The following is a 72,089-nucleotide window of genomic DNA, read 5'->3' on the forward strand; positions in this document are numbered from 1 at the left end:
GGCGACTAGCGGAAAATAATTCATAGGTTTGAATTTCTGGCTATATCGATCCAAAGAGCGCCTAAATTCTCACTTAGGATATGGTTTAGTGATCAAGCAAGTGGACGTGTGATTTCTCTATCCGGATTTTACTTCTCCCCTTGTGTCATTTCTCAAATGTTTAGCTTCATATAAGGCTTTAGGCTATATTCTCACAGGATTTTGTAGAATAAGTACTCTAGCCTAGATTTCAGAAACTTATCGCTAACAATCATAGATACTCATGTAATATATTTATAGATAGATGCAAAGATTATTACCCACGTATTAACCTAAGTTTCTAACAATTATACGATGCAACAACTATGTGAGACTTCTAGATTGTTAAGAGCATGGAGAAAGAAAACAATACCAATATTCCTAAGTGTATAGCATAAACTTATTTATTTATATTTTTAAATTTTGAAATTTTAACTAGAAAACAAATGCATATTATATATATCTATATCCTAACGGATGTCTTAATTACACGTGATTCTATGCCCCCAAACAAGAAGCATGATTTGTCCTCAAAGCATTGTAAATAAAGAGGGTAGGAAAAATACCATTGAAGCGCCGTGAAATTCAGAAACATCGCAAAACCAATGTTAGAACGCACTAATATAGGAAATAAAAACCGACGAACTCTATAAGAGTTCCACCCATTATGGGGTTAACATAATTAAATTGCTTGGGACATAAGCGGCATTACTCAATGAAACTAAAACTTACCTCCGCCCCCGTTGTTATCGTCATCTTCGTCATCCTCTACTTCTATAAAGAAGTGAGGTTCCTTCGGCCCCGCCATGCTATGATAATTTGCAGGCTTCACGCCATTTATCATCTATGGTTGCTAACCTATTAAGTGCCACTTGGTCCGATGGGGGTAGGAGCAACGGTGGAGGTTGTATCCGCCACCCATGCCAAGTCATTGCACGGAAAGATCGAATAATACTATTGGTGGGTCGCGACCGTGTCTACCTTAATCCAATCCGCGGAAAGCGTGTACAAAAACAGGAAAGAAACATAGCATAATACGTGAAATTAAAACAGGCATAAGAAGGTACTTATGCCTCATGGTATAGGCTCGTGCTAAACTAGACATCAAAGTCTGGGAAGGTCATAGAACCAAGGCCCATTGGCTAAAGCAAGGAAAACGCCGCAAGTGGCGCCATTCACGTAAGAAAACGCCATTCCCCTAAAATGTTTAGCATAATCCAAAACATACAGTTCCTATGTTCATGGACAAGGCTACCAAGGTAACGCGTTATAGTCCCCTTGGTCCTCAATACGGAAAATGCCTGCCCCATAAGCCTCGTGCAAAGACTCATAGGTGTAGACATGCATATTATCGACCCTAATAGCACCATGGGTCTTGTATCTCAGCCGGGCATAGCAAGTCCAAGAACAAAGGCTAGCAAGAACACGGTAATCTCCATTGGTTCATCGTTAATGTTGATGGAGAACACTTGTTCTCCATCCGTCTCTCAAAGAAAATGCAGTTATTATAAAAATAAGATGCAAGTCTTTGTCCGAATAAAGTTCACCGGTCTTACCATAAGAGGTTCCTACCAACATATGTGATCACCTCGCGAAAACCAAGCACCGTAAGTAAAGTAGTGCTTTGGAACAAATCTTCGAAAGACTGTTCCGGTATCAATATTGGAGATGTCATCTCAAAATTACGCTTTGGAATAGCTGCGAATGATTCGGATACTACACGCGAAAAACTGGAAAATTTCTGGTCCAGAGAAGTCGCGCGGGCCGCTTTTTGTATTTTGATTTTGTAGAACTTAGCTTGGTGGTCGCTTCGACTTAAGCGTATGGCCGCCTCGACCAAATTTTTCTCGAGAATTTTAGGGGCTGAGGCTCAACTTAACTAGTAGGCTGGGCTCAGCCCGAAGTTGATTTTGTGAAAATGGAGATTTAAACGTGGGAATCGCGGGTGTGAAGGGTGAGTGATAGAGTTTAGGTGTAGTGTGAGTTGTGAGGATAGATTGTATCAAGTTTATATAGGTTTAAAGTTGCTAGAATGGATCGGAAAGTTGCCAAAACTAATTACGGCAGTTTCCGGAAATCCTAAAATTTCCAAACTCGAAAACGGAAACAACTCATATCCTGGATTCTAATTCAAACCCAGTATCTCTTATTTGGATTTTATGACTGAATGTACCTATTTAATCTAGATTTCATCCTACAATGATTCTCTATCACAGATATGCCTAAACTACCATATTTTCACCTTACTCCGCAGTAAATTCTAACACTAGGGTTTTTTATAAAAAATACAGCTTGAAATAATCAAACCACCCCCAAACAAGTTGGGAAGGTGGGGTCAATATGAAACAAGCACACATACTGAAAATAAACCCTTATATTAAAATTTCATTCGGAGTATCACTACAAAATTAAAATTACTGAGATAAAAGTTACATTACAATAAAGACAACAAAAATAAATAAAACAACAACTTATAAAACACAGATAACTACGACTATCACTCCTCCTCCTCTCTAAACACCTCGCCACGGGTGTATCGAGGGCTGACTCGAAAGTGGTGGCTCCCGGGCTCCGAAGGTCCAAATTAGCCGCCCTTCGTCGACGACGCCATGCCTAGCAGGTGCGGTCCTCGAGGCAGAGTCCAGATGAGGTGGGAAGCGTGCTAGCATCTCTACTCTAAACCGACTATTTGGGCTTCCATCTCAGCCCTCGCCGCTCCCATCTCTCATCCTCCCTCGCGGGAGCGGAGCTCGGTTGCGATGAATAGTCGCTCGTCGAGTCCGGGAGGTCGGCACGAGAGTGTTGAGTGAACGATGCCCCTATGAACCATAGCCATTCGCCAAAGATCGGACCAACACCTCCGAACGCATCCAGATCAAAACAGGTGCCATCCTCCTCATCCTCCTCCGAATCATCCTCCGTGTCCCCGGCCTCCTCCTCCTCGGCCGTTCCCTATCCTCGGCAATTTCAGACTTGTTGGACACACTCCCTATAAATACGCGGGTTCCCGCGGGGTAATGTAAATCCTCTCGGCCGGAGTTGCCTTCATCTTCAACATGATCTTAGTGATAAGCGGGAAGAGGTGCCAACGACCGTCCGAACCTCGATCATGTTCAAGCAAAAACTCCGGGATACAGAAATCGTATTTCGCGCCTCCCCGAGTATCCATAGGGCGATGGAGGCAGGTCGACCGATGTCACCGACCTTGTCCTTGCCTAGGACATTCCGACCAATCCACCGGGTCAGTAGCGGTTGGTTGGTCCTCGAGAAGCCCGGGCGCATTACAATGGGAGTTTGGATTGTAGCTCCCATTGATGACAAGAACGCCCATCAACGGCTCAACCCGTCAAACCGGGGATCCTCAGTAAAAGCGGCATTCAGATTGATTCTAGGCGGAATGCCTAGAATCTCGACCAACCCCGTAGTCAACTCCCTCCCTCTTCTTCTTCACCAAAACAAAATCCGACTCCCTCCAACTCCGGGTGTTGTAGAACCGTCTCGACCAAGTCTTCATGGTAGAAGTCTTGGTCGAAAGTACCGAGACTATTCCAGTCTCTACTAGCCATTCGTCACCGTGAAAACGGGCGAAATGGTCGGCGTGAAAATCTGCTCCGTATAATCTGGCGTTGAGCCATTTAGAGTTTGATTACGGTTTGGGGTTTGTAGAGGGTGTGGTAGTGGTGGTTTTACTTGACCGACTTGAAGAACATGTGGAGGTGGTGGAGTGGTGGCGGCAGCACCAATTGGTTTGATTTTTGGAGGTTTTTCGAAGTTTTAAATTGGTGGAGTTTGTTTTGATTGGTGTTTGCAAACAAAAATGGGTTGGGATATGATTTGGGCGTGGGTTTATGGTATTTCTTTTTAATTTTTTTTTTTTTTTTTTAGGTTTTGGAGCTTTGGCAATGGCGGTGGAAGTTGAAAAAAGATGAACTGTTGCGTGAGAATGTAAGAGCGAGCGGCTTCTCCATGGGCTGGTGGAATGAAGTTGGGCCCAAGCCCAAAATCAAAATTTTCGATTTTTTCGATTTTTTCGCGAATTTCAAATCAAAATTCCCGCTTCGTTACCGGTCCGATATTTGCGAATGAGATATGGAAATGATCAGGAGAGAATTTCCTATCCAATGATCCATAAAACACTCTATTCCGACTTCGGATGACATATGAGATAGTGGAAAACGCCTCGAAGTGCGTGCATGACGTAAGTTATGCGAACGAATGAACTCTAAATTAATAGATCATGTCAATCCGAATCGTAATACAATAAAACGGCCTAAGCAACTCTAGTGGGACATAAAACATTTAGTACGGAACATTTAACACCCCACCCCAAACAAATTTTTACAAGAATTTTAGAAAATTTGTTTTTAGCAGTGGGTCTTTTAAAGTCAGATTCCCGAGACTTCCTAGATTACTATGTTTATTTTATTTTTTTATTTTTTTATTTTAGTTTTAGAAGGAAAAACAATAAGCAATAAAGACATAATTCACACCATAGAGAAACATGACTCAAAAATCCGAGAAAACATGCAAGAGTGGAAAACGTGAATTATGTGAACCGTGGACTTAGGATCCGGTACTTACAGCCACACACTCCATAGGGAGGGCCCGGTTACCTTAATGGTGCACTCACCAATATATTGGAATGAAAGGAAATGCACCAACACAGAAATTGAGTCGTTTATAGTCAGATACTCAAGACTTTATCTAAGACATATGTATGAACATGCAGTTGATCATATATCAACAACCGAAATAGTTGTGGATCATTCCATAAATAAATATCACAGCAAACATATCCAAATACAATGAAACACCAAGATTTCCTACGACTCAGCCTAGTGGAATCCAAACGAAGTTGGGTAACCTTATTGTGTAACCTTTCATGCACCTTCTTTTTCATTTTTGAATGAGTGGGTGTTCTAGTAAATAAGTGTGGAAAAGTGAATGGTTGTGGAGAATATGGTAGATATGGATAAGTTCTAGAAAAAGCCTGCATACACAATGAGGATTTGGTTTTAGCACCGAACTCATTCATTGTGTGTGTAGGGACTGCCTCAATTCTGAAAATGAAGGTGTCAAATAGTTTGTCCTTCCAAGTATCTCGCTTGCTAGGAGGATTTAAAAAAATTATAGAGCACGTAAGAAACAATGGGATCGAGTGCAAACTTCGGGTTCCTTTGAAAGGGTGGAAGGAGGGAATCGAGGTGGATGTTGTGCTAGTTAGTTCTTGATAGGGTGAATTGTCACCTACTCGAAGAAACTCATCAAATTCCTCATCTAGATTGGTCATATCCACATTACTATGGTAGTCCTCTACATCTTTGAGAAAGTCATCTATCCCGTCCTCATCAATAACATGTGTATCGACTAGTGTAGGAATGAAAATGTTGGAGTCTGACTTTCCAAAGGAAAGAATTTTGGGCATATGACTATCAGGGAACGTGTTGTTGAAATAATCTCGAGCAAAGCTCTCGATCATGCTAACCTCTCCATCCATAGACGAATCGGGTAACTGCGTCCTTGTTTTAAAAACATTGACTTCAACAGCAAGATGGCCAAAAGACATGGACATTGAACCATCACGGCAATTAATGAGCGCATTGGCAGTTGCCAAGAAGGGACGCCCTAAAATGATCGGGACAGAGTCGTTAGCGACTTCTGTATCGAGGACTACAAAATCAGCCGGATAGTAGAAATCCTGAACTTTTACCAACACATTTTCGACTACACCCTTAGGATACTTAATAGACCGATCAGCTAATTGCAACGTCATTTTAGTGGGTTGCATCTTGTCTAGACCTATTTGTCTATACAAATAAAATGGGAGTAAGTTAACACTAGCCCCCAGGTCTAATAACGCGGTCGTCGTATAGGAATCTCCTAAGGTGCATTGTACAAGAGGGGGCGACCGGTGGTCCTTGTACTTAACAATTCCATTATGTTCAGATAAGGTTGGGAATTGTTCGCTAAAAAGCGCCTTTTGGTATATTGGTCTTACGCCTAGTAGTACACAATTCCTTAAGAAACTTAGCATGATGTGGTAGCTTTTTAATAGCTTCGAGGAAGGGAAGGTTTATAGTTAGATTCTTAAAAACATCCCTAATCTCCTCATAATTTGTATCCTTAGTTAACATGGCTAATTTTGTGGAAACGGTGGTTTCGGTCTATATTTAGCAATGGTATCTCCGGATGTTAAAACCGTAGCTTTTCTGTTTCTTTGGTTGTGTTCAGAACCGGTATTTCTACGCTGGTAGGCTCTTCAGGTTTCTATTTCATTAGATAGTAGTAATATAGGTGTAGGACTCTATGGTGGGGTAACTATAGGCATAGTTACTTTGTTATCAACCACTCTGCCAGAACGGAGAGTGGTGATGGCATTTATCTCACCTACATTTTCAAATTCATTACTAGTATTATCCGTTACCTCAAAGGCTGTGTTTGTTGTTTTAGGATTAGGTATTGCGTTACCTGGAAACACACCTTTGGTTTGGGCTTTATCTTGAGCCAACTGTTGGGTTAAATTAGTTACGGATTGTAGAAGCTGTTGGTTGGATTGAGCCATGGTTTGGAAAAGTTTTTGGCTCACTTGTATAAAGGTGTCAAGACGATCCGGCTGTGTGGGTGTAGTGGTCACGGGTGGTGTTACTGGAACTATTTCCCGTGAATTATTTATTGGTGGATTTTGATAGTTATTATTTAAGGAACGATACCTCTATTAGCATTATAATTATTATAATTACCTTGACCTTGTGCTTGACCTTGTCGAGGTTGCACTTGGTTGTTATAATTATTAAAATTACCCCGACCGCCCTTGTCGTGAGTGGAGCTTGGTTAAAGCTTCTGCGTTGGCCTAACATATTGATGATTGTACCCCTCGAGGTGTGACGCGTTTTTGGTTATTTCTCCAACCGAAGTTGGGATTTTGTCTCCAAGGGGCGTTAGGTTCACTATTAATGGAACAAGCCTGTTCATAGGCTATAGGACAGTGGGATTCGGGATGCTCAGGACTCCAACAGAAACTACATGGATTTGAATTTACATTCATAATGGGGATTGGCTTTTGTTGTACAGAAATGGCATCTACCTTTTTTGTGAGGGATTCAATTAGAGTTTTAAGCTCAGGATCTGATTTAACCTCAAACATACTGGTAGCCTTAACTGTGGAAGAAGAACTAGCGGAGCGGGAGTAATCGTCACTACCCCCCCAATTATTATTACGCTTAGTTTGGTCCTCTAAAAATTTATAAGCCTCCGAGGCTCCTTTGTTTAAGAAACTACCCCCGTTCATTATGTCAAGGACTTCTTTATGGTGATGTTGAAGTCCTTTGAAAAAGGCAATTTAACTAACGTCTTCTTCGCTAAGTTATGATGTGGACACTCTATAAGCAGATCGGTGAAACGATTCCAAGCCTCTGAAAATGTTTCATGAGGATTTTGTCGAAAAGAAATGAATCTTAGAAAGCATCTCATCCGTCTTTAGGGGTGGGTAAAAATGTTCCATAAACAAATGAACAAGTTTAGCCCACGAGTCCATGTAATTAGGGCTTTGGGCGCTTAACCAAGACGCCCTTTATCGGCTAAGGTGAAAGGGAATACCCTTAATTTAATTTGTTCGAACCAACCGTAGGATGGTGGAATGTTGTTAGGACTTGTTCAATCCTACGATGTCTTTGGTAAGGTTTTTCATGGTCTAACAAATTAAAAATATTTGGAGGATTCTCAAATCCCCCCCCGGGTTTGCTAGAACGATGCAAGATTTGGGGCTATCGCTCAAGGCTTTGTAGAAGTCCGAGAGAGGAGTCTCTTTCTTTCCCCATTATATCGGTGGTGTGTGTGGAATAGTAGCTAGAGGTGTAGTGTGTGGTATACTAGATAGACTTGATTGTTGATGTTGTTGTGTATTTACGCTCGGTGTTTTTGTGCGACTGGACCTTAATCTCATGCAAGACTAAGTCGAGCTTAACTACACATGCAACACTCCAAACAATTCGATATACTAGTATAAACCTCTAACAGGAGATGCGAGGTGTGGAAGAAAGGAATACCCGACAAGGCCCTTGCTTCGCTTTATGAATAGCGTCTTGTTTACGCGTGTTCGTGTATATAAGAGAATAGAACACTGAAAAACTTGACAACTCGAAGTTCAAATCAAACCGTGGAAATCCCGGAATTTTCAGAGAAGGGCGCTGGCGCTTCTTATCTTTGTATGGGCTGGCCGCCAAGGCAAAGTCGAGCTCGAGAAGATAGATAGCTGGTCGCTCTCTTTTTTGAAGGCTGGCCAAGGCAAAGTCGAAGCTCCAAGAAGATAGCTGGTCGCGCTCTCTTTTTGGTGGCGCTTCGATGTATAAACGAAGTCCAAGAAGATAGCTGGTCGCGCTCTCTTTGCTTGATGCTGGCTTCGATCGTTTTTCTCGCGGAATTTTTCCAAAACTGAAACGGCAACCACAAGATGAATCAAACAAGGGTGGGTGGGTGAAATGGGACTTAAAAATTACTAATTCTATTATGAAAACAATGATAAAGTGCAACTAAGATGGCAAAGCCATTTGATAAACGTAAAATGAATAGTCTACCTACCTAAATAAACGATGAATTCAAAACGTAAGTAAACTAAACTTATTAATCGATGCTATCTCTGTTTATCAAAGAATTATTCTACTCTCAACCAATTGAGATATAGTGGAGTAGATAGAGTTCGCTCCACTCCTAGTTCCCTAGCATGGATGTTTTCTAATCTAACTAGTCGCTTTTAAGTCTATGAGAGTTTTACTTAAGGGAATTATACTACGATGCAACTACCCACAAGATGCAACTAGTCGGTTATCGTAATACTAAGGGAATGCTACGTTGATTCTATGATAAGGAGTTAGAGGGGTTGATTCCACCATAACTCAACTTAATCCACTAACGATTTAATCGTCAGAATCCGAATTGAATCGCAGAACAATTGGTTATTCCTAATCCCTAATTATACATGGCATTTCTACCAATTATAACTAGCATGTGAACAATTAAACCCATTCTCATGGTGAACTAATCATTTCTAGAGTGGAATAGAAAATACGATTTACTCTACGATAATCGGACTCAAGCTTTCATCAAGGCTTCACAACCCCTCTAATGGAGGTTTAGCCTTGAATCATTCCGCAATCATTTCCATTTATATTAAAACTAAACATAATATAAAGCATTGAAATTTATTTAATTAAACAATAATGAAATCTAATTTAATGACTAAATTGAACTAAGGACATGAATTGAAATTAGATCTAGAATTGGAATTGACAAAAATCGAAATGGATAAAGAATACTACTTTATTGATCTAATCAAATGAAGAACAAGATTCAAAGGTTTAATCTAATAAGGGATTTGAAACTAATTAAAGAAAACAATTAAATCTAGATCTAGAAGCTATTTTAATGGCTACTTTCTATTCTAAGCTATGAACCCTAATTCTCTACTAATTAATCTACCATTAACAAAGAATTAAGCTTTTGTTCTTATACATTCAGATCCAAAATTCGTGCATGGGCTTGGAGCCAGGGTTTGGGCCAGAATCAGCCCAAAACCCAATTCTTTCAAATCCAAAAGGCCTCTTCAGCTGCAGTTGACTTCCACAGACTTTTCGTCCACTTCTGCTCCTCTGATTGGGTCAAGGCTTGGACCATTACAAAGCTCTTTCCGAGCCGGTCGTTTTGACATAAGGTATGCCCAATTCCGAGGTCTGAGTCCAAAGGTACGGCTTTCGGAAGTTCTCACTGACTTTTGCCCTCAGATCTCGCTAAAGTGGTACATTTCTGCACATAATGGACTTTGAAGCCTGAAATGCATAAAAACGCGTAATCAGTGTTAACTCTTACTTATTATTCACATAATTGGTCTAACAGTATGATTGTTAAAACTACAGTTTTGGGCTCTTATCAAATCCCAACCTTTGGCAATCACTCCATTCTCCCATTCATGTCAGACTTCACTGCAACTCGGTTTAATCCATAGTTAATGTCACCATTCATGTTATATTTATCAGAGCTTATATTTTTATTTAGAATTAAGTAATATCTTGTAATGTACTACATATATTTAGGGTGACATCAATCTTTCTAGTTTATGCAAGTGTTGATGTTCATGTTACCTTCGGAATTATGCTTTGTAGGTTTATGCTGGTTTCTGTGTCAGTAATGTTTATTACCTACTTCAACAACCTATTTCTGACGAGAAAAACTTACAAAAATTTATCACCATAGTTAACACACAAATTTAGGTTCGACAAAAGTTCCTAAGAAGGACAGTACTACCCACAATGTAGTAATTCAACTAGAGTATGAACATTCATTGTTTGTAGTTCCATTGTATGAACAATGAATGTTCATAGTCCAACAAGAGTACGAACATTCAGTGTTCGTAGTTCCATTGTATAAACACTAAATGTTCATAGTCAAAAAAGAGTATGAACATTCAGTGTTCACACTTGTAAGACAAGAGTTTCAAATAGTTTCAAATAAGAGAATATAGAACACATGATAAACATCAATAATAGTTCACTAGTTTCTATCTAATAAAAAGCAATAGTGTGGGGCCCACATGGCCTCCATCCAATGGTTGTTATTGTCTTTTAGCAAGTTGTGACATGGCAGATCCAAGTGTTCGGAGGATTTGTGGGATTTAATTTATTAAGTGTAATCGAGTGAGCGGAGCGAACGATCTTGGCAGAAGGGGGGGGTATGCAGACAAAAACCAAGATGGTTGGTTTCTGTCTGTCAGTCCTCACCTATCTTTCTCTCCCTCTCCCTCTGAACCAAACCCTAACTCTCTCTCTCTCCCCACCCACAAACCCATCTCTCCCTCTCTCTTCTCCACCCTCCGCTCACGCCCCCACTGCTTAGCAGTTATCTAGTCAATACCATGGGATCTATCAAAAAATAAGCCAAAAGTCAACAACTGTGGCTGGGCTTATAAATATTGGGCCTCCAATTGATTTTGGCTTATAGATAATGGGCAATTGGGTCGGCTTTGCGCCAAAGGCGCGACGAGTTGTTTCACTCGTCTTGTGCAGAATATTTCGAGCCTAAGCCGCGTGTACGCGATGAGTTATCGGGGTAGCGCCACAGGTGCATCGAGATCTCGCGGGCCGTAGGCATACCCTAGTTAACCTAATAAAAAGGAATGGTGTCGGCCCGCAGGGCCTCCATCTTGCGGCTCATATATCGTTTCTCAAGTTGTGACATGCCATTTTAAAGTGAGCTAAAGTATTTTGCAGCATATATACGCTGGAAACTGTTACATACTCACATTGTATCTCTTTTCTCTTATTTAGGATAAAGAGCGAAATTTCCTTAATTCTCCACCGAGATCCTCTCTCTCTCTCTCTATCTAGTATGATTCACTCTAATGGCTACTTTCTCCTACTTTTCTTTTTCTTTTCTTTTTCACTAACATGCTAAGGTTGGTGAGGTATGTATCTTCAGTGGAATTGCTAATGTTGTTTGATTATATCCTCTAGGTTTGCTTCGTTGTACCAAAAATATCTATTATTGCTGTCATTTTGTTGGTTGCCATGAGTATGCGACTGCAGATTGAGTTTTGAAAAATGTGGCTTCAAGATTTGTGCTTTTTACAAAGGGAAAACAAATATCCATACATATTTCTAATTATTTAAGTTCATAGTGTATATAGATGTTTGTCCTGTCCACTTTGAGATTGGTGTTGTATAAATTAGTGTTAGTTGTTTCAGGTGTTCACGTTAATTGATTTATCCGCTCTGAGATTGGTTACACATGATTCTTCTTATATGTTTTGTTTTTAAATTAATTTCTTTCTCATACAACTTTCAGATTGCTAGCTCACAATTCTGTTGGCATGTCATTTGCGTCTGATTTTATTTAGGGGCACCATTAAGTCTGACGAGGTATACAAAATCTTTCAAAATATATTTCTCCTTCCCTCTTCCTCCTTCCTTCTCAACCTAACCCAACCCTCACTCTCCCCACCACAAACCCATCTCTCCCTCTCTCTTCGCCACCTCCGCTCACGCCCCCACTGCTTGCAATTATCTAGTGTAATATGGTAATGTGTTTTGTTTCAAAATCTGTGGTTGGGGTTCATCTACTTTTGGAGGATTTGGTTTGAAAATATTGAGATGGAAGCTGAAGGGAATTCTTCTTCATCAAGTTCCACTGCTACCAACGAGAAGTTAATTAATATGAACAATGAAGACATAATCAGTGGCGTATATGAACCACTTATTCATCACATCCTCTCTTTCATGGACATGAAAGAAGTTCTCAAAATATGTCTTCTTTCCAAATGATGGAGAAACCTATGGTGATCAGTCCGAACTCTTAAGTTTCATGAAAATCCCTGCATAACTCGACGTATTCTCAAACTGAACAAGGGTAAGGTCAAGTTTTTTGTAGACTCGGTTTTACTTCTCTGAGATGGATCTGATATAGACAAGTTCGATCTGTATTTCCTCTCTGCCGAATATGATCATTCCAGACAAATTGATAGATGGGTTACTTATGCTAAAAAATGACGAGTTGAAGTGCTTAAACTTGGCGGTGTATCTGTTCTGTCATATGAAACAGTCTGTTTATCTGGCCAAATTAAAATTTTGGAATTAATTGGGATCTTGCTTCCGAGCAATGGTCATGGGTATTTAGTTTTGGACTTGCCAATTGTGGAAAGTTTTATTCTAGATTATTGTGACCATATTAAGGTTAGAAGGCTTGCAATATCTGGTCCTAAACTTAAGTACTTGCAGCTGGAGAATATTTTTCCAGGATGTAATTATAATACCTCGATTAAGATATCTGCGGTGCCCAGTCTCGCATCACTCAAATGCATTGGCTATACCTACGAAGAATACACCTTGGAGAATCTTTCAGCTCTAGTTACTGCTGAGATTGAGACATATCTGTATTACTTGAAAACCCTTAATATTTAATTTGGTAGATGTTTGAGTAGCATCCTAAAAGGAATCACTAATGCAAAGTCGCTTACTCTATCATGACATGGCTTTCAAGTATGTTTTCTTTCATCTCTCTATATTGTGAAAATGGCTTCAGCTTGCATTGTGTACTTTTTATTATTATTAGTGAAAACTCAATTATTTCAATTGTATAAAGTTTTCAGAACATTGGGAAAACAAATGTGCTTTACGGTTTCTCTTCTTTTTTATTTTTGGTCAAGAAGTTTGGAACACATTAATTTGAACTAACACTGTTTTAAATAAGTATGTTGGGTGACATAACATATTTGTTGACTACAAACTTAAATGCCAATTTAGATAATCTCTATACTCTGAGGTACCTTTCCCCGAGGAATACCCCTCTAGCCTCTACTGATTAAAGCTATGGTGTCGAAATCCAATGGTTTGTAACTTTGCTAGATTGTAAATGGTTAATATATAGATGCTCTCCTCGAACAATTCAATTGTAGCATATGGGAAAAACACCTTTTGTCAAGCACTTCCTCACTGTCAAAATTTTACCTGTGAAGTAGTTGTTTCTAGATTCCTCTCTTTTCCATTGTCAGGCTTTTGAAGAATTTCCGAATATGTAGGAAGGGGTGCCAGTTTCGGTTCAAAGTTTGAAGTATCTGAAGCTTACAGAATGGTGTGACAAATCTTACATCTATTCATTGGCAAAACTGTTAGAGGTTTTCCCACTTTTAGAAACTCTTGTATTGGAAAGAACCAAGGTATTGATCGATTACTATATCGTATTTTAGGTTTTTTCAACTCTTATCTTGTAGTTATACAGTTATAGCTTAAAGTTACCAACTACTAAGTTCATCAAACGCAGAGGAATAATATATAACAAATCAACAACTAGGGTTTCAACTCAATTTAATATTCACTATCATGATCTTTCAAAAATAATAATTTTTTTTCTAATAACCCATTGAGGCATTGACAAAGAAGGATACAAAACCTATATATAATAATACTACCCCTTAATAACTAGAACTCTGAACCACTCTAACTGGGGTTTTATTATACAGGCCAACATTGCTTCTTAAAATATAAACAAATAAATAAAAGTCTCACTAGGGATGCCTATTACATTTGTTCTGTTTGCCTCTTTTGTATATGTTGCTAATTATTAGAACAAGGGGAAAAAGTAGTAACAGTAGAAAAATAAAAGAAACACATTATAGAAACACAAATTGTACTGTTGCTTTACCAATGGTTTTATATTAGAGAATTATCGGGCCTGAAGATAAGAGAGGAGATTGGGATGCAGAGTTATCATTTACTTGCAAGCTTCGTCAACTAAAGTGTATTGAGATGCAAAATTTTGAAGGGTCTGAAAACGAATTAAAGTTTCTCAAGTTTTTACTAAAAAGTGCTTTGGTGTTGAAGAAAGTTGGCATTACCTTGACTATTAAATTGAGTGGCAAGGAGAAGGAGCTGGCCGAACTCAATAAGAAGATATAGTCATTGCAAAAAGCATTTTCAGAGGTTACCAGCCATATTGCTAAATTTGAAGATGATGCTCTGATCTCAAAACACTAGGTATGCTTATAGGTTTTCTATGATTAGTAGATTCCTTTATATATTTGATGGGTAGGATTTATAATCTCAACAAGTATTACCTGGCAATGTTGTTTCAAGTAGACTATCATATCTTTCTTGGACTCATTTTGTTCATTCTCTGCTTTTCCGTCTTCCAGTGAACTGCTTGTACAGTTTTCTACATTAAAAGACAAGAAAAACCTTTCATGTTATTTTCTTACAAATTATATTATTTAGAACAGTATCCTTTGAAGTGTAAAATTTGAATGTTGTTTTTGAATATGATATGAATTTTTCGTAAGAACTGGAACTTTAGGAGGGGCTGGCGTTTGTGAAAATAGAAGCAAGATTGAATTGGTTTAAAAACCTACCTGCGCCATCTCAAATGATTGGCTATGTGTATTGCAAGAGTATGAACATTCTATGTTCATAGTCCACTAGGAGTATGAACACTGAATGTTTATAGTCCAACAAAAGTATGAACATTCAATGTTCATAGTCCACTAGGAGTATAAATTATGAACATTCAGTGTTCATACTCCTAGTAGACTATGAACACTGAGTATGAACAACAAAGGAAAGGAAGGAGAGAGAAGAAATGGGACCCATGATTGTCCTTAACTCATTACTAGTTTCGGCTCTTGAGTTCTAGACTCAAGCTCAAAGCCATATTCCTTTTGAACAAAGTACATGGCTGTCCACCTAAGGAAAAAAACTGGCCATTAGATTAATTGATCTAACATGCTATTTAGAGTATGACTGTGAGTAAACTATGGTGAGTAAACCGATCCCTTCCATACATCTATATTTCTTCGGCCGTTTGAGAGTCAGTTGACTATGAATTTGTTATTTTGGTATATTAGAGGACATCTGATATATTTGACAATATAGTGTTCTTAATTGTATTTTATTGTTTTTCATATATATTGATGTTCTAAAGCATCCAGCTCCATTACCTAATTCCACAATTGTCAAGGAAACACAAGTAGGTGCAACGACAGTGCAAGGGGCATCAGATTTTCAGCAAGAAGGACCCTCGGTGCAGCAACTACAAAGATATGTAGTTGACGTTGGCAAACAAAAGAAGGAGAATAAGCGAAAGCTCAGTGTTGAAGAGTCAAATTCCACTCCTAAAGTTACTAGGATTACAAGATCGATAAAGCGTCCTGAAGGCTGACATTTGTGGAGTTTTACGCCATAACAATGTTACATTGGCATAGTGTTTCTATTCACAAACAGACAAGTGTTTCTCTTCATCAAGTATTTTGGCAATGTAAATAATCAGGTGACAAAGTTACAATCTGAGTTTGAAGTGTGTTAGTTGCCAGCCGATGCAAATCCAAAAGATTTTAAGCTTCTTCAAGACTTGGAAACTAAAGAAGATGTTTAATCAATGCAAAATCAAATAGATTCCATGGCAGCTTAAGGATAGAATCAAATAGATTCCATGGCAACTATGTCCCAATCGAAATTCCATTATTTTACTATTGAGACATATGCACAGCCTAAGCCATGAAAATCCCTGAAAACATATAATCAATCAATCAATTAGTATATGACATTTACGTTAACTTAATGCGAAATCCGCGGCAATCAATCCTCCCTACATCAATTGTACCAGTCATTTACCAAAAAACCAAACCCAACAGAGACTCGACTGTATAGAAATGAAAAGTAGACTTGATTGCATACATCCATTGAGGGGCATCATCGACACATTTTCATTTAACTACGTACAAGGGATTACAAGCCTGCCTAATACATCAGACCTAGTCAATTAGGAGAACACCCTCCCAACCACCACTACCATCACATCAAAGCCATACAATTCACTTTCATCTTCTTAGCTTACATGAACCCATACTTCCACCAAATCTTAGTCTCATGTCTATCAAAAACTCATTTTAACACCACAATGATTCATTACATTTCAAAATCTTCATAGCCATCTTTGCACGATGTTTCAACATTTTCTGTGGAGTGAAGCTACTCTTATTGAGCTCTTTACAATTGGCAATTTTTCGCATAATCTTGCACACAAATACGCCACAGTCCACCCTATTACATGGAAAATATTATTAGTATTCGAACTTTATCTGTTGCGATGAAATGAACTAGTTCTTAAACATCTCTAACAACGACAGTATAATCCATATAAAGCTAAGATGACTATCACCATCCATTCCTTCTAGCTTGCTTGACCAAACCACCATGAATTATAGTACGCGTGTATTAACTTGCATTTCAAATTGAACATGTGTACATTACACTATACGGTCGTACATACGCCATATATATCTCACACCGTCTTCTGATAATTTATTCTGAGAAATACTGAGTATCTTCTACTCAGAAATTCTCAAAAATACTTAGAAATTCTCAGAAGATACCAAAAAAAAACTATCTAGTAAAGGATATTTTACTCGAGATGGTTATATTCTAAGGAAGTTACCCATTCCCCCAAATTGCCTGTCGATACCTGAAATTTCTGATGGAATTAGCATTATATCATCTGTAAGTTCATACTTAATATCATTGACTATTATTTCTCAATTTATGCAACGGTGCTTTCAAGTCTTGGTGGTTCTTAATTCTTGTCGACTAACACATGTAGGTGAACCTTATTTCGTTCAATTACCTTCTCTTCAAATGTAACCCATATTGCCTTAAACATCTCTCAGGCATAAACCTCTCGAGGATGTCAAAGTGGATCAACCATGTAGACAAGGGTTGAATACAAGAAGAATCCAGGGCTAACTTAAAGTCATGAGGTTTTGTGCAGCTGAAGGGTTTTAGAGAAAAGCGTTCTTTTGTTTCTTCACTCTATCATTTCCCGTTCCTCATCATTTCCACAGAAGAAAAAGCTGAGAGAAAGAAAGCAAAAAACTTTTTGAGTTTTCATCTTCAGGTGCGCCCTTTTTCAGCTGTAATTTTTGATAGTGGTCTACTGTTTAATGTCTCTAACAATAGTATAGGGGAAGTCTCTTACAGTGATTGGCATAAGACTTTTTTTGATGCTGCTTATGACAGGATCACAGGAAGGGGAGCTGCTACTGCGGTATGCTATGATAAGGAAAGAAAACTGATGGGGGCTGTATACAAGAGATTCAAGGAAACGAATGCTTTGGAGGCATAATGTATAGGAGCTGAGATAGCTGCTGAAATGATGAAAGACTTGTTGTAAGACATGCTAATAGATCGGGTGTTAATTTTGGGAGATAACAAATACTTGATGCAGACTGTAGAGGGTTGGTATTTAGGGTCTACGACCTGATGTATTGTTTGATAGGGAATGGCTTCACTCTTTCTTGGGACAAGAGTTGCCTACGTATCAAGTTTCTTGGGTAAACTTGAATCAAACCTTACGTAGTTCATCTCTATCTACTTATAGTTTGACCTCACTTTCCTTATTTGTTCCAGGCCGTTATCAAGTGTAGATTCACCTTGCGTGCTATCTTGATGATTCTCCAATACTCCTAATATTACAAAGTAAATGTCTCCTTGAATGGCGCGTTGACTGAGCTCGAGGATTGCGCTAGATGATTTGCTTCCATATATGGCTGGGGGTAATTGAGATTTGGGACGACCTAAGGCTGGGTCGTTATGACGTAGTACGAGCTGATGGAGATACGACCTGTGTTGTGGACACGTGTGATGTAGTGATATGAATGTAGAACGGAGGGTACTTACACAGCCCCGCCTCTTATTTTTGAATTTTTTTGTTTAGACAGCTGTGTTGTGAAAAGAAAAGATAAAACAAAGCTTTTTACCACACGTGTCTGATAGCTGGTTTGTTTGGTTTGGAAAATGTGCGGGAATAGTTGATCTAACCCATGGGCCCAAAATCGCGGCGGTTTGTGGGCGAAGTTATGATTGTGTTGTATGGGAAACCCAAACATTTTTGTTAAGTCCTGAGGTTTTGTGCAGCTAAAAGGTTTTAGAGAAAAGCGGTCTTTTGTTTCTTCACTCTATCATTTCCCGCTCCTCATCATTTCCACAGAAGAAAAAGCTGAGAGAAAGAAAGCAAAACACTTTTCAAGTTTTCGCCTTCAGGTGCATCCTTTTTCATCTCAAAAAATTTGATCTTTTGTTTTGTTTCTGTTTTAGTAATATCGATCACTCGTGATAGCTTGAGTGGGGAAGTGGAGATTGATCAGTGGGGAGAGATAATTGTAAGTTATGAAGATGTTAAACTTAGGGTTCATAGTGGAGGTGAGGCGTCTTCGTCATCTTCATTGGAGACGATGACTGAGGAAGTGGTAAGTAGATCGGTGTTTGATAACTTTGGGGACTTGAGAAGGGAGTTTGAGATTGATAGCCCCGACCTGATGATATACGACCTGAGTGATGAGAAAAATGTGTTTGGCTTGGATTACGTTCCTCGAGATGGTGGGGTTGTGATTACGTATGGCCAACTAAAGACGGGGTTGAGGTTGCCCTTCTCACGTGTTACCTTGGACGTTTTGAACTTCTGTGGTAAGCCACCCTTGCAACTTGTGGGAAATTGTTGGAGGGTGCTTCACATGCTGGATTTGTTGCGACTCAGAGGTTATAATATCTGTTTGTCTGACGTTCTGGAGCATTTCACTGTGATAAAATCTTCTGCTTTGAACTTTAGTTTTCAAGTAATGAAAGGTAAATCACCGGTGATTGTTGGTGTGAGTAAGGAGGAGTAGGGGAGTAGGCCTCTGTTGATTGTGGGAAATTATTATCCTCCTGGATGTATGGTGGAGAATCGTAGTATGAAAACTGATGGTAGGTCTTTATTTGATGTGGGTCGTTTTGCAGAGGTCGTAATCCGGTGTCGTACGTCTATCGGGGCGATTGAAGTGTTAACGAGGCTGACGTGGGAAGATAAATCGTCCTTGTTGGAGGAGGTTGCACATTACTTCAACAGACGAGACGGTGTGAAGATTAACAAGAAGAAAACTGAGTAGAATAAGAGGGCTCGGAAGCTTGTTCTTGATTTCTCTTATTCTTGATCGGATCCTAAGATGGAGAGGGAGAGTCATAGGAGGCAACCTATTTCTGCAGTGAGAATAGCTAGAAGAGCTGTTGATAGCTGTTCTACTCTTAAACGATCTAAGGGAGGCGATGGTAACCGACCTATTCGTGTTGGTGGAAATTCTGGTGGTAGCGTTGGTGGTAGTGCTGGTGGTAGTGCTAGTGGGAGCGCTGGTGGAGTTGGTGATGCTCTTGCTCCCTTCTGGAGGCCTAATCTGAAGAGGCGCTCTGAAGTGGTTGAGACAGAGGGGTCCAAGAGGACCTGAACTAAGTCTGAAGAACGACCTGGTAATGGAGAAGGTTGTACTTCAGGTCGGGCTCCTTTGAAGAAAATGAATAAGATGGAGTTGGCTGTTGATGTGGGTAATGCTGATGCTCGGGGCAAGACGAAAGTTGGTGAGGCTGAGCCAGCAGCCCAAAAGTGCAAGGGGTCGGGGAGTGCGGCCCCAGGTGACAAGAGTGGTGATGACATTCTGGATAGGCTTGTCACCTACGAGGACCCAGTGCGTGGGTTGAGCAAGTTTGTGAAGAATGGGGACTGTATAGTAGTTTTAAGTCCTCATTAGTTATTGGAGGGCTATTGAAGAGCATTGTCCTTGATGGAGATAGGCACAAGTTGGATGGGAAGGATTTGGAGGCGAACCTGAGAGAGATGGATCGATCCATGTGCTTTGTGAGTGTCTTTCCGATCTGAGTTTGTTTTCTTTGTGCTTTGTAAGTAACTTTCCAATCTTACTTATTTTGTGGTTTGTCAAGTTCTGGCCATGTACAGGAAGCTGAGGGAGATGGCAACTATCTCCGACCTGTACAAAAAGAACTGGAGGTTGCCAAGGAGGCCTGTGGCAAACTTCTGGATGTGCAAGAGGTGGAGAGGGTTGAAGTTGTAGGGCATAGGGCTCAGGTGCACGAGCTGGCTGGGAACGTGGCCCTGTTGCAATCCGCTCTTGATGTTTCCAAGGTAGAGGTACAGTGCTGGATCGATGAGTGCAAGAAAGCGCAGGCCGTTGCTGAGCGAGCTCAGACTGAATATAACGACCTGGTCGATGTGGTGGAGGGTGGTGATACTTACATTCTGGTGGATAACTTTATGGAGCTAGAACGTAAGTACAAGACACATAAGAGGTCGGTCAAAAGTGGAGCTGCAACAGTAGCTGTGGATTGTGCTGTTGTAGATGCTAGTAGACGACCTGACCTGCCCACCGACCAGAGTGTTGTTCCAGCTACTCAGCCCACGGAAGATGTTGCCACAGAGGTCGTGAATACATGTGGTGATCCAGCAAGTGGTCCTGTTGGTAAAAAGGGCCCTGCCCACTGGATCCTTTGAATGTGGAGCAATTTTCTCGTGTTGATTGATCTTGATTTTCTCACTTTTGATTTGTTGTTTGGATGTAGATTTTATGAACAATGTTGAAATACTTCTCATGTGAGTGCGTCAGTATATCTGTATATCAGTTGTTATGAAAGATAAATCAAGAATCAATTTTATTATGAAAGTGAACTATTATTGGTGTTTATCATGTGTTCTCTTAATCTTTATTCTCTTATTTAAAACTATTATAAACTCATGTCTGACAAGTGTGACCAATGAATGTTGTTGTACTATGAACATTCAGTGTTCATACTCCTAGGGGACTATGAACAATGAATGTTCATACTCTTGTTGGACTATGAACATTCAGTGTTCATACCATTGACCTATGAACACTGAATGTTCATACTCTTGTTGGACTAAGAACATTCAGTGTTCATACCATTAAACTATGAACACTGAATGTTCATACCTATTGGACTATGAAAAACCATTGTTCATACCTCAATAACTGTTGGACTATGAGGTCCAGACAATTCTAATTCTAACCATTGTCCAGACAATTCTAATTTTAGGAATCTCTTGCATCAAATGTGTAATATCATCAAGTAACACAACAATCTCCATTAGTAAATGGCTAGAACCCATGAACTATATAAATGGGCTCAAAAATATTCAGGGATAGGACATCCTTCTGTATGGGTATGACTAAATTAAACCTTTAGCAAACATCTAATATAAGCAGGGTGATTCTCGACAAAAAAAAAAACTGTTCAAAATATTCATCTGAGATCTGACGTGGCAATGGCGAGTTTAGTGGAGGGGTATTTTGGTAATCTCCACTATTTCATTAGGTCAATTTTTATTCCTCTTATACCATGGAAACGTGGGGGGTATCACAAATGATCTTCAAATGTGGGGGGTATCACAAAAGCGATCTTTGAATGTGGGGGCATCACTAATTTACCTTTTTTATTATTATGTGGGTCCCACAAAACCCAATTTCCCAATTTTTTTAAATTGCTAAGTTAACAAAGACGAAAAAAATTAAAAAAGATAACGATTAAAAAAAATAAACTAAAAATTTGTAGGGGCTCACTATTGAAAAAAATATATTTTTTTAGATTTGTGGGGCCCACATGAGCTTTTAAAAGAACTTTTGATTCCTCTCTCTAAAATTAGAGGACCATTAAAATTGCCTAATTAATTTACTCTAATTAGTGGAATTTTTTTTTAATCTAAAATTCGATATTTTCATGTCGGCTCCATCATAATAAAAATGTAAGTCTTGCAAACACAATGTCCCCACTTCATATTTTATCTTTTTTTTTATTCACTTATTAATAAAATTTCTAAATCTTTGGTGGAAAAAAAATTGACATAAACTAAAGAGGTAATATGATAAATAATAAAAGAAAAATATTAATATGATATTTATTTATTGGTCTTTTAAATAAATGGAAGTTGAATAGTGATTGTTCATAGTTTGGTAGTATTGAACAATGACTTATGAACACTCATTGTTCATAGCTATGAATATTCTTTGTCCATACCACAATTAGACTATAAACAATGATTGTTCATAGTCATGAGCAATGAACATTCTTTGTTCATATCACAATTGGACTATGAGCAGTGATTATTCATAGTTCGGTAGTTATGAACACTCATTGCTCGAACAATAAGTGTTTATAGTCCATATTGTACGTACAATAAACAATCAATGTTCATAGTCATGAGCTATGAATATTCTTTGTTCATATCACAATTGGACTATGAACAATGATTGTCATGAGCTATGAGCATCTATTGTTCATAGCTAATAGAAAATAGGTTATTAGCCACGACCCAAAACCGTGGCAAAAGACTTTTACCCACGGTCAAAATCCGTGACACAATCGTGGCCTTTTTGTGCATCAGTAATAGTGTGCCCATAGTCATGACCGTGGCAAAAGCCAACCAATAGCTATGGTCATTGCGTCAGTCTATGTCCGTGGAAGTTGCGACGACACTAGTCCATGGGAAATGCTGGTTTTTGCCTGCAGCCGCACAATATTAGCCACTGTTTTGGACCGTGGGAAAAGACTTTTTTTTATTAAAAAAAATTTAGGGCCAATGTCACATTTCAACCTGTTTCTACACATTTTTCTAATTAAACAACCACCAATTGTCCAGAAAACTTTCTACAGATTCTTCATTACACAACTATCAACAATTATTATTTTTGTATCATCTTCATCATCTGGCCTTCACGATACTGTTAAGGCAAGTCTAACCCTTTATATTCTTCAGGCACTTCATGCTTCCCATCATCATCACTTCCATATGGGAAACTAACCTTCACAGCATACAAAGTTTTTTTATTTAATTGAATAAATTCCAAAATAGTTGTTGCAAAGATTGATCAGGAAAAGAAAAAAATGATTCGTCAATGTACATTCTCACAATCTAAGTTGTTTTAAAGTAAGGTCTTTGTATTTTAAAGTAAATTCTCACAAGAGAATCCATTTATTTAGGAAATTCAATGCATCAAAATAAAACTAGTATGCATACCACAGAACACAAAAGTAAAATGCAATCAACCCACGTGTGAGTAGCAATTATAACCCAATGAACACAGAACAAATCAACCCCTATGCCTAGCATGCAACCAGCAAACAACAACATGTCACCAATAACCAACTTTGAAACATGCACCTCATGTGGTTAGTAACACAAGCCAACTTTGAGAGTCACCATGTACCAATAACCTTACAGCTACTTTAACACCACCACCACCACCCCCCCCCCCCTCCCCCCCTCCTTCTAAATGTGTACTATTAATAACCTAAAAGCATGGGCCAGTAGATGCAGTACTGCTATGTATACCCCATCTTAGTATACTCATGTTCATTAAAAATAATAATAATCTTAATAGACTCGTAAAAACTTCATCCTTAGAAAACAAGGACCAATGTATTGAAAATCTGAAATCTATTAAATATTGGGGGCAACAGAAATATTTTGTAATTCATTGACAATATCATATCCTTTCTAGCCTGTGACATATATCAACCTCATGTGTCTACAAAAGATAAACATGATACATTATACATATCAAAGGTCACAACTAAAATAATAAGATGTGAACTCCAAAGAACTAAGTAAATTTTAAATACTAGCTAGCTGCTTGTCATTGTATGAAAAACTCCAAGAGATTATACCTAGCACGAATTTAAGCTCCAATGTATTTCCTTGTACTTGTCAATGTTAAGGAACTCCAAGAGTTTTCCCAAGCATCTACTAGACAAAAGAAGAATGTTTACATTAGCACCCTAATTATGATCTTCCAAATCCAATCATAAGTACCTGATAAGAGCCCAAAACTGTAGTTTTAACCCCTTAACCATCATACTTTTAGACCAATGATGTGAGTAATAATTAAGAGTTAGTACTGATTACGTGTTTTTATGCATTTCAGGCTTCAAAGTCCATTATGTGCAGAAATGTGCCACTTTAGCGAGATAAAGAATCAAAGGTCGATTGCTAAGGAGTTCTGTGATTAAAGGCTAAGATTCAAGAAGACAAAGCCTTTCTAAAGCCTGGTCAAAAGCTGAAAAGTCGACGCAGGCAGAAATAGCACACAAAGTTAGCAGAATTTCCAAAGGCCGTATCTTTAGACTCAAGCCTCGGAATTGGGCCTACCTTATGTCAAAACGACCGGCTTGGAAAGAGTTTTCCAATGGTCTAAGCCTTGACCCAATCAGAGGAGCAGAAGTGGATGAAAAGTCTATTGAAGTAAAATGCAGCTGAAGAGGCCTTTCTGGACTGAAAGAATTGGGTTTTGGGCCTGATTCTCTGGCCCAAAACATGGCTCCAAGCCCATGCACGATTTTTGGATCTGAAAGTATAAAAACAAAAGCTTAGCTCTTTGTTAATGGTAGATAGTTAGACCTAGATTAGAAATTAGATTAGTAGCCTCCATTAATTAGTTTTAGATCTTAGTTTTAGAATTTCATTCCCTGTTTTAGATTAAAACTTTAAATCATTGTTCTTTATTGATTAGATAAATAAAATAGTTATTCTTGTCAATTTCGATTTTTGTCATTTACAATTTATTAGATCTAATTTCAATTCTTGTTATCATTCAATTCTTAGTTATTAATTAGATTTCGATTATTGTTTAGTTAAATTTCATAAAGTTAGAATCTTTTTAATATGTTGTATTCAATTTCAATGGGAAATGATGGTTTTATGAATCAAGGCTAAAACCTCCAATAGAGGGGTTGATAAAGCCTTGATGAAAACTTAGTTGTATAGTGTAGAAGCGTTGTAGAGTCTATTCCATTCTAGAAGGTCGTGTTTCGCCATGAGAATGGGTGGACGACCTCACATGCTAGTTATAATTGGTAGAAATGCTATGTTAATTAGGGATTAGAACGAGCAATTCTTACCGTAAGAACGTAAGAATTGGATTACAACAGTTTATTCTAGGTGATTAAGTTGGATTCGAGGTGGATTCAATTCCCCTCTAATTCTTTATCTAGATTCAAGAACATTAGTATTTCCATATATTTCGTAGCGACATTCAACATATTGCTTTTCATATTGCATCGTAGTATAATTCCCCTGCGTAAAGCTCTCATTAGACTTAAAACTGACTAATTAGATTAGAAAACATTCCATGCTAGAGCACTAGGAGTGGAACGAATCATCTACTCCACTATATCTCATAGGATTGAGAGTAGAACTTTGATAAGCAATCTAGCACGTAAGATAGTTTTAGTTTACTTACGTTTTGAGTTCATCGTTCATTTCGTAGGTAAACTATTCAATTTTATGTTTATCAAATGGCGCCGCTGCCGGGGGTGGATGGATAAAGTCAAGGGAGTGGTTTGATAAGAGCCCAAAACTGTAGTTTTAACCCCTTAACAATCATACTTTTAGACTAATTATGTGAGTAATAATTAAGAGTTAATACTGATTACGTGTTTTTATGCATTTCAGGCTTCAAAGTCTATTATGTGCAGAAATGTGCCACTTTAGCGAGATAAAGGAGCAAAGGTCGGTTGGTAAGGAGTTATGTGAATAAAGGCCAAGATTCAAGGAGACAAAGCCTTTGTAAAGCCCGGTCAAAAGCTGAAAAGTCAACATGGGCAGAAATAGTGCACAAGTCAGCGGAACTTCCAAAGGCCGTATCTTTGGACTCAGACCTCAGAATTGGGAGTATCTTATGTCAAAATGACCGGCTCGGAAAGAGCTTTCTAATGGTCTAAGCTTTGGCCCAATCAGAGGAGCAGAAGTGGACGAAACATCTGTCGAAGCCAACTGCAGCTGAAGAGCCCATTTTGGACTAAAGAAATTGGGTTTTGAGCCCTATTTTTCGGCCCAAAACATAGCTCCATGCCCATGCACGATTTTTGGATATGAAAGTATAAAAGCAAAAGCTTGACTCTTTGTTAATGGCAGTTAGGTCAGGAAGCTAATGTTAATGGAGTTTAGGGTTAGAAAAAGATAGTTAGATCTAGATTAGTTAATTAGTTAGTTTTCATTCCATTAATTAGTTTCATTTTTTGTTTTAGATTAGTTATTTAAATCATTGAATATCATTCATTAGATAAATAAAATAGTTATTATTCATTCAATCATATCTTGTTCTTATTGTTCTATTAGATAAATAAAGTTAATTAGTTCTCCATAATCTAGTTTCATTTTCATTTATTTATTAGCTTAAATCCTTAGATTTACTTATTTGTCATTATTAGTTTAATTCAATTATTGCATGAGTAGTTTCGAATTGAGTTTAAACAAATAAAGTTCAAATCTTTATATTATGTCTTGTTTAGATTCAATTGTTGGGAATGGTAGAATAGAAATTTCACATCAAATCATTACTCTCACCATTGTTCCTTTTGGGTTTGATTAGTTGAATTTGTTTAAGTCTTGAGGTTTAAGAGTGGAACGAATCCTGACTCTATTATATTGCATGATTATGTTTTGAGAGTAGGAATATTGATATAAACACGTATTTACGTAAATTGATTATTTGTGTTTACGCATAGATAGTTAGAATACGTAAAATAACTTTTATCAGTACCTTTATCTATTGTTTAAACACAACCTCATCAAGTTTAGTATATATAACAAATCAAGTTAAGGTTCTTTGTGTCGTAAAATAACTCTTATTTCAAATACACATACAACAAAAATATCTCTAGCTTTCTGTGTACTTCTGATATAATGATATCAATTCAAGTAGTTTTGTTAACCTGATCCCTAAACCCAAATTACTTGGTTGAAGTACATGTTCACAGACTTCTGGCAGCATACGGTGTATTGATCAGTAAAGAAGTTAACCAAATATTAAACTATTAAATTAAATAGGTCATGGAATTGATCAAATCAATCCATCGTACAGAGGATGTAGAGGTATCATCCATTAGAAAACCTATTTAACCATCCTTAACCATAAAAGTCAACAAAATCAGTCACAATTAATACTCGTGGTGGGAATAGCTCCAATGCCAAGTTTTACAATACTCAAGGTTAACCCAATATATTGGGAGCCTAAGAGTTGGGCCATTTTAGAAGTCCAAGATAACTGCATACACACATTATCGAAAATCAATATATACTAAAAGAGCTAAACTTACCAGGTAGCGAAACAACGAGAATATCACCAGCCTTAACAACAATACTACCCATAGCACTAATATTCATAAGATCAGAAACAATAGTAGAATACCTTGCTGCAATACCTGTCGACGAATCCATAGGCATAACAAGATAAGACAAATAAACAGCTGGCAAAAAATTATCATAGTAGAGCTATAACAAGTACAAGACAATGAAACAACTAAACTCTCCCCAACAATCAAGTACAGTAGGATCCGGTATCGATTTGGCATCTCTAAACTGATCAGCAGAAACAAGACTAGCTAGAGAATACCGAGCCAGCAATAGATGAAATCGTATATCCGAAGGGCATGTTTTAAAACGCATAGAAACAGATTTATGGATAGCATCTACCCAAGAACAGGTAATGGGGATCATTAAAAAGAGATGGGAAGGAATGATAAGGCATTCGACATATGAGATATCATTTGCATTGGTAGTTAAAAAAGATATTAGGTCGATTCGGAAAAGGGCAACGACTTCAGAGACTTTGAGGTCAGTGTAGAAAGTGTAACCAAACATTACATTGCAACAATCAGAATTTGAGCATCGTTCAATTGTTGATTTTGAGTGGACTAGTGTATTTAACCAAAAAGTTTTAGCAAGTTCTTTGACTGTAAGTAAAGAGCTTTTAGAGTATGTAAATAGAGAGCTTTAAGAATATGCGTACAAATAAAATGAAGTGTTTGATGCATTACATTTAAATCAAGAACATCACAGCAAGTCAGCAACAAAGATTGAGTTTTTCACCAAAATTAGCAACAAACGCATTACATTTAAACGAACACCATTGAGTTCAGAGAAACCCCAAATTGAACAATCAAAGTCCATAGCCGAAATAAAACATTCAATACCAGTTGGTGGAGAGAGGGAACCCAAATTTATACCAAATGCTCAGAAATTTTCCTACCAAAATAGAAAAGCTTTTAAGAATCCAGTCCATACTTGTCTGTAATCAATTCCTTACAAAGTGATGGCACATCATCCTGGATATATCGTAATAATATATGACGTAATAATTTTTAAGATGGACTCGGGCTTGTGCCTGGATGAGTAAGTGTAGAAACATAAACATGATTAGAATATTATTAAAGTTGTTACCTGATGAGATTCGTCGAAGTGATACGAGGAGCTTTAATTGCAGCACCAATTAAACTACTACTAGTGATATAGAACCCCTAAAAAAAAAAAAAAAAAAAAATTAATCGAAGGCTTGATGAAACAAATTCTTGAAGAAGAAGAAGAAAAGAAAACGTACCAAGCAGCGCCCAAGACTGAGACGCCAATAGAAATAGCGATTCCCATTGCTGAGAAAGTGTATGGTGAGATCTTCACCAATGCGTGTGCCCACGGACTTGAGGCCCCGACAACCATTTTAAAACCAACCCACTTATCCAAAAACAAAAATTGTAGATTCGTTACCTTCGAAATTTAAGATAAAAATAAATTTCGCTGAGAAGTGTCGAAAACTTCGAGATTCGGCGGTTTGTAATAATGTGGAGTGATCCTAAATGACAACCTTCGCTCAACTTTTTTGGTTTTAGTTTATATTCGAAATTTAGTAATCTTAAAATCAGTTTTCTTTCCAAACACTCAAGAAATTAGGCAACAATTTTTATGAACTGGGGTTTTGGGAAACCAAAACTTGGAAAATAGCTTCAATTAAACTTGAAAAGTGAAACCTCAATGAACGAAAATTATCAAAGTTTGGAATTTTTAGAATTACCTTAAGGAATAACAAAAGAGATTTTTTTTCATCTTTGACTGTCGAATTGAACCAAGAAGGGATGCGTCCGCCCTCCACCTTCAAATCCCAACGATTTAATTATAATTCTGATTCAGGCTGTCACAAAAAACGTGGGGATGAAAGTCATCTCGTTGTGTTGAAGAAGAACAGTTTCGCTCCAGGGCTTTTTCTCAAGTTCATGTTTTTTTTTTTGTTATTAGGTAGACCTTTGCCTACGGTTCTTGACTTCACAGTATCCAACGGTTTAAACCGTAGCAGCAGCCATAGCTAAGCAGTGTCGCTTAAGGGCATCTCCAATAAGGGGTGTAAAATTACACCTCCACATAGGTGCCACTAGGATTTTACACCCCCACTCCACTCTAATATATTCAATCAAAAATATACACACTGTGTAGTTTCCAATGGTGAAAATTAACAAAAGTGTATTATGAATTACGGACGTTGGTTTTAGTGATGTCTGAGAGAATAGTAGATTAATACGTTACTTATAGTGACGTCTGGATGTTTTGACGTTTCTTTAAGTCACGTCCCGCTCATATTACAGGAGGTACGTTACTTTAAATAACGTTTTTCTCCTTAAACAAAAACAGACGAAAAAAAGAAAAACGGAGACATTCCAGTAGTAGACTGAAATACTCCTTCTTCTCAACTCCATTCTTCTCTTCCAATGCCTCCTCGCAAACATTTTTTTGGTGGTAGAGAGCTCCATGATGAAGAATCAACAAAATCAAGTGCACAAAACTTGGGCCAAGAAGATGAATTTGTTGCCCAAACACCGGATGAAAACACTCTATTTGAACCCATTGTTTTTCCGGAATTAACCAATCCACAACAACATCCACCACTACTCTAGTGTGAGTTCATTAGTGGAAGCAAACAAGTAAAACTCCTGTGTGTCTTGAGATCTATTAGATGGCGTCTACACCTTTTGGATTTGAGGAAGGCAGGCATCAGTGTCGCTACTCTAGTGAGATATCATCAAGAGAGGAAACTGCTCAACAACCAGCTCAGTCTACACGGTCTTATGCCATGGCGGCTCAAACCAAGGTGGGTAGAGATATTGATAGCGCAACTCTACCTGCACCAGGTTGGCATGGTGAGTTTCCCACCATCAAGCTACCTAAAGCAGAAGTTCAGAAAGGCTTGGACTACTGCAAGTTAGCATTGGTGGGCAGAATCGATCTTTAACTTCTGAAGTTTGACAGAGTATGTGAGCTGGTTTCGCAAAAATGGCCAACTAAAGGGGAGGTAAAAATCACACCCTTAGGAAGAGGCTACTTAATGTTTAAATTTTCAGAGGAGGAAGATTTCAAGCTCATTTGGGGACAAGCCTCTTGGCTTTTTGACAAACAGGTGTTGCGCCTCAACAAATGGAGCCCAAACTTTTCTATCGACAAGCAAACTCAATCTAATGCTTTAGTATGGGTTAAATTCCCTGGGCTAAGCATGGAATATTGGGAGGTCAAAACTTTGATGGCTCTGGGCAAAATGGTGGGTAGACCATTGCATATCGATGATACCAATGCAAATAGAACTAATGGGTTCTACGCCATGGTCCTTTGTGACATGGATCTATCGAAGCCGGTACCTGAGAGAATCTGGGTGGAAGTAGAGGACTCTGACATCCAGTTCTGGCAAAAAGTGGAAGCCAAAAAGATGCCCAAATTTTGTTCACATTGTAAGGGTATTAGGCATCTCGTCTCGGAGTGCAGACATCTTAAAGTTGCACTGGGTAAAGAGAAAACCAACAACACCAATCCACCAGTCCAATCTCAGGTTCCGAACAAAGGAAAATAATCTAAGGAGGCGTCAACTCGGGGTGAGGGGGCTGAGTTTACCCAGTATCTCTCAAAAAGCCAGAGGAAAAAACTAAAGAGGAAACAGAGGCAACAAGGAAGAAAGGAACATGGTGAGACGTCAGGAGAGCATGAGGAGGTACAAGAAGTTCATCAGGTGCATGACTCTAAGAGGAATAACGAACAGCAAGAGACGACTCCGGAACACGATGATGATTCTACAGAACACTTTGAAGATGCACATCCAGAGCCACAACATCAGTCTGACGGGGAAGCTTCAGAGGATCTAGATCACCAGGAATCGAGAGTTAACGAAGAGTTAGTAACTGCCATTGTACCTTTTGTCTCAGAAGTACCGCTAAGGTGTGAAGTGAACATTAGTAACAACTTCAGTACTCTTGATACTGATGACAACGTCCCCAAGATGCAGGATGAGTTGGTTAAAGAAGCTGGCCTCGTGTCAGGGAGGTGGAGTGATCAAGTTGAAACTGACCCAGTACAGTTACCAGTGAAAAGAGGTAGGGGAAGACCAAAAAAAGGGGAAGGTACGAGTTCACAAGCTCGATCTTTACCGAAAGTACATGTGCAAAAATCTAAACCAGCCCATTAATGACGCCACTCTATTGGAACATTAGGGGAGCTATAAAGGGTCAAGCCATGGAGAGCATCCGTAGCTTGGTGAAGAAATTTCAGTTTGATGTTATTTGTCTGGCAGAACCTTTGGTAAAGCCGAAGACAGATTCAATTTTGAAAATGGGGTTGCCGGACTATGATGAGTGCTTTTTCCACAATGATGAAGTCGATAGAACAGGCAACCTTTGGATATTGTATAAGAGAGGATTGCAAATAAACCTTGTACACGCCTCAAGGCAGCAAATAACAATTGAGGTAGAAGGAGTTGTCATGTCTTTTGATCATGCCCACAGCCTAATGCTCCACAGAAGACAACTCTGGGCTGAATTGGTGGCTATCAAGACGGATTTGCCATGGTTGGTTGCAGGCGACTTCAACTGTGTCCTAAGCTACTCAGAGAAAAGGGGAGGGAGACCTCCGATGAGACTGGCAATGGAAGAATTCCACAATATGATAAATGATTGTTGCCTTATGCAAGCCAATTCCCAGGGCCAAACTTTCACTTGGTGTAATAATCAAGCTGGAGCTGGTAGAATAGTGTCTATGCTTGACCGCATTTTGGTTAATAATGCTTGGAACTGTAAGTTCACGGGCTGGAGGTACAAAGTGCTCAGCAGAGTGGCGTCTGATCACTCCCCCGTTTGCGGTGATTTTGTACAGATTCCCAGACCAGGTAACGCTCCTTTTAGATTCAATAAATTTTGGATTACTCACCCAACCTTCCTGCAGACTGTCTTCACCAGCTGGAATCAGTCCTTGCATGGAACCCCGATGGTAGTGCTCATGAAAAAGCTTCAAAGACTCAAAAAAGATCTTAAAATTTGGAACCTTGAAGTGTTCGGGAATGTCGAAATAAATCTCGCCAAAGCCCAGGAGGAACTGAGTCAGGCTCAACAAGAAGTGGACATTAACTTGGAGGATAGTCAAGCAGTGAACCAAGTTATGCTTAAAGAAGCCCAACTTTGTCAAGCTATGTCCGACCACCAGCACTTGTGGAAAGCTAAAAGAAAAGACAAATGGGTTGGAGAAGGCGAAATAAATTCGGCCTACTTTCACGCTCTATATAAAACTAGACAGAGTAAAGCTATGATTCACGAGCTGCAAAACGAGGAGGGTGTGCTAATGTCTACACAAACTCAAATTCAAGAATATGCGGTGAAATTGTATACACAAAAATTCTTGAAAAATCCGGTGATCTAGGATGATGCTCTACTGGAATCCATCCAGCTTTCTTTTACGGCTATAGATGCAATGTTCTTGTCCCAAACCCCCAATTACGAAGAAATTCAACAAGTGGTGTTTATGATGAACCCGGACAGCTCTCCAGGGCCAGATGGATTCTCAGGTTGCTTCTACCATGCTTGTTGGTCTATTATTAGGATTGATGTGTGTTTTGCTATACAGTCCTTTTTTGTTGATCCAAGAATTCCACAAGGTTTCAACTCTAATTTCTTGTCCCTTATCCCGAAGGAGAGAAACGCGGTCAAACTGATCCAATTCAGGCCAATATGTTTGAGTAACTTCAACATGAAGATTATTTCTAAGATCCTCCAAGTCAGACTAAATAAGTTCATTGGGAGGATCATATCTCCACAGCAAGTAGGTTTTATTCCAGGGAGAAGTGTGCACTCCAATATAGGGCTTGCATCAGAAATGGTGAATGAGCTGGATATAAAAAGATTTGGAGGGAATGTGGTGATGAAGATTGATATTTCTCAAGCCTTCGATACTTTAAGTTGGGAATTCTTATTTCAAGTTCTCGCCCGATTTGGTTTCCCAATTAGATTCATCAACTGGATTCATTGTATTCTAAAGTCAGCGAAAATGTCGGTCCTTATCAATGGTGGGCCTTGCGGCTTCTTTTCAGTGGAAAGGGGTCTAAGGCAGGGAGACCCCTTATCACCTCTCCTCTTTGCATTAGCTAAAGAGGTACTGAGTAGAAATATCCTAGAATTGAGAAACAAGAGACTGGTAGGATCGATGGTGATTAACAGGGGGCAGATGGGTCCTTCACACCTACTCTTTGCAGACGACATAATCATCTTTGCGAATGGTAAGATCCGAGGGCTGAGACATATTTCAGATTTGCTTTTTAGATACCAACAAGCAGCGGGGCAGTTTCTTAACAAGGCTAAATGCAAGCTCATCTTGGGTGGCATCACACTTGCGCGGAGAAGGGCCATATTTGAGGAGTTTGGTATAGCAGAAGGGGCTCTTCCAGAGAAATATTTGGGTGTACCGTTGTTGAAAGGAATAGTTACTAGAGCAGGGGTTCACATACTGCTTGACAAAATCAGATCGAAAATGGCCAATTGGAGGGGAAGGCTACTATCCTTTCAAGGGAGAAGCATCATGATCAAGGCAGTGCTTTCCAGTATACTTATACATAACATGGCTCTGTACAAATGGCTAGCGAGTATCATTAAAGAAGCGGAGCGGGCTATGAGAAATTTCTTGTGGTTAGGGGAGTCGAGTAAAAAGATGGCAATCACAGTGAAATGGGAACAGGTTTGTAAACCAGTTGAGGAAGGAGGCTTGGGGATAAAAAAAAGCTTAAAGAAATTAACCTTGCCATGTTGATGAAACTTGCCTGGAACTTTAAATGTGGTTCGGATGATTTTGCAAAGTTTATGCGACTCAAGTACCTAACGACGGATGGAGCCCAAATTGGTTACCACAAGTACTCTTCTATATGGCCTGGTATCAGGAGAGCCTTGAATGATATCGATTCAAGAAGCCAATAGGTAGTGGGGTCAGGCAATAGGATTGATTTTTGGAGGGATAGATGGGCAGGCACACGCTCGATCCAGGAAGCACTCCATCTTACCGACAGGGAACTCAGAGGCTGCTCCTCTAGAGTAAGTTCTATCATTGGCAACGGTCGCATATATTGCCCACCTGCTATCCTAGAGCTGATCCAAAAAGCTGGTCTAAGCATTAACGACATGAAGAGGGCTGAGGAGGATACACTAATATGGCTACCTGAGTTAAAGGGTGATTTCTCTACAGCCTCGGCTTTTGAAGCTATTAGAAATAAAGGAGTAAGGGTGCATTGGCATGGAGCTGTTTGGAATTGCTTTACTCATCCCAAGCTAGCGGCTAACGCTTGGAAACTTTATAGTGGAAGAGCAACGACAGATTTAGCAGCTAAGAAAAAGGGCATCCAGCTAGCGTCAAATTGTAAGCTATGTGGACTGCAATAAGAGGACCTAAACCATCTCTTGTGGCAATGTGATTTTGCCGATAAGACTTGGAATTGGCTAGCGGGAAAGTTCAAATTCAGAGCAGGCTTTAGAAACAGCAGAGATGCAATGAGTCGGTCACGACAAGTGAGTCCCTTTCTGAAACAGTTGTGGACGGTGGCAGTTAGTGGTGGCATGGTTGCTATTTGGAAAGTCAGAAACAGGGCACATTTTGAAGGAAGAACTCCCACACTTCAGTATTGTTTCAATCTGATTCGAAAAGAGATTCATAATGCGGCTACTCTCTCGACAGCTCACACCCATAACTCTTTACAAGAACTGGAGATTACTCGAATTTGGGGATTGAGCATGAGACCCACAGCAGCCCCGAGGGTTCAGCAGGGCATTTGGCTGCTGCCGGCCTCTGGTCAGGTCAAAATTAATACCAATGGTGCTGCTAAAGGTAATCCAGGTCAGGCGGGGTATGGGTCATCCTTTAGGGATCATGATGGGAATTTTCTGCTAATTCATGGAAAAGGGCTGGGCGAAGCTACAAGTTATTGGGTAGAGAGCATGGGTATCTTGGAAAGTGTGGAAATCGCTATTGAGCAAGGATGGCTGAATGTGTGGGTGGAATCAGATGCGGCTGCTGCGGTTTCTGCTTATACTTCCAATTCAATGCCATGGCAGATGAAGTACAGATGGCAGAATTGCATGAAGAGACTACATTTCTTTTACCTCTCTCACATATGGAGGGAAGGGAATACCGTGGCGGATGCCATAGCAAAAAAAGCCTCAAACCTAGAGAAAGATCAGTTAATTGTTTGTAATGAGAAACCCCCATGGATTCATAAATGGGAGGTGCCTTACCAAACCTTTACGCGGTTTGCTTAAACTAAGTAGATTAGGGGGAGTGATGTCCTGTTAATGTACTTGAATAATACTTTCCTTTAATAGAATTCTTAACTTACTTAGCAAAAAAAAAAAAAACAACATCCACCGCTAATTCAAAGTCTAGAAATACATGTATCTAACAGAGTGCTTGAAAATCAAGTAAGGTTTATTGTTTTTCATTATCAATTTGATGTTTTGGTGTTTATAAATAGTTTGATTAAATGTCTATAAGAAACCATTGTATGTTTGGTTATTTTACTAAAAACTTGCATATTTAGTAAAACTAAAGGTGGACGTTATTTAGAAATAGTTTGATTAAATAACCGATGGCATATAATGGGTGTAATGGGCAGATGGTGGATTTTTGGTTTTGTTTTAATGGTTGTCCTACTCCTCATTCGAAATTAGTCGTTCCTTCTAGACTTAAGTGAGTCATTTCCTTCATGGTGGTGGTTAAAGCAATTAGGATATTCATAGAGAATTTTTACCCACTTTCCTATTACCTGCACAAGTCTAAGAAACCAAATACAATTTTTAATCCACCAATGAGTTCTTTTTGAACTTGTACTTCTTCCTAGAACCAAATACAATGCGATATCATTTATTTATTTGATAAATTGATATCATTTATTTTGATCCTCATATACTGTTTTGATTAATGAACATTATTTTTATGGAAATGACTAATTACAGGGTGTAACTGAATGGTTAATTCGTTGCTCTTGGGAATCAGTTCAATTTTTTTGGAAAGCTCTCCTTAGTAGAAAGGAGCCGGGATTCATAAGAATTTATGATGCCATATTGGCGACTCCGTTTGGTGGTATCATTAACATTCTATATTTGCAAAATGACAAGGCGCTAATGTACGCTTTGGTTGAGCGTTGGTGGGATACCACACATAGCTTCCACTTTCCTTGGGGAGAGGCCACCATCACCACGTTAGACTTCACCATGCTTATGGGGTTGAGTATAGGGAGAGGAAAACTCTTACAATCTGACCACAGTTATGAGACTTTTGAAACGGCGCACCAGCTATTTCCTGGAAAAGAATTTGAAGATGATGATTCGTTTAAGGCGTTGAGGTTGAGTCCAACTAATTGGACAGGCACTGGGATACAATGTAGATGGTTTGAAGATAGGTATGTGAATTGCATTTTGGAGCAACCTAAAAGGTGGGAGCCAAGGGTTGATTATGAGGAAGAGTACATACTTGCTTTTTTTGTTTTATATGGTTGGTCAAGCATTTTTCAAAATAGGGACAAGTTCCATTTGCCTCTCCCTAGTTACAAATCTTTTGGATAGGTCGGCCATGAATGATATTGACTGTGGTGGTGCCATTTATGCCTATTTGTTTAGAGGCATGGGTGAGGCTGTACGTACTAAATCCAGTCGTGGGCAAATAGTGGGATTTTGTATCATCTTGTAGGTAATCAAATCTTAAATTTTTATTTTACTTTGTAAAGTAGTCGAATCAAAATATTCATCTTGCATGTTGTGTATATTTGTAATAAAGACGAACGAATGCTAACCATTATTTTATTTTTTACTATAGTATTGGCGGTTTGAGTACTCGCGTACTTTGAACCCCATTCAAGATTCATTGTACAACACGGATGAAATTCCAAGGATAAAGGCCTAGGGAAAAGATAGAATTGAGAAACACTATGGAATGGTAAGACACAATATTGATTTGTCTCGTCAGCAGATTGAGATGGCTACTACTAATAAGATTGTATGGACACCATGGAGTACGACATGCATAATGGTGAGAGAACGTTATTCATTTTCTGAGGATGGTTTGATGCAAAACTATTGGGATATTTGTCGCCATGCCTTGGACTTGAGTAGGAGGAGGGTGGTTTTTGGCGCACCCGGCCCTTTAAAGGCATGGTCCTCGGGGATCGAGCTTGACGCCAAATTACAGGGGAGGTTGCTATCCCCTACCTACCACTGGAGGATATGTGTGCTATAGATATCACTTTTGCACAGTTATTGTGGTACCGGGAGAACCATTGGCCATGTGCTAGTTCTTTTATCACTATAGATGATGGCACTTATGACACTTATTGGGCTATTGTTTCTTGAGGTTCCCTCTTGCCAGGCCATGTTTATCGTGCATCCAACCTTGATTTAGTCACTCCTGAGGCCTTAAGACATGACCTCCAATTCCCAGGGCCTTCACAGGCAACTTACGCACCAAGTGCATATGATGCTCATGTGCTGTTAGGGGTTGACCCGACAGACGGTGTTTGGACGGAACATATGGTTGGATCAGATGGCGAACTAGTTAATTATGTGATTCCACACATTGACGATAGCGTATTAATTACCACAGCTAGATCCACACATTGAGGAACATGACGTGGTAAGTTTTATGTGCTCAAATTAGTTAATTGTTTTATTTTAATTTTTCAATAGACTAATGTATATTTTTTTCATATAAATAGGATACTCTGCGGTCTATGTATGCCCTGTCATTGAGATTGACACATGGCATGCGCCGAGTTCTACTTGACACATCTCGACAGAGTTTCGAAGACCTACAGGCTGAGAGGACGAGGGCAGCTATAGCAGAGCATGAGCTCGAGGGTATTAGACTACGCTTTAGTCGCAGATAGTCAAGCGGTACAATTTGCATTTTTGCAGATTGAATGTATATATTTTTTATTAAATATAAATTGTTGTTGCTTTAATAGCAACTAATTGCATCGCAGGCCACTCAAACTCATACAAGGACACAAAATACAAGGACGCAAAGAAGGAATGGAAGTCAAGCTAAACAAGGGCGTGCTACTAGAACTTAAGGCATTTGATTCAGTTTTGATTAGTGTTCAAACTTTAAACCAATTTTGACAGTATACTGAACTATGGAGACTGTTATATTGGTTGAATATATATGACACTCATATCGGCAACCATATTTTCACAAGAAATTTTCTGTATTGGAATAGGTTACCTTTCCTGACCCAATCCTCTTTTGGAACTCCTTGATATATATATATATATATATATATATATATATATATACACAGGTAATCTTAGGACAGATAGAAAAAACCATTTTTAGTAGAAGTCAGATAATTACATATTTTTTTACAGGGGCCAAATACTTCTACTCCGACTAATAACAATTAATCTTGTAGGTTTTAAAGGTTCATTGTATATTGCGGTGATTAAAAAAATCCATTTTTAGTAGAAGGTCAGAAAGCTGCATATAGTCTGAATGATAAATTCCCATTCAACCAAGTAACTATAAGCTGGAGAAGTTCTCTGTTGTCAGTAGATGGTCCTCTGGAAGAACTTCTAAAGCATTGACTTGTATGCTGAATTAAATGTGAAAAAGGATACCTGGAAGTGTCCTAAGAATGATTTTAAGAAATAGGACCCACAAGATATGACACGAGTTAGATTCTCAAAACACTATCGACAATAGGGTTAGATCAACGAGGGTGTGCTGCTAGAACTTAAGGCATTTGATTCAGTTTTGCTAGATCTATTGACATCACAAAACCTTAATCCCCTAAACCTGAAATTATAAACCTTTTGCAACCTATCAGCACTGACAGAGAAAGGGATATACTTAATGCTTTCTTACAAATGAAGAATTTTTTAGTGTTGTTACCATTAAATCTCTTGAACTTGTGTGTGTACCATTTAATGATGAAAGTGCTGTTAACAATCTCTTTTCAAGTTGTACATGTCTTGTGCTTGAAGATTTGTCAATAAATTATCACAGGCTGGATAATGTTCAACACATTTCCTTATCTATTCCAAGCCTCAAATGCTTAAAGCTACACTGTGGTGAGATGTTAAGGCTTTTGTGAGATGTTGTCATCATTTAGTAGAGTTTCTCCCCGTGCAGTAGTATTATATCCATAGATCCGTTCGAATTATCTTTGAGATGTAGAGTATGATCTTTTGGATTTGCCGATTTGTCTTGATGTTATTCTATTTTTTTGTAGCATTTGGTTAAGAACTATAGTGGTCTCGGTGAACTGCTAATGTAGTAATGCTCTATATTCGATTTTTCTTGTCGTTCATAGTTACTCTTTTCACTGTTGTCCATTGTTTGAGTATTCTACACTTCATTACTTTGCTATTGCTATATATTGGTTGATGTGTTAAACCAATATTTCTACACACTATATTGTTAGGTTTATAATGCTTAGGTTTGATACACATGCTACATTGTACTTGAACTGTTCATGTTGAATGGTGTGCAATATGTGTGATATTTAATTCTTTTTGTTCTTGCAGGAATGTTATTCATGGTAGTGACTCAGCTGAAAGTGCAAGGAAGGAAATTGCATTATGGTTCCCCGATGGAACTGTTAACTGGCAGAGCAGCCTTCACCCATGGATTTATGAATAAATATTACTTGTCATTTGGTTGCTACTGGCTTCATTGTTTTAGTATTGGTCATTACTATGTATTCCTCATTAAAGGATCCTAATTTGTGTGTGCTGAGATTTCTTTTGATAAACTTCATGTGCTTATATGATATGTTAAATATTCAAATCAAACTCTACCGAATTTTTGTTTAGGTGCTTATATGGTATGTACTCATATTCAAATGAAACTCTGCCAATTTTTTTTAGATGTTCAATTGAGATCAACCAATCAAAGTAAGATTAAGGAGATAAATCATATGCTAAAATTCATTATAATTAAAGTAAACCATAGTCCAACACATTAATAACAAATACTAGAATAAGTAAATATTACATCTTAGCTTAAACTACCCCTCATTTGTTCAATTGCCTTCTATAACACCCCATCTTTTTAATTGCATTTTTCCTATAATAATATAAATATTAATAATAATAATAATGTAAATAGAATACAGAAATAGGATATCCAGTTGTTAAAAAAAAAAAAAAAGCCCGTAAGTAAGTAGATAGGATAAAAGCCCGTAAGTAAGTAGATAGGTTTAAAACCCGGGTTTTTCGGAGAGGTTTGAAAAACTAGAAAATAAGGGTTTCTCACGTAGAGTTTGGAGGAAAGAAAAAAAAAAGGTGAGAGTTTTACTGAGAGAAAAAAAGGGGTTTGAACAAGAAAGATCGTTGTCGACTTCAGGCTTTGGAGGTTTTCGATTTGGGGAGTCGTCGGTACATTCGATTTTAACAATTGAGTAGATACTTTATTTTTATATATAAATTTTCGTTATTTTATTAGAAAAAAAATTATGGGCGGTGTTCATACTGTGTTGTTACGGTTTGGTTATTTCTGCCGTTATTCTATCTTTTCTCTCCTCTTCTTTAGTTATGGAATTTGATTATAGGTTAGCATAGTGAATTGGTAAATAACCTGGACTCTAAATTGAATCGGCCGAAACTCTCGGAACATAGCATCAATGGCGTCACCATCAGCTGAACAAAACCGTTCTTTGTTTTTTTTGAAGTGTGGTTTTTTTTATTGATTTGTGGTAATGATAATTGTTAACTGTGAATGATATTGTTTGGTGTTTGGGTTGATTGGGTGAGAGGGGAAGCTTTGGAAACAGCCATAATGGCGTTGGAACCATATCACCAACAATTTCCGTTTTTTTTGTTATGTGGATGTGTTGTAGGTGGAAATTGAACATGGAGGATGTGGAGTAAGGTGTTGAGGGTTGTGTGTTGAGTGGAGATGGCTCAGTGGTGCCGAGCTATACCTGTGGAAGCTCGGAGAGAGCTTTAATGGCGTCAAATTCGAATTTGGCAGTATAACAGAATCATGATTTGTTGATATGGGTAGGCGGGGGTTTTTGTGAGGAACCAAACCGCGGGGTTTGTTTTACTTATGGGTGGCCGGTGGTGGCTGTGTGGTGGTCGGTGGTGGAGGAAGTTTGGTTTGAAGAAGGAGATGAACAGTACCCAAAAACGATTTTGGGCTTGGGCCAAAATCGTGGGCTATTCTCTTTTTGGTTTTGGATTTTAAAATTTGACTTTTTAGACTATGGGCCTTAGGATTTGGGCTTTTGGGTTTTTTGGAGTTTAGGCGGGTTGACCCGAGTGGATTGTTGACTTTGACCGTGAGTTGTTATTTGTTGACTTTGACCGGGGTTGACTTTGACCGATTGACCCGAAAATTTGAGTTTTTCCTAAAATTATGATTCGGTCTATTAGAATAAGTCTAGGACTATTAGCATGTTTGATTTAGGCTAGGACCTTTTAAATATACTTGTGTACGTGTATTTACTGCTTGGTGATTTTTCAGTCTTTTGAGATACACAACGTTATGACACTTATATATTCATGAAATTAATAACGCGTAAACCAAAAATATTTGAATCAAGATTTTCCTACGTTCTCTGAAATAATCTATGAAATAAAATACAATAATGCGTAAACAAAAATTACCGCACCCTTTTAGAACTCTCCACGCCTCAAGTTTTAGAATTGAGTTTATGACTGATGAAGTCATATGTAGGTGGGCATTTATTGAATGTGCCATAAATGGCCCGTTAGTGTTATATAAGGGTATTCATTGAATGTGCCATGAATGACCAGATTGTAGTTGACTGCCCTAAAGAGGAACTAAGGTATTCGCCTTGCGGGTTAGTTGTATTCCTTGAATGTACGGGAATGTAGGATTGGGTATTCCTTGAATGTGGCAGGAATGACCCAGGGCATTCATTGAATGTGCCATGAATGGCCCGTTAGTGATATGATAGGTATTCATTGAATGTGCCATGAATGACCTGAGTTTTGTGCCCAAAAGATTTGTGAAATATGTGTATGAAAGCCCGGAGATGGCTATGATATTGTGGTATTCGTGGGGGAGAGAGGCACGGGAATGTGTGATTTGGCAAATGTGTGGAGTGCAAATCGTGGAGTAGGTACTAAAGGGTGGGTGTATAAGATAAAGTAATTGATTAATTGATAAGAGAAATGGACTTGTTTATACGCGCGTGCTTGGGTTTACCTTTGAATACATATAGAATATCTACATCTGTTATATATACAAGTTCTAACTTTCTTTTGCAGGAGGGTAGGACTTAATAATATTTTGTGCAGGGACGCGGTCCTACCCTTATACAGCGGCGGACATCGGTAAGTGTAAAATTAATTATTTAGATATTAAAAGGAGTTATTAGAATGAGTTAATAAAATGGAGGTTAATAATATGGAAGTTTTGCTTGGGAAGAAACTATGCCGTTTGAGATGACGGAACTACCTGTCTTCCAAGCTGAGAATGTTTAGGTTGTGATAGATTTAAAATGTTAGTTGGATAAGTAAAGTTTAATATGTTTATATGTGTTTAGTCTACTCATACCAGCAAATTCAAATTTGCTGACCCATGTTTGCTTTGTTTTGGCAACGTGGGTGTGTTCTTGGGAACATAGGTGGAAGGCAGTGGAACCGCGGCGTGTGATTGTGATTCGTGCCGAGCGGTCTGATAGTTTTCTTTTAGGTTTGATTTCTTTGTTGGAAGAATGTAATAACGTATTTTGCCTTTTTCATGGCATGAGAACATGGTAGTGATGAATTTTATTTGGAGAGTTGTTTGATGTTTTATTTGGAAGGATGTAAGCTTGATAAAGAGATTTCGGATAATTATTGGGATTATTTTATTTTAAGTTGTTTCTTTTATGACATGGCTATTAGGGTTTGTATGTGTAGTTTCTCCGTCATAGTCTGGGTTTTTAAACAAGTGAACCTAGTGATGTTTGAGATATTTATATTTCAAATATTCACTTTGTTATTGTTTAGAAATTCGGGCTGTGACACCTTCTTTCCACTTTTTGTAAATCTCGGCTTGTTTTGCTTCAAAATATTCACGCCGAAAATCCGGAAGAATGGAAAGATCCATAGCCATAATTTTAGCTTCTTCTCTTCTTTCCATAGCTTCAATTTTTTTGTTCTTCAATTCTCGATCAAGATCCTTAGATTGAAGTTGTGTTTCCAATAGTTTGTCTTGTTTTTCCATCCTCACCTCAACATGGTTAACAAACCCCTCCACTACTTTCGCCGCTTCACTAGCTCTCCTTTTTCTCTCTTTTTGCTTTTTCACGCCATCCGGTCGTGTAAGATCATTAGTCGGATTAGTCGTCATAGTAGATGCATTAACATGTTCATCTAAACAAATTGGAGTTTGCGAATCATTAACATTCGTTGACCCCTCACCATGAATTTTCTTCGAAGAAGCTTTTGGTTTTGTCTTTGTTTCCATTGACCTATGCCATTTGGAAGTGTCTTTTAAGATAAGATAGCAATGCTCATAAGCAAAAACACTTCCTTCTTTTTCTTGGTAAAATACCCTTCCTCGTGACATCTTACTAAAAAAAAAGTTAGAAAAGTTAAAAAAAAATATATCAGTAAGCGATCATCTAAAAAAAATTGTAGATACAAATTTTGACTAACCATATCTTGAATAGTAGTTCCACTACGACGATTGTTCTCCACTTGCGCCATATAACCAACAAATTTGCTTACACTCTTGTTAATCATTTGCCAATGCGCTTTGATTGATTCTAATGTGCGTGGAGTGCCGGGATTGCACAATTTGAACTCATTTGTTATTCGTTGCCAATAATTACCCGAAGTTTGACCCATACCTACAATCCCATCTTCTCCAATTGTTCTCCAACTTTCACAAAGTTTGACATCTTCATCAATAGTAAAATTTGATAAGTGGTTTCTTTTTTTTCCATTGGCGGGTGTTGTAGAAATTTCATCTTGATGTTGAGAATCCATTGACAAGAAAAAAGAAGAATGAATCTTAAGAGTATGAGAATGAAGTATAATGAAAAAGAATGGATATAAAATTGATTTATAGTGATTTAGGAGGTTGAAATTCGTGATTCTAAGAGATGAAACCGAGAAAAAGTTGTGTTTGCCCATTACAACCAGGAAAGTCACTTTAAGTGACGTATGTGTTTGAATTAATATGGAATGTGACTTTAAGTGACGTATGAGTTACAACGGATCAAACGTTACTTTAAGTGGCGTCCAAAATTTTATTTTGTCAGACGTTAGTTAAAGTGACGTCCGAGATGTTTATTAACTAATAGCCGGATGGGGAATTCCCCACTCCCCCTATTAACTGATAGCTTATTACCCGCACTTTACACCCCCCACTGGAAATAGGTTTTTGACATTTGAGGTGTAAACTTTACACTCTGTTCAATTTCCACCCCCCATTGGACATGCCCTAACAGTGGCTAAAGGATGCAAAATTGGTCCATGGTCCTTTTAGGAGTAGCGATAGTCACAAACTGTTGGGTATCCAGTGAGGGTAATTGACCGTGGGTAAAAAATCAGGGCATCCATGGCCAAAAGCTCATTTTCTTGTAGCCGCTCCAATAGGGATGAACACGCTTTGTGAGTGTCCTTCTGATCTGAGTTTGTTTTCTTTGTGTTTTGAAAGTATCTTTCCGATCTGACTTATTTTGTGGTTTGTCAGGTTCTGGCCATGTATAGGAAGCTAAGAGAGATGGCAACTATCTCCGACCTGTACAAGAAAGAGCTGGAGGTTGCCAAGGAGGCCTATGACAAACTTCTGGCTGTGCAAAAGGCAGAGGGGATTGAAGTTGTAGGGCATTATCTCAGTATGCATTTTGTTAAGCAGATTGTCTCTGCTAGAAGTTTGCATTTTGTAATGTAATATGTGCAAAAGGTATTATGAGTAACTCAAATGTGGATGATACTTGAATAGACGAAATTTAAGAGTGTTGCATATAGTTGAATGGTGTGTATAGTTATTAATGCAGATCCATTATTATTTCGGTGAAAGTGTTATTTAGTGAACAACGCAAGCATGATAGGTTGGACTTATAAGAAGAACAATAAACATAACATTGACATTCTGTTTGTGGACCACGAAGTCATTCTTTATCATCCGTGAGCGTAGCGAACTCTTTTGATGTCGCTTTTTAAACAGACAGAGAGTGACTCTCGAGGACAAATCAAGTGAAATAATCACTCCCAAACCCAAGCTTTTTTCATAATCACTCTCAATGACCGGGTAGATGAAAGGTCAAGTATACCCCTGACCCAGTGTATATAGTATGAGCAATGATTGTTCATACCTATTGGAGTATGAACACTCATTATTCATACCTATTGTAAAGTATGAGCAATGATTGTTCATACGCACTAATACCTACTAGAGTATGAACAAAGCGTGTTCATCCCTATTGGAGCTATGAACAATGGATGTTCATAACTCATGACTATGAACAATCATTGTTCATAGTCCAATTGTGGTATGAACAAAGAATATTCATAGCTCATGACAATGAACATTGATTGTTTATAGTATAATATGGACTATGAACACTCATTGTTCATAGCTATGAACAATGAGTGTTCTTAGCTACCGAACTATATTATAAAGTATGGACTATGAACACTCATTGTTGACATATGGATGATGAAAAATTATAAAGTAAAGGAGTCTTAGGCAAAGCAGTTTACTATATTGAAAGAGAAAATATTGTAGCAACCAAGTTCACGTATTTCCAATTTATGGTAACTTTTATCACTAATATCAGCTTATGGAGCAGAGAATAACACCGAGAAGAACTTTCAGAGGAAGATTAAAAGAAAGCTGGCTTATGGAGCAGAGAATAAAATTGAGAAGAACTTTTTTTGGAAGATAAAAACAAGCGTAAAAAGAAAGAAAACGACTGCCATAACAAAGTTCCTATTTAATATATATTAGCAAGTGATATCCTCTACTGATGACTGACCTATACAGGTTTGACATATCTCTGCCCAACAACAATTACAAGCAAAATTAGTTGCATCAACTATATAACTTCCTCTAATAACTTACGCAGTTTAACAACATTAAGGATCTTGAATGACCAAACAGAGCAGAAATCCCAAATAAGAAAAGAGGCAAAACAGCAACATTCAAAACCATTCCTGCAGTGGTGTGTTCCTTTAGTAAATATTTTACATGGGTTCATGTAGCTACACAAAATTTAAATTTAAACAAGTAATTGTAGGATGTGATCACCTACCTGCTTGCATGTGCTGATCAAGTAACATATTCATGCATTGACACCAAAATATTCATCCACATTACAAACACAGTATATAACACGGCACATTGAAATTGGAATGGTACATATCCCAACTTCAATCCTGCTACATAGTCTTCGAAATATATTACATGGACAATGCGGCAAAATACGACAAAACATACATCCCTAGTTTCCAAAATCATTGCATCCACATGTTGAAGTTAATAAGAGTTTTCAAAAGCACATGATGAGGGTCCCCAAACATTCAAAACCTCCCAAAGTTACATATTGTTCAGCTGTGGTTGTGATTTGTTCAACTCGGACATCACCATCTCGACGACAATTTTATGCCGGATATATGGCATGTCCAACTGCAAGTTGGCATATACAGTCATCCATAGTCAAAATGGATGTGTGAATAAAGAAAACCATGGTGCTTTTGAACAATTAAATTAAGTAACTACCTGTGAAAACTCTTCGGAGAGTTTGTGACCATCCCAAAGCTGCATATACTTCATCATTAAGACTCCACAATCGAATCTACATAGAGACAGATAGTTTAGTAACTCTACAAGCAAAGGTTGTTGTTGCAAATTTACACTTGAAAATTGAGATTACCCATTCAGCTGTTGTGGAACATTGTCGATCAATTGTTCAATCTTCCAGTCTTTAACTGTACAGCTCCCAGCGAACTCATTTCCAAGTATAGACAGGATGCGATGCATGTAGGTGACCTAATAAAGCAAACACAAAAGTAAGCCATGGCATTGGCAAAACTCATAACATGTTGTAAAAATTATGATCACATAATTCGTCATTAGCATATATCGTACCACTCTCTTCATTGATTGCTCCCCTCCCGATATTCGTGCTAGACTAGTTAGGGAATCCAGAATGACAACCCTCCTCTGTTCAGGTGCAAAGACGTACAACCACCAATGGTAGTTGTTCACAACTGGCACGAACCACTACACACTCACATCGAAACGTAATTAGTTGAAGCTTCTGTTTTGTACTTAGACCTATATATCAAATTATATTCAATTATCTTATACTATACCACATTGTGTACTGCAAAATTATCTTACCAAGCGATATTCGTGGATGGGGTGATCCAGGAGGATCGTCCGTGATTCTTTTAGGAGGTTAATATCCTTTGATTCACTCTCCTACAAAATATTTCAGAAATTGAAAACCATGCATGGATGCGCAAAATAGACATGAAGAGTGAATATTGGTCAACAAGTAGTTAATATTGTCAAATATATATATATATATATATATATATATATATATATATATATATATATATATGGGCATTCATCACTATAAATTATATCTCTACTAATATCACTACAGTGCTTGACTATTGAGTCCATATCTCATTTATTCTCACAAAAATTGATTTCTGCTTGATACCTTAACTGCAGTCTCCCCCATGATCATGGCAGAATAGTAGTAACTCCGACCTATGGTGGAAGTTGAGTGTTTTTCCTTGTCATTTAGGTATGCACACCAAGCAAAGACTATCTGCGGCAAATATAAGAATAGGCACCAAATAACTATTGTATTAGAGTAACACTAGTAGTTTAAAAGAAAATAAATCGAACATTAATTGCGGTGAACAACATACAAAGTTTGTCATGCCAGTATATCCTAGCAGGCATCTGAATGTACTGCGTGTCTCTTGCCACCTTGTGAAATGCACAATGAAGTCCCTACAACTAAGAAATTAAGGCATTTGAATTGGTGGATTAGATAATTAGCGTTTAAAAAAAATGTCAAAAAGACAAGACCCTTTACCTCGGGTCGGCAGACGGTGAAAATATCTATCGGAAGAAGTTAGCTTCTTCAGTAGTCAATGCCTTGTGTGGCTTCAACCACACCTTCTTCAAATTCTTGAAAGGAGAATCTTCAAAATTAGTGTCAGGTTGAGCCTAGAAAGAAAACAAATTTTAATGTTAATTTATCATTCACCTAAATAAAAATATTTTGTATATGGCCAAGTGAGGATACCTCCACATCGACAACCACTTTCATTTTCTTTGTAGACTCTGGAGGTGATTTAAACAGTTGTCTGCCTTTTTTAACAAAAGGAGGAGTCTTGAAGCTTTCCTTTACGTAAGAAGAGAAACTTATAACGTTAATGTCATCTTCCAATACTGGTGTCCCTTTGTCTTTCAACAATTTAAAAAATTGCTTTAGCAGCTGTGCAGACTCTTCCATCATTTAAGTAACATCTTCCACCAGTTCCCAAACCGCATCACCTAAAGCACCTTTCACTTATTTCAATTTGTTTTGGACTTCCCTCAACTGAGCTTGAACAGAGTTGACTATATCATACAGGTTGTATGTTTCAGTCCTCACTTTGCGTTGCCCCGCATCTTTGATGTGGGACATGTAAAAAACATAACAACACTAGTCAAGATAAAATATTTATGCCATATATATACAGAAGACATGTGAAAGAAACCAACTTGTTATCTATGCATATATAGCAATCCAATATATGGTATTTTACAAGTAGGAATATGAATTTGGTACACTAAAGTCTAGAAAAAAATTATGAACACTTCACCAAAATAAGATTTTGTCATAAAAAATAGGTAGTGCTTCTCTACTACTAGATATGGTACTGAAACACATACACATATGATTCACACCTTGCTTCTAATTAATGTCACACTTTGCCAAGGATAATGAAGCAACATACCAAAAGGCTGTCACTTTAGTGTCTAAAAGTCTATAACTAAAACTGTAAGTGTGAAACTTTTGTTGTTGTAGTAGATCTAGAAGATGACCATGCGTGTGATGAAGATAATATGTAAAAATAAAGTAACTTTGCAATTATATGTAATAACAATTGAAATACGCCAATACATCTGTTCATCATCTTCCCCACTGAGATACGTACACAAGAAGCTTACAAATATTAAATATCAACGAACTTACTTTTTCAGATCGCCATTGTTGATTTCTCTGTTTCAAAACTGAAACTTTGATTTTTGAGTGTGATGAAGTACTGAAGTGAAGTTGTGAGAATATATGAGAACTAGTGATTAGTCAAGGATGAGTGGGATTAAGAGGGGCACTTTTTGCGAAGAGTTGTATGGTTCAGATGATGATTCTTCACCCCAATGGGCAAGTTCGCTGTGAGAAGTTTGTGAATGGATGTGGCTTTTAATGCTAGGCGCGAAGAAGAACAAAGTTGATGGAAAGTGTTTGTGTTGGTACTGATGCAATGTTAACGTGTGCACAATCTAACTTGGTTAAACTGATATAAATGAAGGAAAATGTGCCAGCAAACAATCTCATCTAAAGTACTTCCCACATGGTCTTCATACAAGTTACTAGGTCAGTAGATCATTTGGTGCCTGCTATAGCATATCATTCTATAATTTTGATTGTAATGATTACATGTCCAATTACATACTCCCTATTTTCTGCATATGTTAGTTAACTAGAACCACTTACCACGTCCTAACTTAACACGCACCCAAAATGCCAATCCTTTTGACATACACTCTTTTCCTAGTTGAAATCGTACATATGAATGCTTTACTCTTAGCATAATTTAGTTTGTAATATGTTGGTGATGGCAAAATAGATACTCATGAGACTAGTCAAAATTGAGTGACCATTTCTTTAGATTAAATCGAAGTTATAAAGCGACTAAGCAAGTGTTAGGCATAAGAGGATCACATACATTATCTTAAGTTATGCGCACATACATCCATTCCTTCAAAATTATACATACATGACAAAATTCAATTGATAAATTCATTTCGAGAAGTAATCGTGTATAATTTGAGATCCTGCACAAAAAAAATCATATGCTAGGTTTTCGGTTTAAGGCCTATATACAGTCTATAGCCTATAACCAAACTATTGAATTCGGTGAATATCTCGATGTACCAAAAAATCTAGATATATCGGAGATATTCATTTTTTTGTTGACCAGTCAAAATTTTGCTTTGTATGTCGATGTATCGAATATATTGTCGATTATAGTCAATATATCAGTCAAAGTCAACAATATTCGGTCAAAGTTGAAAATTTATATTGTATATATCGGTCGATATATATCGTTATATCGGAAAATGCGAAATATATCGGGAAAAAATAGATTCAATATTCGGTTGAGATATATCGGATATTTCCATCTCAGTGTACCCAAAAAACGATATATATATTGGCGATATCTCGGATATCTCGGCAATTATTTTGGCTTGTTCACTTACATACCCTTCTACCAAGTAGACTATGAGAGAAGCAATCTAAAGAAGGAAAAGATGGAATTGGAGAAGTATGTCAACGAGCTCCAAGTGCTAAATGAGTCGAACCGAGTTAAGCTCGAGATATTAGTAGCACTAGACGAGTCGAGCTTTAGTATGTGTGAGTTAAGTTTCAGTATAGCAAAACTCGACTCGGGTACTCGATGACCAGCCCTAGAATATTTTTTGTTCATACCACAATTGGACTATGAACAATGATTGTTCATAGTCATGAGCTATGAACATTCTTTGTTCATATACAATTGGACTATGAACAGTGATTGTTCATAGTTTGGTAGCTATGAACACTCATTGTTCTTAGCTATGAGCTATGAACAATGAGTCTTCATAGTCCATACTGAACGTACTATGAACAATCAATGTTTATAGTCATGAACTATGGCCATACGAGGCAATAATTCGTAATATCGATATCGGTTTGCTAAAAAACCAGCATATATCGTCATATTTTACGGCAGTGCTGGACTATAACATAATATATGTCATACGACAAATTTATGTCACTCCCTGTGGCATAATACATTGACTTTTCATATTCGGAACTCTACTGCCGAACAGACACATTGGTACGTGTATTGCACCAACAGTGTCAACCCCAAACTCCAATCTCACAAATGAGATGGATAGTGTTCTTATCGATACGTTCCATAATAAGCTACTTCTAGGTAATAAGAATGAGAATGGATTTCTTCTAACACCGAAAGAGCGTGCAAAGGATCGACTTGACTATTAGTCATGTAACTTAGCAAATGAAGACCTTAATTACGATGGATGACATGCAATATTGCTAGTGTAACTATACAGCAAGGGTTTGAATGGAGTTATGACGAACATAAGATCATAACTAGCAACGAGATTTGGGATCAAGCAATAGCACAAAATCCGAATATGGGAAAGTACAGCTTTAAAATCTCAACTTGGTAGGGCTTTTCTTAATTCGGGCAACTTTGATCCCATATATTATTTTGTAAACTATGATATGGAATTGATTCGGGATATAAATAGCAATAAAGTAAGCCATAAATTTTACTCACTAGTGTAGTAGTAAACTAGTAATGTATGGGTGCAATACTTTAAGTAGGTGTAATTATTTCAGTTAGCAATTACATTTAATTAGTGCCTCTTTAATTCGCATATTAATTAAGCTAGACCCGCAGATTCTCAGGTAGAAGGGCCATGTCTTGGTTATATCCAATTCATGGTAAATCATTAGTTGATAGGGGCTTTTACTACAGTGAAGTATTTGGGCAAACCTTGTTACAAGTCCATCCCCTACATCAAAGGCTAGAAGCACAATACCCATTGATATTTTACAAATTATTGCCTCGTATGGCCATAGTTCATGACTATGAACATTGATTGTTCATAGTACGTTCAGTATGGACTATGAACACTCATTGTTCATAGCTCATAGCTATGAACAATGAGTGTTCATAGCACTGAACTATGAACAATCACTGTTCGTAGTCCAATTGTGATATGGACAAAGAATGTTCATAGATCATGACAATGAACAATCATTGTTCATATTACAATTGTGGTATGAACAAAGAATATTCTAAGGCTGGTCATCAAGCTACCTGAGTACCCGAGTCAAGTTTTGCTATAGTGAAGCTCAACTCACACATGCAGAAGCTTGACTCGAATTAGACTTCGAGCTTAATATTGAAGCTGAAGCTCGACTCATCTAGTGCTACTAATAGCTCGAGTTCAACACGGTTCGACTCGTTTTGCACTTAGAGCTCGATGACATACTTTCTCCAATTCCATCTTTCCTTCTTAGATTGCCTCGTTCATAGTCTACTTGATAGAAAGGTATGTAATTGAACAGGCCAAAATAATTGCCGAGATATTCGAGATATCACTGAGATATCCGAGATATCGCCGACATATATATTGTTTTTTGGGTACACCGAGATGGAAATACCCGATATATCTTAATCGAATATTGAATCTATTTTTTCCCGATATATTTCGCAATTTCAGATATAACGATATATATCGACCAATATATACAATATAAATTTTTGACTTTGACAGATATTGTTGACTTTGACTGATATATTGACTATATTTCCGATATAATAGACGATATATCCAATACATTGATATACAAAACAAAATTTTGACTGGTCAACAAAAAAATGAATATCTCTGATATATCTAGGTTTTTTGGTATATCGAGGTATTCACCGAATTCGATATTTTGGTTTTTGGTATAGGCTATAGGCTGTATATAGGCACTAAACCGAAAACCTAGCATATAATTTTTGTGCAGGATCTCAAATTATACACGATTACTTCTCGAAATGAATTTATCAATTGAATTTTGTCATGTATGTATAATTTTGAAGGAATGCATGTATGTGCATAACATAAGATAATGCATGTGGTCCTCTTATGCCTAACTCTTGCTTAGTCGCTTTATGACTTTGATTTAATCTAAAGAAATGATCACTCAATTTTGACTAGTCTCTTGAGTATCTATTTTGCCATCACCAACATATTACAAACTAAACTATGCTAAGAGTAGAGCATTCATATGTACGATTTCAACTAGGAAGAGAGTGTATGTCACTATTTCAAAAGGATTGGCATTTTGGGTGCGTGTTAGGTTAGGACGTGGTAAGCGGTTCTAGTTAACTGACATATGCATAAAATAGGGAGTATGTAATTGGACATGTAATCATTACAATCAAAATTATAGAATGATATGCTACAGCAGGCACCAAATGATCTACTGACCTAGTAAGTTATATGAAGACCATGTGGGAAGTACTTTAGATGAGATTGTTTGCTGGCACATTTTTCTTCATTTATATCAGTGTAATCAAGTTAGATCGTGCACCCGTTAGCATTGCATCAGTACCAACACAAACATTTCCCATCAACTTTGTTCTTCTTCGCGCCTAGCATTAAAAGCCACATTCATTCACAAACTTCTCATAGCAAACTTGCCCCTTGGGTTAAGATTCATCATTTGAACCATACAACTCTTCATAAAAAGTGCCCCCCTTAGGCCCACTCATCCTTGACTAATCACTAGTTCTCATATATTCTCACAACTTCACTTCAGTACTTCATCACACTCCAAAATCAAAGTTTTAGTTTCAAAATAGAGAAATCAACAATGGCGATCCAAAAAAGTAAGTTCGTTGATATTTAATATTTGTAAGCTTCTTTTGTACGTATCTCAGTAGGGAAGATGATGAACAGATGTATTGGCATATTGCAGTTGTTATTACATATGATTACAAAGTTACTTTATTTTTACATATTCTCTTCATCACACGCATGGTCATCTTCTGAATCCGCTACAACAACAAAAATTTCATACTTACAGTTTCAGTTACAGACTTTTAGACACTAAAGTGATAGCCTTTTTGTATGTTGCTTCATTATCCTTGGCAAAGTGTGACATTAATTAGAAGCAAGGTGTGAATCATATGTGTATGTGTTTCAGTACCATATCTAGTAGTAGAGAAGAACTACCTATTTTTTACGACAAAATCTTATTTTGGTGAAGTGTTCATAATTTTTTTCTAGACTTTAGTGTACCAAATTCATATTCCTACTTGTAAACTATATTGGATTGATATATATGCATAGATAACAAGTTGGTTTCTTTCCCAAGTCTTCTGCATATATATGGCATAAATATTTCATCTTGCCTAGTGTTGTTATGCTTTTTACATGTTCTGTATCAAAGATGCAGAGCAACACAAATTGAGGACTGAAACATACAACCTGTATGATAGAGTCAACTCAGTCCAAGCTCAGTTGAGGGAAGTCTAAAATGAATTGAAAGAAGTGAAAGGTGCTTCAGGTGCTGCGGTTTGTGAATTGGTGGAAGATGTTACTCAACTGATGGCAGAGTCTACACAGTAGAGAAAGCAATTTTCTGAATTGGTGAAGGACAAAGGGACACCAGTATTGGAAGATGATATAAGTGTCTCTTCTTACTTAAAGGAAAGTTTCAAGACTCCTCCTTTTGTTAAAAAGGGCAGACAACTGATTAAATCACCTCCAGAGTCTGCAAAGAAAATGAAAGTGGTTGTCGATGTAGAGGTATCCTCACTTGGCCATATACAAAATATTTTTATTTAGGTGAATGATAAATTAACATTAAAATTTGTTTTCTTTTCTAGGCTATACGTACCTGACACTGATATTGAAGATTCTCTTTTCAAGAATTTGAAGGAGTGATTGAAGCCACACAAGTCATTGACTACTGAAGAAGCTAACTTCTTCCGATTGATATTTTCACCGTCTCCCGACTCGAGGTAAAGGTTCTCGTCTTTCTGACATTTTTTTTAAACGCTAGTTATCTCTTCCACCAATTCAAATGCCTTAATTTCTTGCTTGTAGGGACTTCATTGTACATTTCACAAGGTGGCAAGAGACACGAAGTACATTTAGATGCCTGCTAGGGAATACTGGTGTGACACGCTCTGTATGTTGATCACCGCAATTAATGTTCGATATTTTTCCTTTTAAACTACTAGCGTTGCTCTAATACAATAGTTATTTGGTGCCTATTCTTATATTTGTCGCAGATAGTCTTTGCTTGGTGTGCATACCTAAATGACAAGGAAAAGCACTCAACTTCCACCATAGGTCGGAGTTACTACTACCCTACCATGATCATGGGGGAGCCTGCAGTTAAGGTATCAAGCAGATATCATTTTTTGTGAGAATAAATGAGACATGGACTCAATTGTCAAGTATTGTAGTGATATTATTAGGGATGTAATTTGTAGTGATGAATGCCCAAATATATATATATATATATATATATATGACAATATTAACTACTTGCTGACCAATCTTCACTTTTCATGTCTATTTTCCGCATCCTTCAAATTCTATTCTACAATATCAAAACCAAAGCTTTATTTTCAATACAGATTTGGTAACTTGGTGTAGCCAGTTAAACAACTGATCTACCGGTTTTACCCTTATTTAGTTTTGATTAAAGATTCGAAATCGACCGTGTAGAACACTGCACATTGAAGAAAAAGTAATTTTTGTGGGACCCAATAAAATTTAATTTGAAAATTGTAACCCAAATAAGTCTCAATTTAAAGGGAAATTGATTCGCATATTCTCTCTCCAAATGTCCTAAATGACTTTTTCTCTCTCCAACCCGAAAACCCTTATTTGAGGCTTTCTCTCTTCAATTTAGGGAGAAAGCCTCAAACACCAAACTCAAACCCTAAATTGAAAACAAAATTGTATACCCGATTTTCATATGCAGTGGAAGGTACACTTCAAGTTTTGATTTTAATTTGACGTGATTGTATTCCTATTTGTGCAATTATATTTTCGGAACCCTTAGATTTTCACCATTTTCCCATATTTTTTTTTCTTGAACAAATGTGTAGTGTTATTTCCAAACCTTTTAGGTTAAGTTTGGGTAAAAGGTTTAGCATTGTGACAAATATAATAAGGGAAAAATCTTAAACAATAAAATGTCAAGACATATCACTAAATCATATTGATGTCTTTGCATTACTCTATTGTTGTTTATGATATTCCCTAGATATTTTTGTCACGATGCTTAATCTTTTTTCGGATTTTTTTTTGTCATGTAGTAATATGAAAATATTTGAAAGGAAGATTATGATAGAGTTGGCTATCCCGGTGGGTGTTCAGTTATAATGATCTGTTTTCTCAATTTGAAAAAACTTTCAATTTGAGAGGATAGGTCATTATAACTGTCCACCAGAGGTAGGTAACTTTTGATAGGGTTATATACTAAAAGCATTACTTTTGTAATAACTCTAATTATTTATATTTTGAATGAGAATTATATGGGTAAATGTTATGCATATTATATATGTTATTAGTTATATGCATGTGTCTAATACTTTATGTTGTAGATGATATGGTGTGTGGTGACACACAGAAGATCATATCATCAGTACCTTATAAAGTATAAGTAAATGTTCACAACCTAGATGGATTTGGACAAACCATTGGTACGGTTGTAGTATAATCTGCTGTTAGTCTATCTTGATTATAGGATTACACTAGTATACTTTGTGTGTATTGAACAGAACCAAGTGAGGTTGTTTCTCTTTATACTGACTATATAAGAGAACAAACGCCTCTGTTATTATGGATGCTTGTCCTCTTAATCAGGATATAATAATGGGCACTTACGTGTATTGTACATTGCTTTAAATCATCAATGAGTGAGATTCATTTGTGAATCAACAAACTCGATGGATTTGGTAATGACATTGTATGTAAGGTGTGTTGTTGATTATAGAAGAAATCTGTGTCCCGCAAGAAGTCGGGCTGATGATGTCCCCTTGAGGAGCTCATAAGGATTGTCATATAAACCCTGCAGGTGGATTTGATCCGACATGACAATGAGGTTGAGTGGTACTACTCAAGGACATAAAAAGTTGATTAATGTAGTTGTCAGTAACTTGACTTAATCAACGGACATTCGATATCTTAAACACGGGGATATCAACGAGCATATAATATGGAGCCCATAAACGTAACATCTAATTTGGGATTAGGGTGGTAGTGCAACAATGGCCTTTAGTGGAATAAGCCATTTGTCGACGAATTTGGGCCTGTGTTCTGGGCGAACATGGGAAACCCAAGCCAGTCCTAATTTCTCCTCATGGTCCCTGTTGTAGCCTATAAATAGAAAACCTTCTCTCCTGGCCATTATTACTATTCATCTGGATTGAAAAGAGAGGCAAGAAAAGATAGATCCAAAATTGGTTCTAGCTTTGTGAGAAAGAAGGGGGTTGGTAGATCGTTACCCACATAACGTCCAATCTATTGAAAAGAATACAATAGAAGATCAAGAGGTGGTTGCTGATTTCATAGATATTGGATTCTCAGAGTTATCTTAGCCGAATCTAAAGGTAAATTTCTAACCAAACCGTGACACCCCTTATTCCGCTGCGCATAGGTGTTTTGCGGTTCGTAGTAAATCATTCGGCGAAACCATAACGGTTCCTACAACTATTTCATGTCTAACTTTTCAATTATTTCCTTAACATTTTAGGTGAAGTTTGGGTAAAAGGTTTAGTATCGTGACAAATATAACAAGGAAAAAATCTTAAACAGTAAAATGTCAAGACATATCACTAAATCACAGTCCGGTTCTAAAGCGAACTGTCCGCAAATAGACATGAGAGAGAAATGAGCTAGATCAGTTCTGTGAACTAATTTTTATAGTTAGTAGGTCTCACAGAATTGACAGATCAGTTCTGTGAACTAATTTTTATAGTTAGTAGGTCCCACAGAACTGATTTCTCTCTCATGTCCATTTGCGGACAGTCCGCTTAAAAATCGGACTGCACTAAATCATATTGATGTCTTTGCATTTCTCTATTGTTGTTTATGATATTCCCTAGATAATTTTGTCACTACGCTTAATCTTTTTTCAGATTTTTTTTTTGTCATGTAGCAATATGAAAATATTTGAAAGGAAGGTTATGATAGAGTTGGCTATCCCGGTGGGTGTTCGGTTATAATGATCTGTCTTCTCAATTTGAAAAAAACTTTCAATTTGAGAGGATAGATCATTATAACTGTACATCCACCGGAGGTAGGTAACTCTTTCATGTACAACTTTTCAATTCTTTCCTTACGTTTTAGGTGAAGTTTGGGTAAAAGGTTTAGCATCGTGACAAATAAAAGGCTTGAAAAATCTTAAACAGTAAAATGTCAAGACATATCACTAAATCATATTGATGTCTTTGCATTTCTCTATTGTTGTTTATGATATTCCCTAGATAATTTTGTCAAGACGCTTAATCCTTTTTCAGATTTTTTTTTGTCGTGTAGTAATATGAAAATATTTGAAAGGAAAGTTATGATAAAGTTGGCTATCCCGGTGGGTGTTCAGTTATAATGATCTGTCTTCTCAATTTGAAAAAAAACTTTCAATTTGAGAGGATAGATCATTATAATTGTACATCCACCGGAGGTAGGTAACTCTTTCATGTACAACTTTTCAATTATTTCCTTACGTTTTAGGTGAAGTTTGGGTAAAAGGTTTAGCATCGTGACAAATATAAGGCTTGAAAAATCTTAAACAGTAAAATGTCAAGACATATCACTAAATCATATTGATGTCTTTGCATTTCTCTATTGTTGTTTATGATATTCCCTAGATATTTTTGTGACGACGCTTAATCTTTTTTCAGATCTTTTTTTGTCATGTAGTAATATGAAAATATTTGAAAGGAAGGTTATGATAGAGTTGGCTATCCCGATGGGTGTTCAGTTATAATGATCTATTTTCTCAATTTGAAAAAAAACATTCAATTTGGGTACAAGGTTGTCCATAGATATAGATAAATATCTGCCACACAGTGATACATCACATAAGACAGTGCTACTTTAGTTATTTTCATTATCGAATTTGGTAATTACATTTTATCATGAGATATCTTATTGTAGTTGTTGGTAGAGGTAGAGAAGGTGTTTTGATTGGGGAAACAATGTTTACTATTTCAAATTGGTGAAACTGTTGGCTAATTAGGAAGAAAAATGTTATTATGTTTTATGTTATTTTGTCTAGGATGAAGAAAGATGTGTATAAATATAAGCCTAAAAAAGTTGAAGACGGTTGACTTCGAGGTGGTATCAAGGTGACCAGTCGATGTTGTCTGAAAATGTTTGAGGATAAGTTGTTTTCGACATTTGATATAGATGAAAGGGTTGATTTCAGGAAATCACCTTTTGGTTTTCTTCTTGATATTAATATAGTAGATCTGACTGACAGTAAAAGGTGTATTATGCTTGCCCACTGCAATCTGATTGTGGAAGTGTTGCAGAAGAGGATTTTACCACTGACTTACAAATTAAAAGAGGTATACTTAACTTTCAAGGAGTCAGACGTGGCCCTTCTTACTGGACTGTCCACGGATCGAACTCCTGATTGGTATTTTCCGGATGGATTCAATGCTGCCTACCGCCTTCCGGTTAAGGTATTTCAGGACAACCAAATTTCGGCGGAGTTACTGTGACGATGTTTTGCTAATGGAGATTTTGACAGCAAGGACATTAGTTAAGTCAAAGTCAGTACGGAAGAATAAGACGACTAGGAATGACATATACTACCTGGACATATTATTTGTGGTCAGGGCTTTTTTTATTCCAAAGTCTACGAACGGAGTTAGTGTACTTCATGTCGACATTGCACAAGTTTTGGAACAGTTTGATGCATTTCCATGGGGCTATCTTACTTTCGAAGGCATTAAAGCTGGTGTGGAGCTTCTCAACACTGAAATGGAGAAGCAGTTTAACAGTTTTCAGGAGAAGCCGTTTACACACACCCTAGACGGGTGTGCACTTACTTTCACCTTATGGATATTCCTTCACGTTCCCTTTTTGGATGCATACCGATTGGATAGGATGTTTTCTCCTGGTTTCTAGGGTGGGTTAAAGTTGCAAGGAAAACCATGCGGGACAGTAAGTGGGACCTCAGTTTGAAGAACATGAGAAAAGTTCATGTGGTGAATGACTTACAAGTTCCACGGAATGTGCAAGCAATGAGAGTCTACAGAGATGCAGTTCAGGTTAAGTTGTAAATTTGTTTTGTTAGTACGGATCCCTTGTTTGTTTCTATTCAAAGTGTTTTTGATTGGGTTGTTTGTTACAGAGAGAAGCTGCTGATAACCAGGTTCCTCTGGACATTTTTTTTCATCAAGCAATGTAAACAAAGGTAATGTTTTATCTTTCTCTATTTCTTTGGTCCATCAGTCTAATAATTATCAGTGATGTATGTTGGCATGAATCTCATGTTGTAATGATAGGTGATCAAAAGAAAAGTTGAGGAGAAGTTATGGGAGCTTCCAAGCAAATATGCTGGACCTATTATGGAAGTTGAGGGAACTGAAGGGCAAACTGTCGTACTGGAGGACTGTGGTGATGATGCGTTTGCAGAATCGTCGGCAAAGAGGTTGCCAAGAGGGAGAAGTCTTACCAAGCAGAAAAGAAAATCAGACACCAAGCAAGTTTCAGACAACCCTGAACCGCTGAGGAAGAGGCAACCATCAACTAAACATGTAGTCACACGACATGAACATCTAGTGAAGCAGGCGAGGACCACACACAAGTCTAGTTTGAAGATTCTACCCTTTACTAAGAAGCCCAGGACCCAAAAGATAAAACTTTCTAATGATAATGATTTATCTCAGCAAATTGTAGAGAATAATGTTGTTGAAATTGAAAAAGAACGTGAAGAGGGAGAAGACCTGCCCAATGAAGTCTTAAGCATAAGTTCATTGGAAAATGAGTCCGTTGGTGGTTCTCAGCTGCAAAATGTTCGGAACACCAGTGGTGGAGTTGTTCAGAATAATTGCGGTGAAGTGGTGGTTGATAACAGCGGTCGCGGAATACAAACATCAACTGCTGCAAAGTTGGTATTTCCATGCTTTTATCTTTTTTGTTTGTACACTGTGGTTGGTAGATTGCAATATTGAATACATTTTTCTTCCCTTGTTTTTTTGGTAGTCTGAAGGGGAAATCTCAATTGATCTGAACAAGTCAATTTATGATGAAAGGGTGGGTGGTTTATTATGTTCTTATTTTCTATCTACTTTTGTCTTAAATATATACAAGTTATGCGAAGTGTAAATTCAATTGTTTTGACCTCAACTGTTGTAAGTTCAAATGTTGATTTTGCAGACTGCAGACATGGACACTGCTAACGATTCGTCTGGACAGTCAGAGTGCGCATTACAAAATTGGCTTAAGCTTAGTGTGGGTATAGATAGTATGTCTTGTTACATCAATTTTGATGCTGCAATAAACAGTGTAAGAGTATGCAGGTGAACTTTTAAACTTGTGAGGAATGAATCCATAACTAAAAGTGGCCTTTACACGGCTTTGCGCAATGCACATGGTAAGAGTATGCAGGAAAAATAACCTGATATTCCTTGTGAGAAAGAAAGAGTTATGTATGCAGCAATGATTGGCTAAAGAAAGTGAGTACGAAACATTGGCTAACGAAAGTTCTAGATTGACATAAGGTTACTTGTTTGAAACTTAATTTTTTTCCACTATTTTTATAGTGTGCAGTGTTGACTCACTCAATTATTTGTACTAATTGTATCCATATTTTCTTCATCTATTAACAGGACGGAGAAGCTGGAAAGGTTGATGATGGTGACAACCGTGATGATGCTGACAATAAAAATATTTGTTTAAAAGTGAAGCACTTTTAAGTATACGTATAATGTACTTCCCAAATTCAATTATAATTATGGATCCTTATATTTAAGAGTAACCATTAATGCGTGTTACATTTTTGGTTACAAAACATGGAGGGGTGGGGGTAAATTTTAAGTGAGACACTGTATTGTACGTATGCGACAATGTAGTGTAGGCTGGTTATGAAGCTATTTTATCGCAGTTACCGTTTCATAGCCGTTGACTCAATTGAGGGGAAAGCAACAAGCTATTCTCATGGATGATTTGTACTATAGGTGAAGGAATGCTACACTTGAAGAATGAGGACTTGAAGAACGAGGACGTGATACTATCTCTATACAATTTGGGAAAAACTCGAAACCAATTGTATATGACGATCAAATATTTTCTCTTTTCTGCGACAATGTAGTTTACCTGTGCGACAATGTTTTTTTTTTTTTTTTTTGAAATGGCTAGGGGTTAAGGCGACCCCAACCTTTTATATAATCAAGAGCGCAAGTACATTGTTCCTTCTTTATCCCTTTTAACCAATTCATACATTTTTTGGTCCATTGGAGGGATATGATACAAAATTTCATTATATGAGGACTTCCTCAGCTTGGATAGATAATCAGCTACTTGGTTTCCTTCTCTAAAAACATGTTTAAAAAAGATTTCATCAAACTTTGAAATATCAGCCCATATCTGTGCTACTAGATTCCTGCAATACCATGGCGATACTTCTTCCTTCCTGATTATTTGGATCACTTGCATAGAATCTGATTGAACTTGGAGTCTATTTATGTTCATATCTATCGCTCCTTCAAGCCCTTTTTGTACCGCAAGCAGTTCCTGATATAACACCGATATTCTTTTGGAGCTACCACTGTACGCCAGTATAACATCTCCATTACAGTCTCGTAATGCTCCTCCAAACCCTACGCTTCCACCTTGAAGAGATCCGTCAAAGTTAAGAGTGGGGTGTGCGACAATGTAGTATAAGATTTATTCTATGTGCAACTAACTCACATTTATCTTATATACTGTTGTAATTTTTATCCTTATATTTAAGAATTGAGGTACGAATTATATTTTGTTGATACTGAACACTGTCAGAAGTCCTAATAAGGCAATATTAGCAAGTATAACCGCTCAAACACCAACTCACGAATCAGGTAGCTTTCAAGAAATAGTAATTGTAACAACTAACAATAAAAATGATAAGAGCACAAGAATTTTGATGTCAAGATGTTTCATTTTGATTTGGAAATGAAGCATCGACACTAGATACCCTTGTAAAATTTATGAAAGAGGATGATGAGAAGAATGTTTAGTCTGTGTTAAATCTGGTTTAGTCCAAAATGTCTCTAAAGCGGTTGTAATTCAATTTTTTTGAGGTGCATAATTAATTAGTTTATAATAATCAAATTCTAAGTGAAAATAAAAAATAATAAGCATGGAGAAATGCGCGACTAAACCATTGGTAATAATAAACGTGTGATAAAGATAAAATTGAATAGTCTACCTACGAAATGAACAATGAAACTCAAAACGTAAGTAAACTAAAACTAATCTTAAGTGTCTAATTTATCAAAGATTTCTCTACTCTCAATCCCTTGAGATATAGTGGAGTAAGAGGTTCGTTCCACTCCTAGTGCTCTAACATGGAATGTTTTCTAGTCTAATTGATCAATCTTAAAGTCAATGAGAGCTTTACGAAGGTGATATACTATGATACTTACTGAATTTGATTATTTGAATTTAAACTACGAATACTATGAAAATATGATTGTTTTGAATCTAGATAAAGGATTAGAGGGGAATTGAATCCACCTTGAATCCAACTTAATAGCCTAGCATAGATTCTTGTATCTCGATTCTTACGTTCTTACGGCAAGAAATTCGAGTTCTAATCCCTAGTGTTCATGGCATTTCTACCGAGTACTAACTAGCATGTGAGGTCGTCCATCCATTCTCATGGCGAATCACGACCTTCTAGATTGGAATAGATTCTACAATGCTTCTACACTATACCACCAAGTTTTCATCAAGGCTTCATCAACCCCTCTAATGGAGGTTTAGCCTTGAATCATTCATAATCATTCCCATATGAATCTAAACTACACATATTATCAAGATTGAAATTTACTAATCTAAACTAAACAATGAATAAATTCAATTAACAACTAAGAAATGGTAACCAATCAACAATTAAAACTAGATCTAATAGATTGAAATAACACAATTGAAATTGATAAAATAACTATTTTATTTATCTAATCAATCGAGAACAATGATTCAAAGACTTAATCTAAAACAAGAATTGAAAATGGAACTAAAACTTATTTTAATTAATGAAAACAGATCTAGAATTATCTATATTATTTTAGGTCTAACTAGCTACCATTAACAAAGAGCTAAGCTTTGGTTTTTATACTTTCAGATCCAAAAATGGTGCATGGGCTTGGAGCCATGTTTTGGGGCGAGAATCAGTGCCCAAAACCCCCGATTTTCGATTCAAAAGGCCTCTTCCTGCTGCAGTTGGCTTTAACAGACTTTTCGTCCACTTCTGCTCCTCTGATTAGGTCAAGGTTTAGACCATTGGAAAGCTCTTTCCGAGCCGGTCGTTTTGACATAAGGTAGGCCCCATTCCGAGGTCTGAGTCTAAAGATACGGCTTCCGGAAGTTCTGCTGACTTGTGTGCTGTTTCAACCCGCGTCGACTTTTCAGCTTTTGACCGGGCTTTTAGAAAGGCTTTGTCTTCTTGAATCTTGGCCTTTAATCATGAAACTCCTTAGTAACCGACCTTAGCTCCTTTATCTCGCTAAAGTGGCACATTTCTACACATAATGGACTTTGTAACCTGAAATGCAATAAAACACGTAAACAGTGTTAACTCTTAATTATTACTCACATAATTGGTCTAAAAGTATGACTGTTGCAGGGTTAAAACTACAGTTTTGGGCTCTTATCAAACCACCCCAAACAGCATTTTGCTTGTCCTCAAGCAAAGATGAGAAATTAGAATAAGTGACAAAAAATGGAGTTTTATCTACTCTCGTTTATTTGAGTCGCGATTCCATTGACCACCATATGCAACAAGGCCTTAAACCACTAGGAATTCCCTAGTGGGACGAGTTATAACCTTGTGAGAGTTTTCCTTTGAAGGTACTCACAAACTTCAACTATACTACTGGCGACTAAGAAATAAAACTATTGTTTCCTCATTCATGTCCCGACTATCTATACATCTCACTAGCAAATGAATAAGAATAACCAAGTCAAAAACCTAAACTAATATATGCATAATAATCAATCATCTATGATACAAAGATATATACTAAGAGTAATACTATGAAATGCCTAGCAGGTTCGTTTTTGAAAACTCGGAATAGCGTCTTTAAGTAGGTCCTCACATAATTGTCAAGACGAAAACCACTATGATTTTTCCGCTCAAATTTCGCTTCTCCAGTGTGCAGTGGGCACACTTTACCTTACAATCTCAATGACAACAAAGGAAGCCGAGTCGATCAAACACATCGCCACTTACTATCACACTAACCTATTCCTAATTGAGCTAGAGGTCTTTATTAGGTGTTGCGGGGATTAGGAGATGGTTTAAGAAGGAAGGAAATGGATATTCAAAAGGACAAGTCTGACATAATAGAGTCTTCATATTATGTAACTTAGAGAAAACCTTGTTATTTTCTTTTGCTTCTATACTTTGTTTCCATCCTTAGCCATATTTTTCTTTTTTCTTTGGTTTTGACTATTTTATTCTATTTTTTTGGAGTTTTATTTTATTTCTATTTTTATTTTTCTTTTCTTTGGATGGAAACTTCTTTTCTTATTTTCTGAAGCAACTAACTAATTTTTTGTTTACACAGCTTTTTCTCTTCTTCTTTCTTCCTCATTCTATTCTCAGACTTATTCTAAATTGGGTAGGTTGATTTTTTTTTTTTTTTTTTTTTTTTTTTTTTTTTGTAACAGGGTAAAGGATTTGTGGTTTATGAAAAGCTAAAGAAAGGCTCAGAGGGGCGATTAGCGGAAAATAATTTATAGGTTTGAATTTCTAGCTATATCGATCCAAAAAGGGCCTAAATTCTCGCTTAGGATATGGCATAGTGATCAAGCAAGTGGACGTGTGATTTCTCTATCCGATTTTACTTCTCCCTTGTGTCATTTCTCAAATGTTCGCTCATATAAGGCTTTAGGCTATATTTCTCACAGGATTTGTAGAATAAGTACTCTAGCCTAGCTTTTGAAACTTCTTGCTAACAATCATAGATACTCATGTAATATATTTATAGATAGATGCAAAGATTATTACCTACATATTAACCTAAGTTTCTAATAATTATTCTCGATGCAAAAGCTACATTAAGACTTCTAGATTGTTAAGAGCATAGAAAGAAAACAATACCAATATTCCTAAGTGTATAACATAAACTTATTTATTTATATTTTTGAATTTTTTGAAATTTTAACTAGAAACAAATGCATATTATACATATCTATATCCTCACGGATGCCTTAATTACACATGTTTCTATGCCCCCAAACAAGAATCATGCTTTGTCCTCAAAGTATTGTAAATAAAGAGGGTAGGAAAAATACCATTGAAGCGTGTGAAATTCGGGAACATCGCAAAACAAAGTTAGAACATACTAATATAGGAAATAAAACCGACGCGAACTCTATAAGAGTTCCACCCATTATGGGGGTAACCGAATTAAATTGCTTGGGACATAAGCGGACACTAACAAAACTAAAACTTACCTTATCTCCCTTTTTAAGCATCCTCTTCCTCATTAGTGAGGCGAGGTTCCTTCGCAAGATCCCGGTCCATTGTAATTTGCCAAGCTTGCCGCGGTTATCATCTACTAATGCTAACTGTTAAGTGTTATCATGTCGATGGGATGTGCGGGGCAACCAAATGAGGCTGCACCCGCCATCGGCCAAGTCATTATTCGCGAACGGCGAACCACCCGATTGGTGGGTCTCATGACTTCAACCCTTTTCCAATCTGTGAATTGTGCACGAATCGGGTAAACAACTACGATGATGCGGCTTACCAAAACAGGTATAAGAAGATACTTATGCCTCATGCTTTGGGCTCTCTTAAGACTAGCCACTAAAACTAGGGAATGTCATATCGGCGACGTCCCCTCGCCTAAAGCGAGGAAAATGTCACCGATGATCTTGTTTTGCGAGAAATGAAGCGCCATTCCCCAAAATATTCATCGGGATGAATAACATGGTGGTGCCTACGTTTAGGGAAAGGCTACCAAGGGTAATGCTATATAAGCCCACGGTCCATTACTTTCGAAATACCCTCCCCATAATACTCATAGAAATATGTATAATCATAAAGATATGCATTATCGGTCATATCGCCCATGTGTGAGCGAGGATCGGTATTGGTAATCCACGAAACTAGAGCGACCACATTTTTATCGAATTGATGTGTCGTGTCCTCGACTACGACAGAGAATTCTTGTTCTCCATCGATTACAATAGAATTTAACATGGTCGTAGAAATAAGCAAGAAGTCTGTGGTGAATATGAATCGTCATCACTTACGGTAGATGGCGCCATCCTAATCGCAGGATTCTTTGCCGGAACCAATGTCCATAGGTCTCCGGTGCCCAACACATCTTTGAAGGACTGTTCAGGTATGACTATAGGAGATGTCATCACAATAACTCTTTGAATAGCTCCACAAAAATCTGGAATGACCGTTTGAAAATTGAATTTTTCGCGTTAGCGAAGGCGGGGGCATGCTTCGTGTAGAGCGATGGTCGCTTCGTGTGTTAATGCTTTTACAGTGTTTTGGGCGCGGGTCGTGCTCAAGGATGGCGCGGGTCGCGCTCTGACAAAATTTTTCAAAATAAAAAGGCGGTAGCGCTCGACAAAGCAAAGCAGCGCTCTCGAAATTTGAAACCGGAGTTTGGAGCAAAAAGAAAGAAAAACTTGGAGTGGAAGGTGCGGGATGATGGTGGGATGTAGTGTGGTTTGTTAGTGTAGAAAGAAAGGAGTTTAAATAGGTTCTGAGCTACCAAAATGAATCGGGAAGTTCCCAAATTGTTTGAAGGCAATTTCCGGAAATAGGAAAATTCCAAAATCGAAAACGGAAACAAACCATTTCCATGATTTTCTAAAAATCCTGGTATCTTTCATACTGGATTTAGAATAGTAACTTCTAAACTCTCGTAGATTTCATGCTATCACCACACAAGTCATAGATATGCTGATATCGGCCAAATTATCAACCTTTCCTCCAAGACAACTTACAGCATATGATCATATAACGACTTATGCTCGGTCTAAATATTTCCACCCCCAAACAAGTCGGGAAGGTGGGATTAATGATAAAAACAAGCAGTACTCGAAACTAACCAATTATATTAAAAATAAAATTTAAATCCAAACAACATAAAACAAACACATGAATATTTAAATTTAACTACCTAATTAAAATTCAACTATTAAAACAATCAAAACCATGAAATAACAGTGAACACAACTGATGGTGAACACCTAGTTGTGTGATGAAGATGGACCCTGAGATGGAGATTGGCTCTGTGATGGAGAATGGCTTGAACCATCGTCGCCGGGACGACGGCTCATGCTGTCGGACTCGGCTGATACAGAGTCCTCCACAGGTGGCATGCGTCGTAGCATCTCTATTCGGAACAAGCGTTGGGCTTCCATCTCAGTACCGAGTACTGCATACTGGGTTTGTTGTTGCTGGTGGATAGTCTCCATGTTAGACAAGATATCGTCCAGAACCCCTTCGAGCATTTCAAATCTCCTCTGAAGGTTCCCTTGTTTCTTTTGAAATACACTCTGTCTATCTCAAATATTTTCACAAATACCATAAACGCACCGCAAGGCAGTTTGCAATAGTTGCATGCGTTCTAAATTAGAATTACAATTATCTAATGCATCTTCATCCAGACATGTCATATCCTCCCTTTCATCCTCCGACTCATCCATTTTTTCTTCAGACAACGGCCAAGTCTCTTGGATGCAATCCGTATAGATACTTGCATTAGAATGCAATTTGATCTTAATAGGAGTAGATCTTGCGACAGCTCTAAAGGAGAGCATGATCTTCGTGATCAATACAGGAAGAGGCACCAAACTCTTCCCCACTCCTCGAATCACATTAAACAATAAATCGAGGATGCAGAAATTATACTTCTTTTTTTGCAAAATCCAGAGAATGTGCAGACATTGCAGGCCGATATCACTGACTTTGTCTTTCAGGGGCGTTCCTACCAATCCACCGAGCTCTGACCCGGTTGATTGGTTCTCGAAATGGTGGGCGGACGCAATGGGATGTCGGATTGTATTCACCCTCCACGACGGTATCCTTCATCAAAGCGGGAACTCCGGTATCTTTCGGGATTCCTAAATTGTCGATTACTAGGTTTCTTTCAAAGCGTAATTCTTAACGGTTCAACTAACAACCTGTCTCGTTACTTCTCTCCGCGTTCCTCCTAACTTTATGAAAATCCTATCCCTTCCAATTCTCGCTTTTTATAAAACTGTTCTACCAAATCATAGTGATAGAACTCCTCGGTTGAGTACCACAGTCTATTCCAATGTCTCTTGAACATCTCCGTCGTAAAAAAAACCGGCCGGAAGAAAAAACGATGTTCCGCAAAATTCTCGTCGTAAGCGCCATTGAAATTTCTTAGACTACTAATGGTTTGTAGACTGTGGGGAGGCGAAGTTTTGAAGAAAACTACTAAAAACGGCGTTGGTGGCGGTGGTGGTGGTGGTGGAGACTATAATTGGTGGCTGTTTTTCGGAGTTGGGTTGGTGGTGATGATGGTTTAGAGAAGATTTTAGGTGGATTTGATTTCCTTGGTGTAGGTGTAGTTATGTTTTCTTCGCTCTCTCTATATTTATTTTTTTATTTTGGTTTCCAAAATTTTATTTAACTTGTAACCGGCGGGATGGAAGTGGAAACACTGTGCGTGCGGTTTGGGAAGGAAGGTGACGCACCGTCGTGCGTGCGGTTTGGGCCCAAGCCCAGTTTGAATTCCAAAATTTCCTATTTTTCGCGCAAATTCAAACTCAATTTGCCGCTTCGTTACTTGCCCGATTTTGGCGAATGAGTTATGGAAATGATCAGTAGAGAATTTCCAATCCAATGATCCATAAAACACTCAATTCCAACCATGGGTGATGTATAAGAGGGTGGAAGAATGTCTCGAAGTGCGTGTGTGACGTAAGTTATGCGAACGAAGGAAATCTAAGTTTAGATTACGTCAACCCAATTGAACTACAAGTAATGGGCCTAAACAAAACCAATGGAAAGTTCGAGCAATCCCGATGGAAAGATCGACTGCCAACCCCCAAACAAATTTTTAAACACAAAATTTGTTTACAACGTGGGTCGTTTAAAGTCAGATTCCCAAGACTTGTTGGATTGCTATTTCTATGATTTTAAGAATTTTAATTTTTTATTTATTTTATTTTATGTTTTATTAGTATATTATAAGAAAAATGAAAAAACAATAAATATATAATTCACCCCATAGAGGAACATGACTCAAAAACCGAGAAAACATGCAAAAGTGGAAAACGTGAATTATGTTAACCGTGGACTTAGGATCCGGTACTTACAGCCACACACTCCATAGGGAGGGCCTGGTTACCTGAATGGTGCACTTATCAGTATATAGAAATGAAAGTAAGTACACCAAATGACAAGGGTCAGTCCTCATAGACAGGGTCCTGTAAAAGGACTTCCTCTACATCAGGGGACAGAAGTTCGTGAAAATGTTTTAACCGTTGACCATTAACTTGAAAGGTACTGTTGTCGTTTGGATTTACCAAGGTGATTGCCCCGTAAGGGGTGACTTGATAACGAAGGGGCGGACCAGCGGGTTTTAGTTTTCTGGGAAAATATGTAGGCGGGAGTTGTAAAGCAAAACCTTTTGACCGACCACAAACTCTTTCGCTAAAGATATGCTTATCATGAACCGCGTTTCATGTTAGCTTTATAATCTTTAGCGAGATCGCATTTAATCGCTCACGGATTTCTTCAAGCTCATTCAATTGCAACTTGCGTTTGACACCTGCCTCATCAATATTGAAGTTAAAGGCTTTTATAGCCCACGAGCACGGTGCTCTAATTCAATGGGCAGATGACATGGTTTCCCAAATACAAGTCTAAAGGGAGACATACCTATAGGAGTTTTGAAAGCAGTTCTATCGCCCATAAGGCATCCGATAGGCGCTTTGACCGGATCTTTCCTATCGGGGTTTATAGTTGTTTCTAAAATCTTTTTGATTTCCCTATTAGAAACTTCTACTTGTCCGCTAGTTTGTGGATGATAAGGAGTTGCTACTTTGTGTGTAACTCCATACCTTTTCACTAGGGATGCAACAACTCTGTTGCAAAAATGTGTTCCACCATCACTAATGATGGCTTTCGGAATGCCAAACCGACAGAAAATATATTCTTTAATAAAAAAATACAGCGGTCTTATGGTCATTGCTACGGCAAGCTAGGGCCTCTATCCATTTAGACACGTAGTCCACGTGTCACACCCCGAATTTCGACAGAATTCGGAAAAACATTATTTGTCCCTGACTCTTCGATTTCCGAGGTGTGACGCACTCTCCACTCCCAAAAACCCATACACAATTTTAAAATATGCGGATAATTAAAACCAATAAAAATTTTAACTTAAACAACAGTCATCTTCATTACCAAAAACAATTTACAAATGAAAATGCAAATAACCTTATCTCAACTGAAAATCTATATCACCTCGAGGAAAACAAAACTTATCACGAGATGCAATGCTAGCGCTTAAAACCACAAGCGGCAACCAATCTTCTTCATCACTAAACTGTCAAGACTTATCAACTATGTTCATTTAATGAACACA

General features: G+C 37.7%; 1 protein-coding gene and 2 pseudogenes across 1 annotated transcript; 2 read left to right on the plus strand and 1 right to left on the minus strand.

Annotated features, from left to right (window-relative positions):
* The first annotated feature begins 7,378 nt into the window (after positions 1-7,378).
* On the plus strand, positions 7,379-7,473 carry LOC147515895 (small nucleolar RNA R71; annotated as a pseudogene).
* A 15,634-nt stretch (positions 7,474-23,107) lies between these two features.
* On the minus strand, positions 23,108-28,875 carry LOC147515896 (lysM domain-containing GPI-anchored protein 1-like; annotated as a pseudogene).
* A 2,778-nt stretch (positions 28,876-31,653) lies between these two features.
* On the plus strand, positions 31,654-32,877 carry LOC147515897 (uncharacterized). The gene has a single exon (XM_086593094.1). It carries the CDS (start codon positions 31,654-31,656, stop codon positions 32,875-32,877), a length of 1,224 nt encoding a protein of 407 aa, XP_086449220.1.
* The last annotated feature ends 39,212 nt before the right edge of the window (positions 32,878-72,089 follow it).

Source organism: Coptis chinensis, chromosome 2, assembly GCF_015680905.1.
Source record: "Coptis chinensis isolate HL-2020 chromosome 2, ASM1568090v1, whole genome shotgun sequence".
Classification (NCBI taxonomy): Eukaryota; Viridiplantae; Streptophyta; class Magnoliopsida; order Ranunculales; family Ranunculaceae; genus Coptis; species Coptis chinensis.

Coding starts and splice junctions, on each gene's coding strand:
- LOC147515897 (XM_086593094.1), top strand. CDS start 31,654: ATGACGCCACTCTATTGGAACATTAGGGGAGCTATAAAGGGTCAAGCC.